This window comes from Zea mays, chromosome 4, assembly GCF_902167145.1.
Source record: "Zea mays cultivar B73 chromosome 4, Zm-B73-REFERENCE-NAM-5.0, whole genome shotgun sequence".
Classification (NCBI taxonomy): domain Eukaryota; kingdom Viridiplantae; phylum Streptophyta; class Magnoliopsida; order Poales; family Poaceae; genus Zea; species Zea mays.
In genome coordinates this window covers 145130989-145202503 of record NC_050099.1, presented here as the reverse complement: position 1 = coordinate 145202503, position 71515 = coordinate 145130989, and the positions used below count along the sequence as shown (strand labels likewise).

Here is a 71515-nt window from a genome sequence, read left to right as displayed (position 1 = left end):
CCAATGGGGGTATTACAATTTCGACACCAGGAGGCAGGGTTGCCACCTACCAAGTCAACAGACATGTGCCCATAAGGTTTGGTAGTCTAATAATTAAAACCACCCTCCTCATTTTGGGTTTGGATAGCGTGGATATCATATTGGGAACTGACTGGTTAACCAGGCATCAAGCAGTTATTGATATTGCAGCTAGGGCCATTGAGGTGCACTCACCGACTTGTGGTGAAACCACACTATATTTGCCCAACCAAGGTTGTACCCGTTCTTGTGCCTTTGTTATGATAGAGTCCCCAGTGGAAAGGATCCCAGTGGTCCATGACTACCCAGATGTTTTTCTGGATGAATTGCCAGGGATGCCACCTGACCGAGACATCGAGTTCGCAATGGAATTGCAACCCGGGACTACTCCTATCTCCAAGAGACCCTATAGGATGCCTCCCGCAGAATTAGCAGAGCTGAAAAAGCAACTGCAGGAGTTGTTGGACAAGGGGTTCATTCGCCCAAGTACTTCACCTTGGGGATGTCCTGCTTTATTTGTGAAGAAAAAGGATGAGAGTTTGAGAATGTGTGTTGATTACCGCCCTCTCAATGCGGTGACTATCAAGAACAAATACCCATTGCCCTGCATTGATGTTTTGTTCGATCAGTTGGTGGGGGCCAAAGTGTTCTCCAAGATAGATCTTCGTTCAGGTTACCATCAGATCAAGATCCGTGCCAGTGATATTCCCAAAACGGCTTTCTCAACCAGATATGGGCTTTATGAGTTTTTGGTGACCAACGCCCCGGCTTATTTTATGTACCTGATGAACTCAGTATTCATGCCAGAGCTGGACAAATTCGTGGTTGTTTTCATTAATGATATTCTGGTCTATTCCAAGAATGAAGCCGAGCACACCAAACATTTGCATAATGTACTTCAGAGACTACGTGACCATCAGTTGTATGCCAAATTGTCTAAATGCGAATTCTGGCTGAAGGAAATTAAATTCTTGGGTCACACAATTTCTCAGGATGGGATATCTGTTGATCCTGAGAAGGTACAAGAGGTGATGGATTGGAAGCCCCCGACTACAGTAAGGCAGATTTGGAGTTTTCTGGGATTGGCAGGGTATTATCGACGATTTATTCCGGATTTCTCCAGAATTGCCAAACCAATGACTGAACTGTTAAAGAAGGGAGTCAAATATAATTGGAGCCAAAAGTGCGAAGATGCCTTTCATACATTAAGGCAGCATTTGACAACAGCCCCAGTGCTGGCTCAACCTGATAACACCAAGCCCTTTGAAGTTTATTGTGATGCTTCTGGTACTGGATTGGGATGTGTCTTAATGCAAGATAACAGAGTAATTGCTTATGCCTCCCGAGCACTCAGACCCCATGAGCAGAACTACCCTACACATGATCTGGAGTTAGCAGCCGTGGTTCATGCTCTCAAGATATGGAGACACTACTTGATGGGGGCTCACTGTAACATTTACACTGATCACAAGAGTCTCAAATACATTTTCGCTCAGGCAGATCTGAACATGAGGCAGAGGAGATGGTTAGAATTAATCAAGGACTATGATTTGGAGGTGCATTACCATCCCGGCAAGGCCAATGTTGTGGCAGATGCCTTGAGCAGAAAGGCCCAATGCAATTGTATGAACATGGATGCAAGAGTTACCACCCTGTGTGATGAGTTGTGCAAGCTAAACATGGAAGTTGTTTCTTCAGGTGCTTTGAACTATATCTCGGTGGAGCCCACATTACAAGAGCAGATAGTCAGGGCACAGATTGAAGACAAGGGTGTTTATGTTATCAAGGAAATGATCGAGCAAAAAGCAGAAAAATACAAATGCTTCCGACAGGACAGCAAAGGAATCCTATGGTTTGGAGATCGATTGGTTGTTCCCAAGGACCCTGAGCTCAGAAAGAAGATACTGGATGAAGCTCACCTTTCAAAATTCTCCATGCACCCGGGCAGCAACAAGATGTATCATGATCTCAGATCCTTATACTGGTGGACCAGAATGAAGAGGGAGATTGCCAAGTACATATCCAAGTGTGACACCTGCCAGAGGATCAAAGCCAGTCATTTGAAGGCAGCAGGCCCTTTGCAACCCCTTCCCATACCATCTTGGAAATGGGAGGACATTTGCATGGACTTTATCGTGGGATTGCCCAATACCTCCAGGCACCATGATTCCATTTGGGTCATTGTGGACAGATTGACCAAGTCACCTCATTTCTTGCCAGTACACACCACCCATAGGACGGAGAAGTATGCAGAAATCTACATTGACCAGATAGTTCGTTTTCATGGGATACCAAGGACTATAGTATCAGACAGAGGAGCACCATTTGTGGCACGATTTTGGGAACAATTGCAGGAATCACTTGGGACCCATGTAATACGAAGCTCAGCGTACCATCCTCAAACAGATGGCCAGACCGAAAGGGTAAATCAGATTTTGGAAGACATGTTGAGGGCATGTGTGCTACACTACGGAAAGGATTGGGGCAAGTGTCTTTCTTTGGTAGAGTTTTCCTATAATAACAGCTACCAGTCCAGTTTAAAAATGGCACCTTTTGAAGCCTTGTATGGGAGAAGGTGTAGGACCCCGTTGAATTGGTCTCAAGCAGGAGAGAGGGAAATATTTGGGCCAGATTTGGTACTTGAAGCAGAGGAAAAGGTCAGAGTCATCAAGAACAACTTAGAAGCTGCTCAGGCCAGGCAAAAGAGCTATCATGATAAGAGGCGGAAGCCTCTACAGTTTGAAGTGGGAGAGCATGTTTATCTTAGGGTGTCACCCACCAAGGGTGTCCAGAGATTTGGGATCAAGGGCAAGTTAGCTCCTCGCTACATTGGACCCTACGAGATCAAGGAGGCTTGTGGACCTGTAGCCTATCAATTGAAGTTGCCACCCAGCATGTCAGCTGTTCATGATGTGTTCCATGTATCTCAGCTGCAGAAATGTGTCCGCCTACCCACTGAAGTGCTACCTGAGCCAGACATTGAGGTAGAACCAGACTTGTCCTATCAAGAGTACCCCGTCAGGGTATTGGATCAGAAAGAGAGGTCAACGCGGGCAAGGTCAATCAGAATGTATAAGGTTCAGTGGAGTCACCATTCAGTAGAAGAAGCTACATGGGAAACTGAGGATTTTCTACGCTCTCGCTTCCCCGACTTTCTACCCAAAGGAGTCAGTACGTAACCCAAAACCCCACCCCCACCTTCCCTTTGAATACAATTATAAGAAAAACTTAGATAACAAGGGTAGTCTAAGCTGTGGTTTTAACTTAAAAAGGACTTCCTTCTGAAGTTGCAAAGAGAATGACATTCGAAGAGCAGTTAACAAGAGAAATTGGGATAAAGGGAAGGGTAACACACCAGCACACCTTCATAGCACTCCCAATAATCTCGGGGCGAGATTCCTTTAAGGGGGGAGGGCTGTAACACGCCAGGTGTTACCAAGGGGCTGGCTTCCTAATGACACATATACCTATTATCACATGTGGGTTAGTTTGAGCAAAGTACATCAAACTTAGAATTCAAGGTCCTAAGCAAGTGCAACCCATCTTGGATATCATACCCTAACTTATCATGCACATCTAAAGGGGAGAATTGCCCAAAACCCTAAAGCAAACCCCTTTGGACAATGGGAACCCTAGATGTAAGTATGACCAGAAGGTCATGAAAACCTTATGATCATGGCTTGGGCCAAATATAAAAGTTGTAGTACACTTAATAACCTACAAATAATAGTAAGAAAGTAACCCCAAAAAGATTTCAGAAAAGCCCCAAAAGGTTCACCAAAGGGTTGAGCACAAAAGAAAAATCATAAATTGACTAAGTCCAAAACTAACCTTTGGCCAAAGATCACACATGTGCACCCTCATTCAAACTTCAAAACACTTCGACCCAATTGACAAAGTGGCGCCAAATTAACCCTAGAATGCCCTGGAAAAGTTGACACCTACCCTAAGACGTTTGACACGACTTGGCACCTTTTTTGTCTTGGTTTGGACATATCTGACATAGCCGACTTCCCACCCCCATATCTCTCTAACCCGACCACATCTACCCTTGGAACTCACATGAACTAGGTAGCTCTAGGTGAAGGGAAGAGATCTCTCGCAGGCTCTAGGGCAAGATTCGTACGTTTTGGCCGCTCAGCAGAGGGAAGAACACGGGCAGAAGCAAAGAGCCACGTGTTCGACGCGCTCTGAACTCGCCAGAGCACGCCCGCGCGTGCCCCCGCGTGCCCCGCGTCGCGCCAAAGCCAAGCCGGCGCCATGGCCCGCGCCCGCGCCTATAAAGCCCCCAGGGACTTCGACCGTACCCCTCCGCACGCGCTCGACCTCACCGGAGCCCAAACCCGCCGGCGTTTGCCCGTGCACGGCGTGTCCGCGGCCGCCCGATCCCCCTGCCACCGTAGGCCGGCCAACAGAACCCTTCCCAACCCCGTCCAGCCCTCGGAGAAGACTGTGCACACCTCGGTGAAGCTCCTCGAGCGAGGAATCGGAGTTTGCTTCACCGGAGAGGCCAGTCCACGGTCGTCGGACTCCACCCGACCGCCGGCGAGCGTAGACCGGGTAATCCTCTGCTCCATTCCTCGATTCCTTGTGCACACAGCCTCTACGTCACCCCGTGAAGCTCACTGTGCCATTGGATTGAACTAGGTCGCTGTGGTTTGGCCGAAACACCCGCCGCCGACGAGAGCACTCGCCTACGCACGTGGACCGGACGATTCCGGCCACCCCCGCCGTCGAGCCGTACACCGCTGTGACCGCCAGGACCTCCCGGAGCCAACCCCGCCCATCGCCGGACCTCTCTCACCGCCGGTAAGCCGCGCCGCCCTTTTCTTTCTCGCGGGTATTGTTTAAACCTAGGGAGGGACCGCGGGGGAGAAGAAGAGAAAGCTAGGGGGTTTTGCGCAATGTCAGTGACTCAAAGAAATAGTAGTGCGGGGGTATAACTGAGAGAGTTAGTTTGGAAATAACCCAAGGACCCCAGTGCAAAGAGGTTTTCCAGGAAACCTTTTATTAAATCTAATTTAAAATTTAAACAGAACTTGAATAATTCATATCTTCTGTTTTATTCATCCAAATTGGGTCAAACCAATTTTGTCAGATCTTAAATAATATAAACTACTTAAGAAAAATATAAAACCCCTATGTGCTACAGAAAACTTTAGGGTTCTGATTTAATTATTGTTTTGGCCAAAAGCTAAATAATAGGAAGAAAAATAGTTGCACTATTTAACTGAGGTTAAGAAAATTTGGAGAAATGCATGACCACCTACTGATCTATTTAAAAATGATAAACCCCTCTGTACACCCCATTAAGGTAGAGTTTGCCATTTATTTCACATTGTGCTTAAAGTTAAAGAAAATAAGAAAGGTGATTTAATTAAGGAACCAAGGGGCACCCCTATTTTTGATAGGGTACTTATTTAGTGTAGTTTACTAGAAAAATTTATTATACCCTGGTTTAGTATAAAATAAATAGGATACCTTTTATTTTAAGAAAACAAGGAAAACTTAGAAAAACCCTACAAAAATAACCCAAAGGTAAAAACACCCCAACCCTTGGGATAGTTAATATTTTGTTATGAAGAACATAGGAAAAATATGAAATCTGCTGTTTGACATTTTTCAAATAACAAGGTAGTGGAAAGTGCCTTTTTGGCATTAAACTTTGGAAAATCACAACTAAATAACCATCCCTTAGCTTTCTGTGATTTTTGGCACAGAAGCTTGTTATTATTATTAGATGCCAACAAAAATAACCCTTAGGACAGAACCCACACCTAGTTAAGAGTTGTAGTGCAAAGTGGCCCATTTACACAACTTTTGTTATTTTGTCTAAAGCATAGCCTTTTTATTTTGAACCTCAAATTCCTAGAACAGGCTACATTGACCAATGGCAAGCCACTGTAATTTTTACAGAATTTTTGGAAAAAGATAATTCACTGTTGTAGTTCAAACCTACACTAGAATTCATAAATAGAAAATAAAGAAAGGGAAAATGAATAATGGAAATTAGTGTCATCCTAAAACCCTTTGTAAATTGTCCACTGAAATATATAAAGGAAATACCACTCCACTATGCTTATCCTTACAAAAACTTAAACCTGGAATGGTAAGCATAAACTACTAAAAGCCACATATAACCAAGAAACCCTAAGTTACCAACTAACTTAGTTTCTCTTCCTTTAGCATAATGTTATTAAATCCTGCATAATCATGACATACATATTCATTGCATTTCGATAGACTGTAACCTCGCTGACGGAGAGTATGTCCTCGTGCCGGAGCAAGGAGCTGCTCAGGAGGTAGCCCTGGATCCAGCACCAGAGGATCTGCCTGCCACTGCTTTGGAAGGCAAGCCCCGGTTTATGCATAACCTGTTATTTATGCTATTTTACTACACTTAATGATTGTAGGATTGATTGTGCACTTAGGTGTAGGAGTTGTTTGAAACCCTAGTTGCATGATCTCAGGAATCCTTTTGAGATGAATACTAGTATGCTAGGTCGAGGTAGCTGCTTTATTAATTAGGATCTCGGTAGAAGTCGAGTGATTTTTCTAGCACTCGCGCGAGGTCAGGAAATTGGTTGTATCCACTTTCTTCTCATAATGATGCTGGTTGTGGACAATAATCCATGGGGATTGGTTATCCACGGGATGAAATTTTGAATAAGGATTAAGGTGTGGTACCGTGAGTCAAGCGTTTGAACGTACTAAACACATACCGAGAAATATGGTAAATCGGTAAGCCTAGTACCTGAGTGAACCTGCCCGCAGACTTTACCCCTCACACGACCTAAGACGTGGTCTCCCATTCCGGTTATGGTGGGTACAAGTGCGGTCACTGCACGACGGCAGTCGGGGTCAGTGAGGCATTGTACGCCAAGGCGGTGAGCCCTGATCTGTTGCCAGGGAATCAATGGGGACGGTTGATGTGTGTGGGGACGGAGTGCCCCTACACATTTTGTGTTTAGGTTTACCTTGCAAGGATAAAAACTCGATTTGAATCGTCTGCTTCTCGCAGCTAATGAGACTGCTTGATCCATGCTGCTACATTGAGTAACAAGTGGAAATATGATGAGTTGGTACAAGATGTTGATTGCTAAAAATGTTTTGCTACTATGTATGAGCAGTTAGTACATATTTAGCCTTAAGAGAGTCAAACTTAAACTTGACAAAGTTAAAACTTGATTTAGAAACTCAGCTAGTGCTTTTGGCAACCAAACCCCACAGCCAAACAGCTGCATGTCTAGAGGTAGAGGAGTAGACTCCTCACACCGGGTAAGTCTAGCTGAGTATTAGTATACTCAGCCTTGCTTGTGGCATAATTTTACAGGTTCTTTGGAGGACATGGTTGCTGGAGTGACTTGGCCGTCCATCTTGCCACCGGGTTGGACTGTCGAGTGGGACCCCGCCTCGGCTGGGGAGGAGCATGAGGAGTGATGGGACAGGCTTCCCCATCCCTCCATTTATCTATCGTTAGTTTTATTCCGCTGCACTTCAAACAATGATGACTACTTTTGCAAAACTCCGATGGTAATGTAATAATTTAATACTCCTTAATGTATGGTTTTATGCTTTATTGTATTTGCTCTGTGACTCACCTTCGAGTGAGATTGTGGTACTTGATCCTGTCAGTGGCCTCGTCAGACTAGATCCGAGGGATTGACGGGTTATTCCCATTTAAGTGTGGTCTAGCCTCTAAGGCGGGACTTAGGCACTTAAGTCGGAATAATTCGGGCAGTTCCGCCACAATGGCGTGACAGAAAAGTTCGGCTATAGAACATTAAACCAGGACATTTGGTACTTCGGAGAGTGGCCAATCCAGATACAGTAGGCAAGTTACAGTTCAAGTGGGAAGGACCTTTTCTGGTAGTATCTTCGTCAAGACCCGGTTCTTACAAATTGAAGGATATGGATGGCAACGACATTCCTAGGTCTTGGAATGTGGATGAGCTTCGGCGATATTATGTCTAGCTTGATGTAATCTTTTTGTTTTTTCTATGGCACCCTTTTCCTTTCCAAAGGGGGAGAAAGGTTTTTAATGGGGCCATAGTATGTAATTTCTCTTTTTCTTATTCAGCTCTACGAGAGCAAAATCCCCCAACTATGTAAATGTAAAAATTGAGCATGCACCATTGAGTGCAGGGAAAAAGGAAAAAACAGGGAGAAGCTTGAAAGTCCTCCCTAAGGGGATGCAGAGCACGACGAAGCTACAAAAAGCCGTTCCTAAGGGAGCGCAGCGTAAGTTTTCTGCTCAAAAGTCGTTCCGAAGGGAATGCAGAGCTTACAGTGAAAAGTCAACGCTGATACCGCCGAAATATAAGACGAAGCGTGAAAAGTCAACGTGATACCGCCGAAATAGAAGGCGAAGAAGTTCAAAAGACGTTCCTAAGGGGATGCAGAACTTACAGCGAAAAGTCAGCACTGATACACCAAAAAATAAGCGGTGAAGCCGAAAAATAAACGGCAAAGAAACTTCGGTCATTCCCAAGGGAATGAAGGCTATGATTGTGGCTTCGTATGCGTGTGTTTGGACATCCATTTGCACGACACATTACATCATACATTTGCATTCATAAACATTCATTTAGACATACATAAGATCATCATCATCATAACATACAGACATAGGTGAATGCTTCGGCTCTAAAGATAAGGCTTTGGAAAAAAGGAAAAGAAGCAGTTTCATGCTTCGTTGTGTACGAAAAGAAGGGAAGGTGTTTTTTCGCCTTCGGCTCAAAAATACTAAGTTTCGTCCACATCAAAGCAGTTCATACACGGACAAAAAGGTAAAAATATATTACAAGGTATGCACAAATTTACATAATTAGTATCTGATTCTTAAATTACAAGTATTTTTACAATGATGGTACAAGATTCTCTCTAGAATTTTTTTCAGCAAGGTCTTCAGCTTTGACATCATTAAGCTTCGGATCATCTGAGCTTCGGATCACCTGTCAACTTTCAGCTCATTTTTCTTCAGCATCATCATCCTGTACATATTAAAAACGGTATGAGAGAAGTGCAGATTTCAAGGAGAAGGTAAAGAAACAGGCATAAATTTTTTACCGGCTTAAGGTGGCTTCGAGCTTCGTCGCCAGCCATTTTTCGCCCGTCTTTTACCCAAATTTGAGTTATTAATCTGTTTCCTATACTCCGAGCTAGGCTAGGGATATCAATTAAATCTGTCGAAGATAAGCTAAAATTTGGTCTGTTGACAATCTTTCCATGTTCATAGCCAGATTTCATGAAGGAAACAGTTGTGCCCCGAGAAGCTAGTAGAGCGCAGAAATCGGTGTGTCCACCTATAACTTCGTCGAGTGCATCAACTTCGCCCTCAATATGTTCGAAGGTTTCTGAGAGGTTCTCAACCGAAGGACTGAATTTTTCAGCGCCGGCTCCAACTGAGTTGAAAACTTAGCCGTTGCAAGCACCGGTTGCTGAAGCCTACACATTTTTCTTGAAGCTCTTTTAGTGATTTCCCCAAATTTGAATTTTTCTCAGCTTCAGCTTCGAGTTTGGCTTCGAAGTTTTTCTTTTCCATGGAGAGTTCACTATTCAATCTAGCAATTTCGGCCTGGGCTTCCGCCAGTGAACCTTCCATGGTTTGAAGTACGAAGTTTTTCTTTTCCAAAGTAGCCTCATGGTCTTTAATCTTCTTCTCCAGGCCCTCAATTATAACTTCGTTCTTTTTGTCCTCGAGGTCTTGTTGCATCCTTAGGACTTTGCTTAGCAGTAAGCTCTAACAACATAAGCTTCATCAGAAAACAATCTTCATATCAAAACAATGAAAAGTTAAGAATTTTACCTTAAAGTTAGCATAAAACAGGCTACCAGCGATATGTTGCCGCCGGTACCTGCTGAGGTCTGCCTCAACCTTTGGGAGGCCAACACTCTTTGATATAGTGCTGATAACCTTCGCCCCAGTGTGGTCCCGAAGGCATCCTAAGCTTTCTTCATTAACTCCCCTGAAGAGTAGTGCACCTGGTCTGTATCCGCAAGATATAGCATATTCTTCCAGTTCTTCTTTTTCAGCCTTCAACAATTCTTGCCCAAGTATATCTTGGAAGTTGAAGTCCTCTTCTTCCGAAATGTCCTCGGCTTTCTCTTTTCCTTTTCCAGCCACTGTGCTCGGAATCTCTTCAGCGGCTGCAGCAGCTTCTTCCGCGGCCACATCTAGAAGCATTGTATCAATTTCAGAGAGCATGGCATCTAGATTCACATCTTCAGCGGTTTCAGCTTCGGCACTTTCGGCTTCGGCGGGTGCAGCTTCGGCAGCAGCAGAGCTCTCAATAGCTAGAGTCTTTGACGCTGATGCTAGCGGCGGCGTCTGCTCAATAACTTCAACTACGCATCGGCGTCTGCTCAATAACTTCAACTACGCGAATAATTCTCCGTTTTTTGGCTCATCTGGCTTCTTCGCTGCCGAAGGCTCCTTCTCCTTCTGAAAAAGCTTCATCAGATGTGACCCTAGTGGACTTAGCTTGATAGACAAAGATTCAGTCATTACCTTTAAAATTTCTTCTACATCGATAGCAGGAGATGTTGAAGGAGCTTCATCCTCAGTTTCAGTTGTTTTTCGTTTCAGAGCCGAAGCTTTCTTTTTCAAAGCAGCTATCTTCGGCTTAGGGCTTAATTTCCTTTTCTTCAAAGTTTCTTCATCCTTTTTTACCAATTTAGCAGCTTCTTTATCCAGGACGCTAGCAACTCTTTTTCTTTTCTATCCTTCGGCACCTCAGTCCAGTCGCTCATAGTCAGAATACTCAAAGTTCAGAGCATCCATCACCCGGTTTAACTTTCGCTTCGGACGAGTGCCGAAGGCTGCAGTCATTAGTTGATCTTCTTTTTTAGAATAATTGCCAAGGATCTCGTTGCACATAACTTCAATCGTGTCTAACCATTCTTGGCAAGGTACTTTGAAGTGTTTCTTGAATTTATAATAATAGGGCAGCCGAACAAGTTCTTTCTTTTTCTTTTCCCCTTTGAGCTTTGGCATGTCCCACTCTTTCAAAGTTGGGAACACTCTAAAAGCCAAGAATTCTTGCACCAGATCCCTAGTACCAATAGAACTCGAAATTCGCCCAGTGCAATTTGGCTTGGACTCTCCGGTTTCATGTTGCACTGGGGCCTAGTTTCTCTGAAGATTAATTCTAGTGGGCTTTGAACCAGCTTCTCCTTTTTCTCATCAACTTTGACATAAAACCATTCAGTCTTCCAGCCAGCTGGCCACTTGGTACGATAGCTGATAACTGGAAAATTTGCATCTTTGCGATAAGCAAAATTGAGCAGCCGAAGTTTTCGTGTAGCCCATCTTCTCTAGCTTTTGTTTGATAATGAAGCTCATGTATTCGGCAGAAGCCTTCGGCAAACAGTTCTACCCCCTGGCTTCGAAGGGCCCATATGTAGACGCTAAGCCTAACGATGGCGTTAGGAGTTAACTGATGAAGATAAATCCCAAACTTCTTCAAAACATCAGCAATCATCTCATTCAGAGGAAATCTTAATCCTGCTTTAAAGAAGCTTTTGAAGACTACCACCTCACCCTTTTCCGGCTTCGGAGTAATTTCTTCTCCGCCAAAGCGAATTAGCTCCTTTTTGGCCTCACTGAAATAGCCTGACTTCACCAACTTAGGCATATCATCTTCGGTAACGGTGGACCTCCCAAACTCCAGGTGGCTGGGTTTAGATGGCACAGCACTATAATCATCTTCAGATTCATCTTCCTCAGCACCAACTTGCTCAGTTTCAGCGGCACCTTCGTCAAAAACATCCTTCGGCACTTTCAGCCCCGACCGTTTCATCACTTCGGAGATCGGAGAGGTTTTTCTTCTCTGTCACGTGTAACCCTAGCAGTGGAACGTACCCTTGCCATTTGGTGAAGAAGTTGTTGACTTTTTTAAAAAAAAAGTTTTTTTCGAAGCTCTTCCTTTTTTGTGACGAAGCAAAACTAACAGCGGTGCTTCGGCTGGGTGCGATGAATAAGCTTCGGCTATGGTCAAATTTTTGGCAGCAAAACAGGGCAATAGCAATGAATGTTGTGGTAACTTCACACCTACCTGTCTGTTTATATAGTGGCGCAGGTGGGCAGGTGAATCGACAAGTCTTCCACACCGGACGAATAGTCGCCCGCACTCACTGAGCGGTGGGCCACAGAACCTAAGAAGGTGAATCGCCAGGACGCGCTTACCTGCTGCATGGTGAGACCATCTCGCGCTCGAAATTTTGTGATCGTTTCTCGGCAATGAGCTCAGGGAAGGTGTTTTTTGGATCTTCGGCTCTCCGAAGCCTAGGAGACTTTTTCATGGATCAAGCTCGTTACGAAAAACGATCTAGCACCGTGAAGGGGCTACTGTTGCGGGTATGCTTCGTCGCTGAAGATCCTGTAAGAAGAAACACCTTTGGCAGATCCTCTCAAAAGCAGTGCCGAAGCTATTACCCATAAAACTTCGGCATAGCGACATGTTTCAAGACAAAGGAGTGAACCGACTTAAAGATGAAATGACCAATCGACCCGTGATAACTTGTATTATGATTGTAAGCATTTGTAAATGGCATGAATGTAATTTCTCACAGGCTGCGTCATGTGCCTAAAAATATATGAACAGTACCCTCGTACTGTTCACACCATCTTGTAATCGCCTGCATGCAACACTTGGATTATTACCTTCTGTCAAGCCGAAGGTATAGATGTAATTAAATACTATGTGTTGATATTTAAGTTTATATGATCAAATATATGGATAAGTTTATGCGTGTGAACATATTAACCTTCATGTTTCATGTCTTTTGTATCTTATCTTTCATTATTTCATAACCTTAGTCATGAAGGTACGCCCTTCATGACCTTCGTTCAAGACCTTCGTCCGAAGATCATAATACCCTTGGGGAGATAATGCATCGATGGACGAAGGGCATTAACATTTAAAATTTTATGTTGCCTTGTTCTCAAGCTGAAGCATTTGAGAACAAGTCCCCAACAAATACCCTCTTATTATAGCCATTACTTGCGTTGTTTTGTGAAAAGCAAACACTCTTTTCGTTAGGCTTTCTTTTAGCTTTACGTATGGTGAATGTTGTTGTTATTGAGTGGTGTTTGTTCTTCTTGTTTGTTTGTGTGATATTCAGTGGTTGATCTAATAGTTAAGAATCAAGATCTATTCCTATCTGTGGAAGAACCTCAAGTTTTCAATAAGCAAGGCAAGTGGACCTCTCCCTCTGCATACTCTGTTTGATCCCAAACAATACATTTAATAAAGTTTATTCTTGGATATATATGCATAATTTGATGGGTTACCTATTTAGATACCCCTAACCTTTCCAACCTGACTCCTTGTTTAACCTAGGATTATGATCTAATCAAGTAGCTACAACTTTAAATTTATGCAGTCACTCCTTTTTATGATATTAATGTTCCAAATGGTAACTTTACTTTATTGTTGTTAACCCGATGGTTAAACAAGATTATTGCATATTAATTGGAACATGGAGTGACAACCCGGGAAAACAGTGCTACCATCAGAACTATCATGGCTCTGGTCTTGGCTAAATAACTATGGAAGTCTTATGTTGGGTGTTGGTCGTGGTCGACCGGAACGAGGGCATCTGGCAAGCGCTTATAGTTCCGGCTCAGGCTAATTGGATACGAGCATAGTTCCCAAAGCTTTACCCTGTAGTCTGGACTATAAGTTGGTTACGGTAGGTGTACCTTATGCAGTTGACCATTTCCAGCATTTGCGTAATGAGGACTCTAGGGAGAAGCCTCGTAGTGAGACCCTGGTCATTCACCTCGGAAGTGAATACGGGTCTAGCTAACCCGGGCAAAAAGGGAATTGCGACTCATGGGTAAAGATGTGCCACCTCTGCAGAGTGTAAAACTGATATATCAGCCGTGCTCACGGTTATGAGCAGCCTGGACTCCTCACATGATAATTGAACTTGAAGATGAAAATAAATCGAGATCTGATGATCTGCCAATAGTTTTCTTAAGTGGTTTCACTTAAATGTTTTTGATATAGTCTTATACCTTTGTTTAATGGGAATACTTGGGATTCACACTTATTAGTAAGACAGATGTTGTTAATAAAATGTTGACCAACTAAAATGCTTACTGCTCAACCTTAGCCTCACCTTGTTAAACTTGCATTAGTTTTTCCCCCACTTGCTGAGCCCCAACCATAAGTGAGCTCACCCTTGCTTAATTTTGATCAGAAGTTTGCAGATGAAGTTATGATGATGAGCTCCATGGATTCTAGTCTAGTGATACCCTCGGTCATCTTCCTGTGGATGGATGTCCATGTTTCGATGTACTTTAATGAATAAAGGTTAAGACATTATGTCTGTTCGAAGTGTAATATATTAATATAATCGTTATTTATGCTTTTATGCATTGTCCTTTTGATATATTACACTTGTGACGTCAACATTTGTGTGGAAATAGATCCTGGCTCACATATGCTATGCGCCCGGCTCTGCCCTTTAGAAACGGGTGTGACAGAAGTGGTATCAAAGCAAGGTGACAGTAGGTCGCTAGATTAGTTAGAAATGGAAAGCACAGTCAGTCGTTCAAAACTTGACTTAATTGTCTCCATAAAAACTTACTTTATATCAAAACTCATCTCTTTTATCTTCAACCCTTCTTGTCTGATTCTTCATCTATTAGAAAGTTCTAATGAGAAGCATTGCAAGATGATCAAGCTAGGATTGCGGAACTTGAAGCGAAGTTGGCCAGAAGAAACCCTTTCGAAGCTATCGACGATGCCCTATTCTCTGTCTTATCCTCACTCCGCAAGAAGTTTTGTTATGGATCCTTTGGATCTATTATTTGACTTCTTGGTTAAGTTGATAGGATTGTTCTTTAGTATTAATATTTTTCGACTAGATTGGTAATGGCGATATTATATCATAGTGGTTTTCTAATCCCTAATATTGCTATATAACCCTTCACTTCTTATACTTTTGTTTTCTTGCCATTATCGCCACCCTTGCGCAATATGTACCTTGATATATTAAATCTTTGCCTCTCTATTTTGTCTCCTTGATAAAGCTTTCTCCCTAACTCACTTCATATCCTTGGTTGTATCATTTATCCTCATGATTAATGGTTCATGATTAGCTTATTTCACTCTTGGTCACCAATAAATATGTCTTGTCTAACTCCTTGATAATTCTTACCCAACTCCTTGATGTATAATATCTTTCTTATTCCAAACCTTGTCTCATCTTTTGTTTTGGTTGAATGAGTAGAATTGGATTGTGTTGTGCTGGTATGCTTGAGTTCATTGTCCTTTGTATTAATATTTGATTTGCTTCTTTGAAATGATTGTTGGTGTATTGTGTGACTTTTGTCCATAATGACATCAGTTAGCTAGGTAAAACCTTAGATATATGGGTTTTCTCTGCTCTCTATAATCTGTCTGTGCTCAACCCTTTCGTCCCTTCCATTCTTCCATACCCATGCAGATGTCAGACCTTGGAATGTCAACTACAAGTGATGTCACTAAGTGCAAAGAATGTGGTGTGTTGGCAAGTCAAAATAACACTATAAATAAAACAGCTGATGAACATTCAAGACACAAAAGGATGCACAACCAAACCAACAAACAAGTGACCTTGGAAAATGTTGTTGTTGTGAGTACTATGGAATTCCTTGTCGCCAAATCAATGTAAATGAAAGTGAAACTGCAAAACAGAAGAACCGGATTTTATTTTCTGGCATAAACAGACAGATGTCTCCCCAAGAACAACTAATAACAGAGTCTCTCATACCTAATTCACTGTCAGTTGATGAATTGCAAAGTATTCCAAAAAGGAAACATCACAAGGATGCCCACCCCAAGAAGAAACACATGAGTGTTACATTGATGGATGGACTATTACTTGCACACAGTTTTAGCCTCGTCGTCGCATCAGGTCCAAGAAACAAAAAGGGAAACATGGAAAAAGTCAAGAAATAACTTTAAGAAAAACTTGCTATCAATGTGGACGTGAAGGTCATTACTTCCGTAACTGTCCTGAGAAGAGTTCACTATAGATCACCTCCGAGATGAAGCTATCTCAGTCTTCAGACATGGAATATGAACAAAAAATGCACAGAAACTTCTACCAACAATGTAAAGACAACTCCACCATGTAACTTATCAAGTCGTGTTTGCTTTGGCTGTGGTGATACCGACCATCTTGTTAATAGTTGTCCTAAGAAGGATGTGGAGATCAATAAGGTCCAAAAGACAAGACAACACCCTCAAACTCATGCATCGACAAAGAATAAACAACGGAAAACGTCCATAGGAAGGATAAGTTATGCAGTGACAGGAATCATTTCGTATAATAATGCAGTAATCTTTGGAACACTAGTCATTCACAAAACTATCGCCACCGTGTTGTAGGATCCTCGTACAACACATTAGTTTATCAGTGCCCAGTTTACAACAAAGTATGGTATCTTTAAGTGCCCCTTGAGATCAAGCATGACGATCAGTGCACCCGAAAGAAAAATGTTAGTAAACTACATATGTCCAAATGTAAGTGTTAAAATCAATGGGATAGATTTTCCAGCTGATCTTATAGTGATAGAATCAATGGTAAATGATGTGATTCTTGGAAAGAATTGGTTACAAAGAACTAAGGCAGTAATCCAACATACTGAGAACCATGTGTTTGGAAACCCCATCTGGAGAAAGAATAGTAGTTGAAGACAATCGACCTCCAGCTCTGATTGGTGCATCTGACAAGGAAGAATAATATATAATTTAGCTAGAAGGAGTATGTCTCACGAAAAAAATGTGTCAAGGTGTTGCCCCTTTAAGGATTTGTAATAGTGCTAAGTATTATATTAATAAATTTGGAGAATCTTTCGCACCTATTGTGTTTTGCCTCTTTTTAAAGAGAATAATGTGTGGTGTCATCTGCTATATGCAAACAATGTGATGCTCTACTCTAGTTGCCCTAAAGTCCCGCTCAAGTCTTTCTCTCAAATTGTGCTCAAAGAAAAATTGTTGGATCAGAAAGATGATTTGGATATCATGCTCTGAAATCTATAAGGTTCAAAAGATCTCTGTTAAGGATTATAACACTTGTACACTCTTGTAGTATGATGAAGCTAGGTGGAATCAAAAATCATCCTTAACTAATTTTATATTGGAAATCAAAAATGTTGTGTTCGCTCTTTATCTTAATGTCATGCAAGCCTCTTATGTAGTCTGTCTCACTAACTCTGTTACCCTCTGACTAGATGATGAACCCTAATGGAAATGAAGTAAATGATGCCAACGACAATATTCCTACCTTAACAACTATGAACGAGAAAAATGAGTCACAGAGATATTCGATGAATGGAATGAAGAACAACAAAAGGAATAGAAAAATGTTTGGATACATGATTAGTCCACCTCAACCACAAGCAAAAGCCATGAAACACCTGGATACCCAAACAGAAGAATCAAGTCAGGCTCAGCTATATGAGATATAGACACCCAATCAACCCTCACCCCCTGTTGGTCAAGCAAAGTTGACTCGCAAAGAACTCAAAGCAAGAGGTGCTTGCTACTACTGCAAAAATGAAGGACATCTTATTCGTGAATGCCCCAAGAAGCGTCTAGACCGACTAGAGAAGAAAGCTGCCAAGCATGACTTAAGCAATAATTCAGAAGACCAACCATTTTATAAGTACGATGATGGTCGCTTGATTAGTATACATTGCGGAGCAAAGAAGTAAGGAAGTTCCTTGAGTTTGGAAGAGTTCAAGGTGAACTAAGAACCTACAAATAACCGTGTATCTCATTTGCTTTCATGCTAGCCTTCCTTAATCTCGAGGACGAGATTCTTTTTAAGAGAGGTAGATTTGTAACACTATAAAAATCATCAAATAAAAATAATGCATTTAGTTATAAATGATATTTATGGTAATTAAATTTTCTTTTAAGTGTTTGTTATTTATTTGCCTTTGGAATGATTTTTGATTTCTCATAATCGATTTTAGATATTGAGTAACACTTTCTCTTAAATGAAAATTCACATAACTAATATAATAACTATTAGTCCAAAAATTTATATTTTATTTATAAATAATTTTGGTTTGATTATTATAAATTTTAGGATTATTTAAATATGTATTTCGAAATTAGAAAAGGTAATAGGAAAAAAGAAAAAAACCTAAACTAAACCCTAAAGCCCATTTGGCCCATGAAGCCGCGCCCCTGCTCCCCCTAACCCTAGCCGGACGCCCCCTGGCTCCTCCCTGCTAGCCGCCGTCGCCCCCTATTTCTCTCCCTCCCTCTTCTCTCTCTTCTCTCTCTCCCTGCTTCCACGCTCCAGCGCCAGGACGCAGCCCAAGCGCACGCAACGCCGACCAGCACCGAAGCCGAGCGCCCCTGCCCCGACCAGGTGACCGCGCCATACGTGCCTAGAGCCGGACCAGAGGCCACCTCGTGACACCGCGCAGTGCCGCGCACAGGAAGCCTGCCCGCGACGCTCCTGCCCCGAGCCCCGGCGCGTGTGCCAGGGAGCATCGCGAAGCACAGGCCGAGCGCCCGCAGAAGCTGCAGTAACACGCCGAAGACCCCGACCGGCCAGACCCGAAACCAAAGTCGCCCCGCACGCGTCCGTTTCATCCCTCGCGTGTAATGGTGCTTCATTGCGTCTGCTTCCCTCCCCCATTACCTCTCCCCATTGATGGACGCCATCAATGGCAGCCTTGAAGCCATGGTCGGGCCGACCTCTCATCTTCTCCCTCTCCTCTATAAAAACCGAGCCTCGGAGCTCCCTTCTCCTCCCCGAGTGTTGGGACTATGCTTCGTCGCCGAAGGTCTTGTAGGAAGAAGCAGTTTTCGGCTGAAGCTGTTCGTATGAGATGACCGAAGGTTCCTCTACATGAAGCTTCGAAATTTACAAACCGACATAAAAGTAGAATGACCTTTTAGTCCATAAATGTTTAAGTCACCGTTGTAATCCCTTATGAGGGACATAATTGTAATTCCTCACAGGCTACGCCCTGTGCCTATAAATAGGTGAACAGTACCTCTGTACTGTTCACGCAATCTTGTAATCACTGGCACATTACGCTGGAATTATTGCTTTCTGCTGAGACGAAGGTATAAATGTACTTAAATATTATGTTTCAATATTGAGGTTCACATAATAAAATATATGTGAATATTATTATTCATTTTCGACATGTCTTTTTATAATGCCTTATATTTCACATTTTACTTCATATTGTTTTTTAAGTCTGATCATGAAGGTATGACCTTCGTGATATTTTGTTTATGACCTTCGTCCGAAGCTCATTAAATCCTTAGGGAGATAATGCTTCCGCGGACGAAGGGCATTAATATTTAATATTTTATGTTGCCTTGTTCTTAAGACGAAGCATTTGAGAACAAGTCCCCAACATTGGCGCCCACCGTGGGGTGAACTCACTTCCACTTTTTTGAGCTGATGGCTTCGTTCAACAATCGAGCTGGAGCTGCTTCGGCTCCGAAGCTGGTGCTCCCGATAACAGGTGGTTCGTGCTCAGAACCAGCCAACAAAAAGCAAAAGAAAGAGGCGCAGAGAAGGGTACAACATGTTGGAGTGCAGGGACCCTTCATCAAGTCAAGGTGGTCCCACATACCAATCACCTTCTCCCAGGAGGACCTTCAGCTCAAGAATTTCCCTCATAATGATGCTATGGTTATTTCTTGCGTTATCAAAGGATTTCTGGTCCACAATGTCTTGGTTGATACAGGCAGTGCAGCTGATATCATATTTGCTAAGGCCTTCAGGCAAATGCAAGAGCCAGAAGATAAGATTCATGATGCTACACACCCTCTCTGTGGCTTCGGCGGAAGACAGATTGTAGCACTGGGCAAGATCACCATGCCAGTGACCTTCGGATTCATCAACAACACCAGAACTGAGCAAGTTGTGTTTGACATTGTTGACATGGAATACCCTTACAATGCAATTATTGGTCGTGGCACCCTCAATGCTTTCGAAGCAATTCTTCATCCTGCTTACCTTTGTATGAAGATACCTTCGGATCAAGGACCTATTGCTATTCATGGGAGTCAGGAAGCTGCCAGAAGGGCTGAGGGAAACTGGACTGACTCAAAAGCAATCCATAACATAGATGGAGCTGAAGCTTGTGAACAGTATAGATTTAGAAGGGAGAAAGCAGCTTCAGCAGATCAGCCGAAGCCCATGCTCTTATGTGAAGACATAGCAGAGCAGAGGGTGCTGTTGGGCTCTCAATTATCCGAAGAACAGGAGAAAACCTTGATAAGGTTTTTGTTCAACAACAAAGATGTTTTTGCATGGTCAGCCAATGATCTTTGTGGAGTTAACAGGGATGTTATTGAACATTCGCTCAATGTTGACCCATCCTTCAGACCCAGAAAGCAAAGGCTTCGGAAAATGTCTGATGACAAGGCCGAAGGTGCTCGTAATGAAGTCAAAAGACTCCTCAGTGCAGGAGTGATCAGAGAAGTAAAGTACCCAGAATGGCTAGCTAACACTGTTATGGTAAAAAAGGCCAATGGCAAATGGCGAATGTGTATCGATTTTACAGATCTCAACAAGGCCTGTCCGAAGGACGAATTCCCATTGCCAAGGATAGACTCCTTAGTTGATGCAGCAGCTTCGTCAGAGCTTATGAGTCTTCTCGATTGCTATTCAGGCTATCATCAAATTTGGATGAAGAAGGAGGATGAGCCAAAGACCAGTTTCATAACCCCTAGTGGAACATATTGTTACCTTCGGATGCCTGAGGGGCTCAAGAACGCTGGAGGAAGTTTCAGCAGAATGACTGCGAAGGTTCTCCAGTCTCAGATAGGCAGAAATGTGCTAACTTATGTTGATGACATCATTGTAAAAAGCACGAAGCAGGAAAATCACATTGCTGATTTGCAGGAGACCTTCGCCAGTTTTAGACAAGCTGGCCTAAAGTTGAATCCAGAAAAATGTGTCTTCAGAGTGAAGAAGGGGAAATTTCTTGGATGCTTGGTTTCAACAAAGGGAATTTAAGCTAATCCAAGTAAAATTGAAGCTATACTTCGAATGGAGCCACCAACTACAAAAAAGGGGGCCCAAAGATTGACAGGGAGGCTGGCATCTCTTAATAGATTTATATCCAGATCAGCAGAAAGAAATTTACCATTCTTCGAAGTGCTGAAATTAGCCGAAGTCTTTCAATGGGGACCAAGCCAACAAAAAGCCTTCGAGGAACTGAAGCAATATTTGATAGATTTAACAACATTAACTCCACCAACGCCAGGGGCTCCTTTGTTATTATATGTGGCAGCTTCGCACTCAGCGGTAAGTGCAGCACTTGTTCAGGAGAAGCTTGATGGCCAAGTCAAGAAGCAGGTCCCAGTGTATTTTGTATCTGAAGTTCTTAGTATATCAAAGAAAAACTATACAGAATTGGAGAAGGTGTTATATGCTGTTTTGATGGCATCCAGGAAGCTTCGGCATTACTTTCAAGCATACAATATTGTTGTTCCTTCTTCGCAGCCGTTGAAGGATATTATGAGAAATAGAGAAGCTACTGGGCGGATTGGAAAATGGGCTGCAGAGCTCAATGAATTTTGCATTGATTATGTGCATAGATCTTCGATCCAGTCTCAAGCGTTGGCAGATTTTATCGCCGATTGGACGCCAGGGGCTCAGGATGAAGAAACAAATAAAGATGCCGAAGTATGGACAGTGTTTTGCGATGGGTCTTGGGGAACCTTCGGAGCAGGAGCAGCCGCTGTGTTGGTCTCACCATCCAAAGTTAAAACTTGTTATGCGGCAAGACTCGATTTTAGTTGTACAAACAATATTACTGAATACGAAGCCCTGCTTTTGGGTCTTCGGAAGTTAAAAGCAATGGGAGTCAGAAGGGCCATTCTTAAAACTGATTCCCAGGTTGTTTCGGGTCATATCGACAAGAGTTGCAAGGCTAAAGATCCGAAACTTGAAAAATATCTAGACATGGTCCGAAGAGTCGAAGCTTCCTTCGAAGGATTTTCTGTCAAAAATATCCCTCGAGGACAAAATGAGCATGCTGATTTGCTAGCTAAGTCAGCAGCACAGGGGTTGCCCTTACCTTCGGATGTGTTCTTCGAAACAATAAAAGCACCTTCAGTGGAACTTCTTGAAAGAGCAGTCCTCAATATATCTCCTGTTTATAGCGAAGATTGGAGAACTGAGATTATCTCTTACCTTCAGGGTAAATTCCTTTCAGATGACAAAACTTATAACAGGAGGATAGAGGCAAGAGCTCGTCCATATGTCATGATAGAAGGGGAGTTGTACAAGCATGGAGTTTGTGCTCCACTACTCAAGTGTTTATCTAGAACCGAAGGTATAGAATTGATGAAAGAAATACATGCAGGCATGTGTGGATCTCACATTGGATCTAGGCCGTTACTTGGAAAAGTTTTCCGTCAAGGGTTTTATTGGCCAAAGGCAGCTTCGGATGCAGCGGAATTAGTTCAAAAGTGCGAAGGTTGTCAGAAATGTGCAAGAGATCAAAAACAACCTTCGTCCTTAACCCAGCTCATACAACCCATCTGGCCATTGCAAAGGTGGGGTCTTGACTTGTTAGGTCCGTTACCACCGGCCCAAGGGAACTTAAGATATGTTGTAGTGGCTGTGGAATATTTTTCTAAATGGATTGAGGCAAAGCCTTTAGCCACAATAACTTCGGCCACCATTCAAAAGTTTTTCTGGCAGAATATTGTTTGTCGTTTCGGGGTACCAAAGGCCATCACTGTAGATAATGGAACACAATTCGACTCCGAAGCTTTCAGAAATTTCTGTGATCAAATTGGTACGAAGATCCATTTTGCATCAGTCAGGCATCCGGAGTCAAACGGACTCGTTGAAAGAGCCAATGGCATTATAATGACAGGAATAATGAAGTTAATCTTCAATCAACCCAGGGGAAAGTGGCCAGATCAATTAATCAAAGTGGTATGGAGCCACAACACAACAATATCAAGGTCAACAGGCTTTACTCCATTCAAACTATTGTTTGGTGACGAAGCAATAACTCCGGAGGAAGCCAGAACTGGATCAATAAGGGTAGTAGCTTCGGCAGAATCAGATTCTGAAGTTGTTTATTCTGTGGAAAAAGATGCTATAGAAGGGATCAGGCTTCAAGCTGTGGAGAACATCAATAAGTATCAAGCCGAAACAATCAAATGGCGTGATAGAAAGGTTCGGCTAAAGAATATTAAGCCAGGACATTTGGTGCTTCGGTGAGTGGCTAACCCAGATACAGTGGGCAAGTTGCAGTTGAAATGGGAGGGACCTTTTTTGGTAGCATCTTCGTCAAGACCCGGTTCATACAGATTGAAGGATATGGACGGCAACGACATTCCTAGATCTTGGAATGCGGATGAGTTTCGGCGATATTATGTGTAACTTGATGTAATTTTTTATATTTTTTCTTTTTTATGGCACCCTTTTCCTTTCTGAAGGGGGAGAAAGGTTTTTAATGGGGCCATCATATGTAATTTCCTTTTTTAGTTCTATAAGAGCAAAATCCCCCAAGGAATGTAAATGTAAAAGTTGAGAACGCACCATCGAGTGCCGAAAAGTAAAAGGTGAAGAAGCTCCAAAGTCGTTCCTAAGGGAATGCAGAGCTTACAGCGAAAAGTCAACGCTGATTCCGCCGAAAGTAAAAGGCGAAGAAGCTCCAAAGTCGTTCCTAAGGGAATGCAGAGCTTACAGCGAAAAGTCAACGCTGATTCCGCCGAAAGTAAAAGGCGAAGAAGCTCCAAAGTCGTTCCTAAGGGAATGCAGAGCTTACAGCGAAAAGTTAGCACTGATATGTGATTGTTTCTAAGGAAATAATGGCTGTGATTATGGCTTCGGATATGTGTTTGGACATTCATTTGCACATCACATTACATCATAGCATTTGCATTCATAAACATTCATCCAGGCATATGTAGGATAACCATCATCATAGCATAAGTGGTTGCTTCGGCAAAAAGAAAAAACTGTCTTTTTTACTTCTTCGTGTACGAAAAGAAGAGCTTCGGAAGAAAGGGAAATGTTGTTTTCTATGCTTCGCTGTGTACAAAAAGAAGGGAAGGTGTTTTTTTCGCTCTCGGCTCAAAAAGATAATTTCGTCCACATCAAAGCACCTCTCATACATTAATGGAAGGATAAGATCATATTACAAGGTATGAACAGAATTCATTAAAGACAAGTTTAGTCACATTTACAAAAAGTTATCTCAAAAGTTTCTTGAGTCTGTCTATAGTCTACTTAATATTCAAGGGACCTCAGCTTCGGCGTCATTCTCTTTAACCATCGGCTTCGGTTTCGTCATCCTACATGAATTAAGTTGTTGTAAGACAAAATCGAGCTTGAAGGAAGAGGTAGGCACAAGGTATGATTTCTTACTGGTTCAAGATGACTCCGAGCTTCGTCTCTAGCCTTTTCTCGCTCGCCTTTTGTCCATATCATCTTTACAAATCTATTAGAAATGCTTCGGGCGAGATCAGGAATGTCATCTAGAATTGATGGTGATAAAGTGAAATTGGGCCTATTGACAATTTTTCCATGATCGCAGCCGGCTTTTAGGAAAGCTGCAGCAGTGCCCCGAGAAGCTACCCAGGCGCAGAAGTCACCGTGCCCGGCTATAACTTCGTCAAGCTCATCAATTTCACCCTCAATATGTTCGAAGGTCTTTGGTAAATCTTCAGCTGACGGGGTGAATTTCTCACTGCTAGCTCCAACTGAGTGGAAAAATTTTCTCAGTCGTTGAATACATTTGTTGCTAAATTCCAAACATTTGTCTTGAAGGCCCGCCAATAGTTTTTTCAAATCTGAATTTTGTTGGACTTCAGCTTCAAGTTTTGCATTAAGTTCTTGCTTTTTTTGTTCAAACTGTTCAGATTGACAGAGAAGCTTCGTGTTCAGTTCTGTTATTTTAGCTTCGGCTTCCGCCAATAAGCCTTCAGTTGCTTGAAGCTCGAAGTTCTTCTTTTCAATAGTAGTTGACTGCTCTTTTATTTTGCCTTCTAAATTTTCAATTATAACCTCGTGTTTCTTGTCTTCCAGATCTTGCTGCATTTTCAAAGCTTTGCTCAACAGCATACTCTGCACGAAAACAACCTTCGTCAGACATGTCTTCATTATTAAAAACAATAAAAGTCAAGGGAAAAGTAGTTCACCTTGAAATTGGGATAAAATAAACTACCAACGATATGTTGTCGTCGGTAGCGGCTAATGTCCGTTTCTAGCTTCGGAAAGCCGATACTCTTTGACAGAGTACCGATAACCTTAGCTCCAGTTTGATCCCGGATACAGTCTAATCTTTCATCATCAATACCTCCGAAGAGGAGTGCTCCTGGTTTATATCCGCAAGATTTGGCATACTCTTTAAGCTCTTCTATTTCGGTTTTAGACAACTTTTCTCCAACTAAATTTTGAAACATGAAGGCCTCATCCTCTGAAGCTTCGTCAGCAATTTCCTTTTCTTTTCCCGACACTGCGGCCACGGCCTCTTCGGCGGCAGTAGTAGCTTCTTCTGTGGCCATGTCTAGCAGCATTTTGTCGATGTGTTCAATTGTGCTTTCCAAGTTCAAATCTTCAATTGAGGTAGCTTCGGCAGCCGCGACCTCCGAAGGTGTGATTTCAATATTTGTCATTCCCTCAGCCGCTGGTATCTTCTGAGCTGAAGCTCTCGGTGGTGTCTTGTCAATGACCTCTGTCACAGCGATGATTCTTTGTCTCTTCGCTTTAGTCGTTTTCTTCGTTTTTTCAGGCTCCTTGACCTTCTGAAAAAAACTTTGTCAGTTGAGGCCCCAATGGACTTAGCTTCGCAGGCACGGATTCAGTCATTACCTTCAAAATTTCTTCCACGTCAGTGGCAGAGTGTGATGCGGGAGTCTCCTCTTCGTCGGATACTTTTTGCTTCGGAGATGTTACTTTTCTCTTCTTCGGAGTTTTCTTTTCTTTTGATGGTTCTTTCTCATCTTCATTTAAAGCTTCGGCTATCCTTTTCCTTTTCCGGCCTCCGACACCTTTATTCAAATTTTCGTAGTCAGGGTATTCAAAACCCAAGGCGTCCAGCACTCGATTCAATCTTCGCTTCGGACGGGTGCCGAAGGCCGCGGTCATCAACTGATCTTCTTTTTTGGAGTAATTGCCGAGTATTTCATTGCACATTACTTCAATTGTATCCAGCCACTCTTGGCAAGGTGTTTTAAAGTATTTCTTAAACTTGAAATAGTAAGGTAACCGCACAAGTTCTCCTTCTTTTTTCTCCCCCTCTAGCTTCGGCATTTCCCATTCTTTTAAACTAGGAAAAACCCTGAAAGCCAAAAACTCCTGAACCAGGTCTCTTGTACTGATATGCTCTGCAATAATTCTGAATTCATCCAACGCTTGTTTGGTTGGGCCTTCTGGCGTCATGTTGCAACGAGGTCGGGTTTCTCCGAAGATTAGTTCAAGCGGACTCTGCACAAGCTTCTCCTTGTCGTCATCAACCTTGACATAAAACCACTCTGACTTCCAGCCTGTTGCCCATTTGCTTCGGTAGCTGATTACAGGAAACTTTGTGGTTTTTCGATAAGCAAAATTATAGCAACCAAAATTGTCATGCAATCCATCTTTTCTAGCCTTCGTCTGATAGTGCAGCTCGTGAACTCGACAAAAGCTGTCCGCAAACGGCTCCACCGCTTGGCTTCGGAGGGCCCAAATATAAACACTAAGCCTAACGATAGCGTTAGGAGTCAACTGATGAAAGTAGATACCAAACCTCTTCAGTACCTCTGCAATAATCCCATGTAGGGGGAATCTTAATCCAGCCTTTAGAAAGCTCTTGAAAATGACTATTTCATCCTTCTCCGGCTTTGGGGTAGTTTCTTCCCCCCCGAAGCGTAGTAGCTTCTTCTGACTTTCACTGAAAAAACCCGACTTTACCATCTTGGAGAGATCAACCTTTGAAACAGTAGATTTTTCGAAGTCCAAGTGGCTGGGTTTACTTGGCATGGCAATACGATAATCATCTTCGGGATCAGTTTCTTCAAGGTTTTCTTCTTCTGCTTCGGCAGTTGTTTGTTCTGCTTGTTCTGCATCAGCACTAGGGATTTTTTCCGAAGTTACCAGCCCGGATCGTTGCATCGCTTCGGAGATGGGAATAGTCTCCAAACCTTCAGCTTCACCTCCCTCACGCTCAACCCTAGCGGTAGAACGCACTCTGGCCATTTAATTCTGAATTTGTGGGAATTAAATACTTTTTCTTCCGAAGTTTTTTCTTCTGACGAAGCAGGCTTCAAGCCGGAGCTTCGTTCGATTCCGAGAGTCAAGCTTCGGCTATGGTTAAAAATTTTGGCAGCAAAACAGTGCAAATAGCAATGAATGCTGTGGTAACTTCACACCTACTCGTCTGTTTATATAGTACTGCAGGTAAGAAGGCGAAACGCCAGGATTTTTACACCAGGCGGACAGCCGCTTGCACTCGCTGCACGGTGGACCGCAGAGACCAAACAGTAACTCTGCAAGGTGGGACCGCTATGCGCTAGGAAACTGAATCGTTTCTCGACAACGAGCTCAGGGAAGGTGTTTTTTGGACCTTCGGCTTCCTGAAGCTTAGGAGACTTTTTTCACGGATCAAGCTCGTTACGAAAAACGATCTAGCACCGCGAAAGGGGCTACTGTTGGGACTATGCTTTGTCGCCGAAGGTCTTGTAGGAAGAAGCAGTTTTCGGCTGAAGCTGTTCGTATGAGATGACCGAAGGTTCCTCTACATGAAGCTTCGAAATTTACAAACCGACATAAAAGTAGAATGACCTTTTAGTCCATAAATGTTTAAGTCACCGTTGTAATCCCTTATGAGGGACATAATTGTAATTCCTCACAGGCTACGCCCTGTGCCTATAAATAGGTGAACAGTACCTCTGTACTGTTCACGCAATCTTGTAATCACTGGCACATTACGCTGGAATTATTGCTTTCTGCTGAGACGAAGGTATAAATGTACTTAAATATTATGTTTCAATATTTAGGTTCACATAATAAAATATATGTGAATATTGTTATTCATTTTCGACATGTCTTTTTATAATGCCTTATATTTCACATTTTACTTCATATTGTTTTTTAAGTCTGATCACGAAGGTATGACCTTCGTGATATTTTGTTTATGACCTTCGTCCGAAGCTCATTAAATCCTTAGGGAGATAATGCTTCCGCGGACGAAGGGCATTAATATTTAATATTTTATGTTGCCTTGTTCTTAAGACGAAGCATTTGAGAACAAGTCCCCAACACCGAGCTCCCTCTCTCTCTCACGTGTCTCTCACTCTCTTGCTCGCCGGAGTTCGTCACCGTCGTCACCGGAGTCCGTGGAGACTCGCCGGAGTTCGTACTCACTGTCTGCGTCCCCCAGTCGGAGTTCCGGCCGCGCAGCACGACGATCACGCTCGTTCCCTTGACCGTCGAACACTCCCCCTCGTCGACGTTCATTCCTGCGCATGAGCATGAACCCAAGGTGGAAGACAACCCCAAATGTTGATTTATTTTCTAAATCATGTTTTGAATTAATTTATGGATCTTGTGAATTATTGTTGTAATATTGATGCGATTTGGCGATTCACGTGTATGATTTTAGATATTCGATATATACGTAACCAAAATCGAACCCCGCGACAACGCTTTAATATGCGTATGATTTTATAATTCTAAAAATGAACACGGTCATTATTCACTAACTCAGTGATTTTCATACTAGAAATGTTTATTTCGTTTTAGTGTGTGTGGAACGATAATCGTTAGCAGTATTTAAGTGTAAACTTATTTGCCTGACGAAATAGAAGAAATACTAAGCCACATATTTCCGGTCAGATGAAAATATATATATTACTATTCATGATAAATTTATTCATAAGTATGGCACTTAATTACTTAGAATTAGTAAGATATTTATTTATGTCATAATAACCATGAATAGGTTATTAAAAGTCCCATTTACTAATTTACAATTAATTCTTAGTATATTAATGTTAGAAGAATTAAATAAACAATTTTTACTTATATGTATAAATTCTATTTAGAAAAGAAAGGAGAAAACCGAAAGGATAGAATTTGATAATAATGTTCAAATAACCTAATTAGACGCTCATACTTTTCTAATAAAGAAATTGATAGTTATGTTGGTAAACATATGTTTCTCACTAAAGAATTAGATAACTTGTTTCTAACTTTAAAATGACCTTTTTAATAGATATCATATTTTTGATTTAATAAGGTTCATTATAGATGTTTAAATATAGCCGTATTAAATAGAAACTTAAAATAATATGTAGACATATGTTTCTTAATAAAAATATAAGATAAATGTATGTCCAATTAATAGATTATTTATATTTTTTTAATTAAAAGATAACAAGGGTCATTGCTTTTATAAACTAAAATGATAGTTTATACACAATTTCCTTTCTAATGAATTAGATCATTTGTTCCTACAATAGAATTAATAGATTAATTATCCTTTATCATAATTTATTAATCAAACCTATAGTCAATTTATTCTTAACTAGATTTATGGCATGATTAATGATTTCATAGAATTTTGTCCACATTATATATGAATCACTTAGCTTTTCCTAAAGGATAAAATAAAGTAATAAGAGTTTAAGTTCTTTTATAACTTAAAATGTTACTTTATATATTGACTTCGAATATAATAATATAGGCTATTTGTCTTCTAATGAAATTAAAAGATAGTTATTTGTTCATTATCTTTTTGCATGAAAATCCACTTAAGGGCCTATAACCTAGCTTTTCATAAAATAGGTATTTAATAATAATGAACTTTTCATATAAAACCTATTTATACTTATATCTTAGTTTATCATAAGTGAAGGTTTAATAATGAATTATAATGCGTTCCATAATGCTTCTAAAATTAATAAGGTATTTCATAACGCATTAACCTTAGATTTATAACTTATATCTTTTCTTAAAAAGTTAAAAAAAGGTTTAATATTGTTATAACGTGTTTTATAAAGTATAGATCACACATTTTTGAAAAGAATACCCTCTTATTATAGCCATTACTTGCGATGTTTTTGAAAAGCGAACGCTCTTTTCGTTAGGCTTTCTTTTAGCTTTACGTATGGTGAATGTTGTATGTTATTACGTGGTGTTTGTTCTTCTTGTTTGTTTGTGTGATATTCAGTGGTTGATCTAATAGTTAAGAATCAAAATCTATTCATATCCGTGGAAGAACCTCAAGTTTTCAATAAGCAAGGCAAGTGGACTTCTCCCTCTGCAAACTCTGTTTGATCCCAAACAATACATTTAATAAAGTTTATTCTTGGATATATATGCATAATTTGATGGGTTACCTATTTAGATACCCCTAACCTTTCCACTTGACTCCTTGTTTAACCTGGGATTATGATCTAATCAAGTAGCTATGTTATTGCTACAACTTTAAATTTATGCAGTCACTCCTTTTTATGATATTAATGTTCCAAATGGTAAGTTTACTTTATTGTTGTTAACCCGATGGTTAAACAAGATTATTGCTTATTAATTGGAACATGGAGTGACCACCCGGGAAAACAGTGCTACCATGAGAACTATCATGGCTCTGGTCTTGGCTAAATAACTAGGGAAGTCTTATGTTGGGTGCTGGTCGTGGTCGACCAGAACGGGGGCATCTGGCAAGCGCTTATAGTTCCGGCTCAGACAGATTGGATACGGGCATAGTTCCCAAAGCTTTACCCTATAGTCTGGACTATAAGTTGGTTACGGTAGGTGTACCTTATGCAGTTGACCATTTCCAGCATTTGCGTAATGAGGACTCTAGGGAGAAGCCTCGTAGTGAGACCCTGGCCATTCACCTTGGAAGTGAATACGGGTCTAGCTAACCCGGGCAAAAAGGGAATCGCGACTTATGGGTAAAGATGTGCCACCTCTGTAGAGTGTAAAACTGATATATCAGCCGTGCTCACGGTTATGAGCAGCCTGGACTCCTCACATGATAATTGAACTTGAAGATGGAAATAAATCGAGATCCGATGATCTGCCAATGGTTTGCTTAAGTGGTTTCACTTAAGTGTTTTTGATATACTATTATACTTTTGTTTAATGGGAATACTTGGGATTCACACTTATTAGTAAGACATGTGTTGTTAATAAAATGTTGACCAACTAAAATGTTTACTGCTCAACCTTTTCCTCACCTTGTTAAACTTGCATTAGTTTTTCCCCCACTTGCTGAGCACCGACCATAAGTGAGCTCACCCTTGCTTAATTTTGATCAGAAGTTTACAGATGAAGTTATGATGCTGAGCTCCATGGATGCTAATATGGTGATACCCCCGGTCATCTTCCTGTGGATGGATGTCCATGTTTCGCTGTACTTTGATGGATAAAGGTTAAGACATTATGTCTGTTCAAAGTGTAATATATTAATATAATCGTTATTTACGCTTTTATGCATTGTCCTTTTGATATATTACACTTGTGACGTCAACATCTGTGTGGAAATAGATCCTGGCACACATATGCTATGCGCCCGGCTCTACCCTTTAGAAACGGGTGTGACGCATGCCGAGTCTAGTAATAAAACATTGATTAGCCTGATAAAAAAAGATATCTGATCATCATAAGCATTGGCATAAGATTTTGTCTGAAGCATTATGGGCTCATAGAATATCTAAACACTGTGCTACTAAAGTATCTCCGTTTGAGCTTGTCTATGGGTAGGAAGCAGTGTTGCCTATAGAGATAAGTTTAAATGCTGACAGGTTCGTCAGACAAATGATCTAACTGTCGGTGATTATTATAATTCAATGATGGACAATACTGATGAAGTGACCAACAAGAGAGTGACAGCTTTAGGAGAAATAGAAAATGACAATATCATGGTTGCCAAAGCTTACAACAAGAAGGTCAAGGCTAAATCGTTCCGGGCAGGGGACCTGGTATGGAAGATCATGTTGCCTCTATGGAGCAAAGACCAGAAGTTTGGGAAGCGGTCGCCAAGCTGGGAAGGCCCTTATAAGGTCAAGTAGGTGATGTCCGGTAATGCATATTTGTTGCAAACATTACAGGGCAAAGACTTGCCCAAGGCGTTAAACGAGCGTTTCCTCAAGAAGTACCATCCTAGTATGTGGCAAGATGCCTAAGAAAACTGATGTGAACATATCGAGTTAGTTGTTTTTGGTTTGCTCAAGCTCCGCCAAAAGGCAGGGGGCATATGTTGGGTGCCAGAAAAGGATGGGCGGATGATCCGGCCCTGGGGCTGGACAGTCCGCGATCCAGACAATCCGCACTGGTGGTGCGAACGGTTCGCGCAGAATCAGTTAGAATTCCGAGTTTCTTGCGGGATTTGTTAGCTAAAACCACGGATTTAGCTCGGGATACGAATTGTAACGGGTCCAAATCTCCCCTCTATATATATGGAGGACTACGACCGATTAATCATTAATAATCGAATCAATAATCAGTTTACATCTCGTTTTTATCTTATGCATTAGGAGTAGTTCTAGTTTAGCCCTAGATTAGTCTTTCTCTACCCCAAATCTTCAGTCCTATTCGGTTCTACGTCGATTAGAGGCGTCTTGAGTGGCCTACAGATCTCAAGACAAAGACTAAGATCTCTTCTCCCCGACAGGGTCCCTCCCGTGAGCGAGATTCAGGTGCTGCCGGCGAACTCCGTCGCCCCTGCGCACGCGCGGACCGTCCGGCACGTCATGCAGGAACCCGAGCCCTGCACCAGGTCGTGGACCATCCGGCCCCTGGCCGTGGACCGTCCACGCCTCCGCAGAGAGCACTGCCGCCGATTATCATCGCAGTGATTGACGTCCGGATCGGCGCCAACAATTAGTGTAAAGAAATACCATGTACAAGGGCTTGGTGGGGCACAATAAAGTGATGTAACACACAAATTGTGGGGCAACTCTTTACACACTTTGACCAAATCACATGCATTTTATGTTCCTACTTTGGGCAGAAGATGGTCAGCAATGACAAGAAAAAGATTATTGCTAGCTGTTATTTGAGTGTCATAATGTACATTGTTCAGGATCATATTTGCTAGCTGTTCAGCAGATCATAGAAAAGAAAAGATACTCTTGTAACCAGCAAAAGGATCGCCTCCTTGACTGTCATTTCTGCTCCTCAATATTTCCTTGCAATATTCCTTAATATCAAAGGGTTGACCTGCAACTCCTACTTGCTTTGTGCATTGAACAGCCTGCTGGAAGGGCGGAAGGGGATTGCTGATGCAGGATTTCCTCTTCTCAGATGGGCTGTCACGTTGAGCTGCAAATTTGAGGGAGTTTTCAACTGGACTACATGTTTTGAAAGGATTTTCACCTGGACTTCCTTTCTTGAAAGGATACTCAACTGGACTATTAATAAGGATTTTGCTTTTCTCCGATGGGCTGTCCTTTTCGCCCAAAAACGCTTGAGAGCTTTCATATGGAGTTGTCAGCATCTTGCTCTTCTCAGATGATCTGACACGCCTAGCTGCAAACTGGAGAGAGTTTTCAGCTGAAGTGCTCGGTACATTGCTCATCTTGCTCTCCTTTCCACCCGCAAACCCAAGAGGGCTTTTATCTAGATTTGTCAGCACCTTGCTCACCTTGCTCTCCTTTCCACGTGCTGCAATTTGGAGAGAGTTTTCAGCTGGAGTTCTGATCAGGGTCTTGTTCTTCTCCAGTGAGCTGTCTTTTCCACCCGCGAACCGAAGAGAACTTTCAGCTGGCGTCGTGCCCAGCATCTCGCTCTTCTCAAACGGGCTATCCATTTTTCCAAACAGCATGCGACTCCTTTCTGAACTTCTACCCAGGATCCCGCGGAACTTCTCAGCAGTATTGGTTGGAGAGACCCTAGGCTCAACAGGATCAAAATCCATTGTGGTGGCCTCACCCGCATGCAGACAACCATGCTTTACTCCAAACTGGTCCCTTGATATCTTCATCTTCTTCAGTATAAGAGGTTCATATGAGCAATCCATGGATTTTGATAGCATCAGAGTGGGGAAGTCTTTGGACTTTTTGCGTATGTGATCAAAAATCGTGCTGTCTGTGGCACCTTTGCATTCTGCCTCTGCTGGTCCAGGAGCTGATGCATCATATGTAAGCAAGATAATGCACATTTCAGCTAGCTAATAATAAATGTCCAGATTCCAATTGAAGGAGAACAAATGAACCATAAAAGTGAATATAACTTGTATACTGTTTGCATCATTGTCTTACCTCCATACTCTTCTTCAGGCAGTAGATCAAAGCTTGGGACCTCCCTATAATCATGAAAATAGCACGTTACAAAAATACTGACCAAGGTTCATAAAACATGCCTTGAGTATGTTTTTTTGGGAACAAAAGCAGCAGGAGCTCTCTGCCATTCAATTAAGTGAGAGAAGAGTGTTCGAAACACATATTACAGGTTGATCCCAAAGAGCAAAGGATCCAGTAACAAATCCCCCAAGAAAACCATCTGGGGACCAAAACCATCCAGTACAAAAGTTGTGCTGTATGCTGATCTGACACATTCTAAAAGGTTGGATAATCCCTAGTCTGATCAGTATTTCGGGTTATACTGGTAGATGACAATAACTTAATATATTGTTGGCGAACAAAAAAAAAGATTAAGCACTCACAGTGAAGCCAAGTTGTTAAATTTTATGGTTCCCACTGCATCATCAGCTTTCTCGAGAGCACTGACAGCACTCACAGCAGCGCCATCATCTTCTATGACATAAACCTCTTTGGAAAGAGGGTTCTGTTCAGTGTGAGATTGAGATCGGCTTGTTCGAGTTGTCCTGGAGCTAACCAAACAAATCTCTGAAGGGATATTGTACGTAGGTTCAAGGTTATCTATCCCATGCTCCTTGGTCACGTACAAACCATCTTCCCTGCTTACTACATGCTTCTTGTGGACATCAAGACCAACTTCAGCATATCATTGAAAACATAAACTATGTAAGCATAAAAATGATATGTGAATAATCTACCGAGACTCAACATTGAAGGAAAGTACTACCGGATGGTGATATTACCATATTCTTCAAATATTAGATCAACCTTCAGAGTCACCCGTGCATTTTGGGGGCATGGCACAAAAACTTTTACAGAATATGGGCTGCATTTTAAAAAAACTGGCCAGTGAGAAATTCTGTAATAACATATGCTGGTAAAGAAGAATGAATTAACATATCCTAGAATAACAAAGGTTGTTACCTGTGGAATTCATGAGTCCTGGAAGAAAGAACCAAAAGAACGACAAACAACCATCCACATTAGCAGAAGAAAAATAGATCGTCAAAGGTATTAGATCAGTTTGATAAGAGAGACACTGACCTTATATTCTCATGAAAGAGGATCACATTGTCTTCCTCTGAGGCCACAACCTAAAAAACAATGTTATAACATTTAGTTAGTTTTAAAAGGACTTAAGAGCATCTCCAAGAGACTCTTTATTTTTGAATTTTTTTTGACTCTTTATTTGTCTCTCCATAAATATTAAACTCTATATATAACATCTCATTACAACAGACTCTTCAACATGCAAGTTAGCTTGGCTAGCGAGAGTTGCTAGCCAAATTTGGCTAGTGAGGGAGTTAATTTAGAGAGCCTGATAGCTTAGTAAGTTAAATAGCTAGTCTGTTGGAAAGCTATTATACTATTAAGTATCTAAAATTTAGCTTAACAAACTATTTAGCTAGTTTCTTGGAGATGCTCTAATGACCTGAAACTAAGTTAAATAAGGTACCATGTCAGCACAGTTGCGTTTACTGGATTTAACTGCCTGTGATAGACGAGTTAGTGTTACAGTAATGGTCGATTTCCCAAGTCTGTTTCCAGTTTCCTCTATGTGTATGTCAATTTTGGGTGGTAATGATGACATTGATTCTTTGATATGATTCCCAAATGGATAATTGCGCCCTGTGGCCAATTCTATCTTTCTTGCATCAGCAGTTGCCAAGGTCTCAAAGCTATAAACTCCAGCAGTCTTCAGAGCCTGAGGTGGCAAGTGATCAACTCAAGAATTAATTATGCTGACTGCAGATACAAAAGTGTTTATATAGCAATCACAAAATTAATAACCTTTGCTGTTACAATTCCAATCCCAGGCAGTTGTTTCAGCAGAAATGGACTGCTCTCCCAAAGCTTTTGATGCAGACTATTTGCAAGGATCATAGAATTAATGGCAGATCTGTAATTCTTTTTGTATATAAAATATTCTCGCATGCATTTGGCAATCCTACATCCATTTGAGCATATTGCATTTGTTTCCTGCATGGGAGTCCACTTAAGTCAACATAGTAGGGGAGAAAATCAAGGGGTGTCTGAACCTAAACAAGCAAACAACCTGGTTGAGGGATAAATCATGGATTAGAGAGTCTCCAGTTAAGCAATCATTTGCTAGCAAGAATATTTTCTCTTCTCTTGTCTGAACACGCTTCTTCCTTTTTCCATTCTTCATGACAATATGAAATAGAAGTCTACCATCTTTGTCAGCGTTTATGTCATTTAGAATCTTCTTATCATTTCGGCGTAGTTGGATCCCTTGATACACCAAAACATAAAAATAAAATAAAATAAAATGCTTGACACTTAATAATCAATTCAAAATCTGGACATGCACCTACAAGTTATCTCTGCAGAGTGACAGATGACATGCAATAAATCTTCCAAACTGCAATAGCCAGAAGCTTTGACTATAAGCTTCATTGTATCAAACTTCAGGTAGAATTTTGCCATCAGCCTCCCAGGTTCTGAGAATGAACAATTAAATCTTAAAGGAGAGTCCTTTTGACAAACAATTGCAAAACAGACACATGAGAATGAAGCGACAGATTGGAGCTTGGTAAGAAAATGGAATATACAAGAGCACATGGATTCAGAATAGTAGAATATAATATTCTCAGTTATCACGTAAGGCTAGGGGCAGAGGTGACAATAAACTCTAAATTTTACACTATAAAATTTAAGGATCGGATTAGAATTGAACCCTATTTGTATTTATTTTTGAACTAAAATTTATTTAGAGCCTTACTATTTTGTGAAGAAGAATTTGTATCACGATCCATTACGACCCTTACGTAAGGCTAGGCTCCAAGTACCATACCTGTATGCCCAACCTCAGAGTTGGGAGGACAGAGAAAAGGTGTATTCATGTCATTACCAAAATGTTCTGAAGGAATCAACACAGTAATATTTCCTCTGATGAGCAAGTGCGGGTGGGTTTGCTCCGCCACATGGGACTGGTGGACGAACAAATCTCAGTTAGGCTGGAGGCGCTAGAAGAATACAGCAAGCTCTTCACCAAGCAGCTGTCTCAAGATCATGTTGCAGCGCTGGCGGCACTGTTCGGGTGAATGGTGCCTGAAGACAATGAAGCTCCAAGCTAATTTGTTGGTCTAAGCCCCTGGCTGTTCTGTTGGTCGTTAGTCGCCTCTTCCCTATCCATGGGCTCCAAGCTATTCTTCAGTCCCATCCCGGAGGATTAGTGCGGGGAGGCCTAAGCCCCTGGCTGTTCTGTTGACTGTTGGCCGTTAGTCGCCTCTTCCCTCCCATCCATGGGAAAAATTTGCTATTTTACCCCTCAAAAATCTTGTTTTAGAATGTCCGTGGGCTTAATCGCAAATCTCGACGTGATACTGTTCGGGTCATGGTGGACTCAGTGAAGCCTGAGCCCGGAAGTGGTCTGGTTACAAGAGACTAAAGAGGCTGACATCCCTAGTCGTATGGTTTTGTAGATGCTCAGTGTGGAGTTTGATGAAACCATATTTCTCCCGGCAGCTGGCACTCAAGGGGGTACTGAGTACAAAAGAATCCGGAAATCTTGGCCCCCATCAAAGGTCCATTCTTAGGATCTGCTACCTTGATCACTACAGGAGAATCTGGGAATCTTGGGCGCCTCAAAGTGCTGTTTTTTCGTTTGGCTGATGGCACACAACAGATGCTGGACTGCTGATCGATTGGCCAAAAGGGGTCTGAATCACCCACACAAGTGTCCTCTTTATGATCAAGAGGCTGAAACCCTGAACCACCTCCTTATTTCTTGCGTTTTCACAAGAATTTTCTGGTATATGCTTTTAAGGAAATTTGGGTTACACGCCCTGGCTCCACAACCTGGCCTCACATCCTTCTTGGAGTGGTGGAAGAGGGCTGCAGAGGCAGTGCAGGGAATGGTCGAGAAAGGGCTGGATTCTCTTATCATTTTGGGAGTCTGGAAGATTTGGAACCTCTGCAATAGATGTGTGTTTGATGGAGAAACCCCTAGCCTTTCTCGAATCCTGAAGCAGACTGACGATGAGAGAAGCCTCTGGGAACTAGCAGGAGCCAAGGGTCTCTCTTATTTGGTTGCTCCCTTGACAGTCGTCTGATGACTCTTCCTCATGAATTTGTTTCTTTATACTTGTTTCTGGCCTCCGTAAGGAGCATATTTGTATTTCGGTCTTCTACATACCTTTTCTCTTCTTAATATAATTTAAGGCGTATTTTCCCTGTGCTTTCGAGAAAAAAATTGTTGGGATTTTAATTTGATTTATCGTGCTGAAGATAAAAGCAACAACAATGTTGATAGAGCAATTGTTGATTTGGGGTGTCTTACTTCTCACCGCACCCCCATACTCACATTATATTTCACCATTATATAAGAAAACCCCTTACACTTGTTCTATTTACACTAATACTCCCCCTCAAAATGGGCTAAATATATTCAACATTCCCATCTTGTTACATGCCAACTCATTATCCTTAGAACCTAGACCTTTTGTGAGACTATCTGCTAACTGATTACGAGACCTGACATACTTCAACTTCAAAGCCCCAACATCAATCTTTTCCTTGATAAAGAACCTATCAATCTCCACATGTTTCATGAGGTCAAACTGGACTAGATTATTTGCTATGTTGATTGTAGCTACATTATCACAATGAAGTAACATGGTCCCGTTCTTCAACACCAGAAGCTCTTTTAGAAGACTTGTCAACCACATCATTTTCACATAAGGCTAGAGCCATTGCTCTTTGTTCTGCCTCTGCAGTAGACCGGGACACCACTGCTTGCTTCTTGCTTCTCCATGAAACTAGATTACCACCAACAAAAACACAATATCCAGATGTGGATCTTCGATCATCCCTACTGCTTGCGTAGTCAGCATCGCAATACCCTTCTAGATTTAGGTGTTGGTTTGCCCTAAACCACAAACCCTTGTCAGGGGTTCCCTTTAGGTATCTCAGGATTTGATAAATTACCCTCATATGCCAAGCTCTAGGATCATGCGTGTACCTACTCACCACACTCACTGCATAAGCAATGTCTGGTCTTGTGTGACAAACATATATACTTCGACCAACTATCCTCTGATATCTTTCCCAATCCACAGGATCACCTAACTCAGCACAAGTTTGGTGATTCTTATCACTGGGTGAGCCACATGGACGACACCCAAGCATTCCTGTTTCTGCCAACAAATCAAGGACGTACTTCCTTTGAGAGAGAATAATTCCCTTAGATGACCTAGCAATCTCAATCCCAAGGAAGTATCGAAGTGGTCCAAGATCCTTTACCTCAAAGGCTCTACCTAGCCTTTCCTTTAGTTTCTTGATCTCCTTCACATCATCTCCAGTGATCACTATATCATCAACATAAACAACCAGAATAGTGATACAAGAACCCTAATGTTTGTAGAAGATCGTGTGATCTCCATTGCATTGATAATAGACCATATCACAAACTGCTCGTCTGAATCTATCAAACCATGCATGTGGTGACTGCTTCAGGCCATAGAGTGACTTCTTAAGTTTGCACACTTTCCCAATTGTCTGTTCATTTGCAAACCCAGGTGGAATTTCCATATAGACCTCGTCACATCCAGCTGATGAAGCGTCCAACCAAAATTGGCCACACACCCATGTCTTGTTCTTTTGAAGGGCAAGCAACTCTTCTTTCATGACATCCTTCCACTTTTGGTCCTGTTTAGCACACTTCCAATCCTTCAGAATAGATATTGTTTGTAGAGATGTAACAAATGTTCTATACGCAGGAGAGACACTAGAGTATGAGACATACTTAACAATATCATGTTCATAACCATAACGAGAAGGGGGTTTTCCAGCATTGACTCTAGGATATCTTCTTTGTGCAAGAGGTAATTCTACATGTTTAGAGGGAGGAGCAACATTACCAACCAGAACTGGAGAGGAGTTTGAAGAGAGGTATGGGACTAGAGCTTCAGCTTGTTCAGATTGTGTCTATTCAGGTAGAGGTTGCTCCCCCTGCTTCTTAGCTCGTCTTCGATCGTACACTATAGGTCGTTGCCCCCCTGCTTCTTATTCACCTCTTCCCCAATAGAACATGGGATTGTCCCAACAATCACAGCTTCATCATCCTGTATCCCCTCCAGACCATTGACAGTTGGATCATCATGATCTCCATAACCACTTCTTTCATCATTACTCACAATCTCTGTGGTTATCACTTCCCTCATTTATGGTGGAACCATACCTCCAACAATCACCCCTCCTGAAGTCTTACTAACTAAATCACTACCTTGGTCACAATCATCCTGGTCACTATCATTCTCCCCCTCTCTACGGTCACTTCCATTGACTGGAGAGAAGTCCTCTAGAAATTTTTCTAGGTCAACCTTTCTTGTGTAGTATGGTTCCTCCTCACGGAATGTCACATCCATATTCACAAAGAGTCTCCTCCCAATATGATCCCAACACTTGTATCCTTTCTGAGTAGAGGCATAACCCACGAAAATGCACTTGATAGCTTGAGGATCCAGCTTGCTCACCATAGGTCGATGATCTTTCACAAAGCAAGCACAACCAAAGACCTTGGGTGGAACTCTAAAGTTATGGTTTCCCAACAGGAGCTCAGCGGGTGATTTCATATAAAGTATCCTTGAGGGCATCCAGTTGATGAGGTATGTGGCTGTCATCACTGCTTCACTCCACAAGTACTTAGGTACATTCATCTAAAACATTAGAGACCTTGCTACCTCCAACAAATAGCGGTTTTTTTGCTCAGCTATACCATTCTGAGGTGGAGTTCCAGGACAAGTTGTTTGATGAATGATTCCTTGATCTGAAATGTATGATCTAAACTCATTATTCACATACTCTGTTCCATTATCTGTCCTAATGATTTGAACCCTTGCATTAAACTGATTTGCAACCAATTTATGAAAGTCTTGAAAGCACTGGAACACCTCATTTTTATGCTTAAGAATATAGATCCACGTCATACGACTGTAACAATCAATAAAGGTGACAAACCACTTAGCACCATTCACAGAAGTAACAGAGCAAGGACCCCAAACATCTGAGTGTATCAGAGTAAATGGTTCATAACTGCGAAGACCAATACTGGGATAGATGGATCTAGTATGCTTGCCAAGCTGACATGCATCACATACAAGCCTACGTTTGTCCACTCCCTTAAACATAGCAGGGTGCAGCCGTCTTAATGTCTCAAAAGATATATGTCCTAACCGACAATGAAGTAGCAAAATTTCCTTCACATCACGTTCAGTAACTGCTCTCAATGCTGATTCTTCTTAACCGATGAACCACAACCCATCACGTCTGACTCCAGTCCCAATCCTTCTCCCAGTCCCCTTCTCTTGAAAGACACAAGTGTTTTCATCAAAAGTTACTATACACTTGAACTGATCAATGATTGAACTTACAAAAATGAGATTGACCGGAAAAGATGGGACATGTAGGACTGAGGATAAACTAAGAGATGGTATACACTCTATAGACCCTACACCATGGATTCATTGGGATGTGCCATCGACAATTTGAACAAACTCAGAATGTGTATACGGGATGTAAGTTTTGAAAGAATTGGATATGCCCATGACATGCTTAGATGCTCCTGAATTTATGACCCACTCTTTGTGATGCCTACATGAGTATGTAAGAGCCTGTTTCTGAGTACCTTCCCCCATGTGGGCATAGTTGGCAAAATAGGCTGGCTTCAGCTTCCCAATATCATCATCCTTCGCACCGCTACATTTCTCTAGCTCCTCAATTGTCAACCTCAATCTCGCTACTTCAGCCTTCTCAGCATCAAGAGCCTTAACAACTGCCTCTTTCTCCTTCACCAAATTAGACTATCTCCTTCTAGGAAACACCCCAGCCTCCAGTTCCCTCGTCATCGTCGTCATCCTCGCCAACACCTCCGGTGTTGCCCCCGCCTTCTTGAACTACAACTCCACCCTTCGCATCAACTCCATCGCCTCCTGCAGCGGTCTCGTCAGCTCCTCATGTTCCCTCCTAAGCTTATCTTCGTCAGCTCCTCTCGCTCCCATCGCCTCCATCCCTCCCATCCCTCCTCGATCGTTGTTGGAAACGGTTCCACTCTGCCGGTCACCTTAGTAGGTTCCTCGGTTCTCCCTGGATCGTTATATATCAACGACGTTCTCGTAGCCCCACATATCACTCATAATCTTCTTTCTGTTCGTCGGTTCACCACCGATAACTCTTGTTCCATTGAGTTTGACCCCTCTAGTTTTTCTGTGAAGGGATATGGCCACCAGGACCCCCCCTCGCCCGTTGTGACAGCTCGGGGCCACTCGACACGCTCTGTCCTTCCACCACCGGCGTGTCTCCGCCTCCCGTCCTGGTCTCCACCACCTCCTCCACCACTTGGCGTCGTCGTCTCGACCATCCAGGACCTGACGTCGTGACCAAGATTACCAGCAGTCAGATCTTTCATGTGGTAGGGAACATTTTGAGGGTCTCTGTCATGCTTGTCAGTTAGACCAACATACTCGTCTCCCATTTACTACTTCTCGGACTGAGCAGGCTTTTGATCTGGTTCATTATGTTCTCTGGACCTCCCCTGTACTCAGTGTATCTGGTTATAAATACTATTTGGTGAGGTCGCTGACATCGCACCAAGGCTGATCTGCACCATATCTAAAAGAATTATCAACAAAAGAACAGTGCAAGAGGCTATGGTCAATAGGAGATGGATTTGTGATATTAGGGGCGCTCTATCAGCAGGGGCCTTGATTGATTTTCTGCACCTCTGCGAAGCTCTATCGGATTCACCGTTGTATCCTGATATTGAAGATAGGCACATTTTCTCCATAGCGCTAGATGGTAATTACTCGGCTAAAACTACTTATGCTGGTCTCTTCCAGGGTTCGTGCTCCTTTCATCATCATAAACGGATCTGGAAATCCTGGATGCCACCCAAGTGCCATTTCTTCCAGTGGCTGGTGGCACACAACAAATGTTGGACTGCTGATAGGCTAGAAAAAAGAGGCATGAACCACCCGGTTAGGTGCCCTCTGTGTGATCAAGAACCTGAAAGCATTGATCATCTGCTGGTCTCCTGTGTGTTCTCAAGAGTGTTCTTGTACAACCTTTTGAGAAAGTTTGGGTTGCACAGCTTATCCCCTCAGCAAGTGGAGACTTCCTTCTTTGGTTGGTGGGAGATCCTCAGCTCAGGTCCTCAGTATGAGAAAGAAAGGACTGGACTCTCTTATTTCCTTAGGGGCCTGGATGATCTGGAATCATAGGAACAAGGTGGTGTTTGATGGAAGGACCCCTTGTATCTCCTTCCTACTTCAGGCTGCTAGTGAGGAAAGGGAGATATGGCAGCTGGCTGGTGCCAAAGGGCTTTCCTTTTTGGCCGGCCAAGCTTCCTAGCTTCTAGGGTTGTAGTTTCTTAGTCATAATTTTTATGGATAGTTTTGTGTATGCCTGCTTCTGGCCTCCATTAGGAGTGCTTTGTACCTGGGTCTTTACGGCCCTTTTCAAGAGAAAAAATTGGTGATTTTAGATGATTTTCCCATTTTCTTTGGACTTTTCCTCTTCGGTTGAAGTCTGACACGTTCACCACCCTCACACACTTCTTCGCCTGGGTATCCACCAAGTTTCGTCACCCGGTCCGTGCCCTGCAGTGTGACAATGGCCACGAGTTCGACAACCACGCCTCCCATTCTTTCTTTCTCACTCATGGCGTCCACTTGCGTCTCTCGTGCCCCTACACCTCTGCCCAAAACGGTCGGGCCGAACACATGATTCACACCACCACCAATGTGATATGCTGCCTTATCTTGCAGGCATCTCTCCCTGCCAGCTACTGGGCAGAGGCCCTGCACGCTGCTACACACCTCCTCAACTGTCTTCCCTCGAAGGCGGTGAGCCACCCTACTCCCCAGTTCGCCCTATACGACACAACCCCCTCCTATGACCACCTTCGCGTGTTCGGCTGTGCCTGCTATCCTAACACTTCTGCCACCGTTCCCCATAAGCTATCTCCTCGCTCCACTCGTTGTCTCTTCCTTGGCTACTCCCATGACTGTTAGACTACCCGTCTAGGGTTAGTGCTATTCCCTGTGTAATGACCGTTATACCCCTGTGTAATGGGCCTTGGCCCAGTTACTCTTCCTATTTAATACCACTCCCAACCCCTGATTAGGGTATGGGTTCCTATTCTAACATGGTATCTTCAGTCTAGGTTAGGTCCTGTTCTCCTCCCAGCCGCCAGGGGGCTTCCACTGCCGCCGCCAGGGGTTTCCCCCTCCCTGCTGCCGCCGCCGGCCAGCCCCCACCCTCCTCCTCCCGCCGCCGGCCCCTCCCCCCATCTCAGCCGCCGGCCCCTCCCCTCCCCTCGCTCTCTCTCCCTGGAACTCGGCCGCCCGACGTCCGTCGCACCCTGCCCAGGAGCCCCGCCAGGACGCCGCTCACCCTCCCCGACCGAGCTTCCGCGCCCCGCCTGCAGCGCCCCGTGCGCCCCTGCTCCGCCGGCCGTTCGGCGCCACCCTCGGCGCTGCTGCTCCCATGGCCGCCGGCCGCCTTCCCTTCACCGACGCCGCCGCGGTCGCTCCCGGCTCGGACCCGACCGCCGCTGCCGCGCCTGGAGCAGGCCTGGACGCAGGAGCCGCGAGCAGGGCCGCCGCCACGCCTGGAGCGGGCCTGGCCGCAGGAACCGCCCGCCTGGGCTTCACCACCGCCCCCTTGAGCGCGGCCTCCACCCTGCACGCCGGCCTCGCCTCTCCCTCGGCCGTCGGACCTCCCCTGCCCAGTCTCACTGCCCCCCGCAGCGAGCACGCTGGTGGCAGTGCCCCGTACATCGACGGCCTCGGGCCCCTCCGTGATGCCACTCCCATGGCCCTGCGCCGTGGCTCTCCGCCGGGGTTTCCCACCATACCGGCACCCGCCGAGCACAACCCCGCACTCGTCGCCGCCCTCGCTACGATCCAGGCCGCTGTGGCTGCCTCGCGGGAGCGTGAGCGCGCCACGTCCCTCGCCCTGGAGCACGAACGTACCCTGGGCGCCGCTCTGACCACCCAGATGGCCACCGCGCAGCGCCTCCTCCTCGGCCGCCCGCCGGTCGCTCGTGAGGACCCCCCGGCGATTCCTGCGGCCATCCCCGCCACTGGCCTCGACGTCGACCACATCGGTGCTCTCCACACTCAAGCCGCCGGACTTCACAACATCCGGGCCCTCGTGTCCGTGGTGTTGGACCCGGCGTCCTCCCACTACCCTCGTTGGCGTGGACAGGTCCTCCTCACTCTGCGGCGGTATGCCCTCGCCGAGCACGTCCTCGACGACCTCGACGCTCCGCCGACTCCCTCCTGGTGCCTCATGGACAGTGTCGTCCTCTCGTGGCTCCACGGCACCATCACCGTTGAGCTACAGGACATCATCCGCGACCAGGCGGACACGGCTCGTCAGGCGTGGCTCGCTCTCGAGGACCAGTTCCTCGGGAATCGGGACGCGCGGGCACTCCACCTCGACGCCCAGTTTCACCTGTTCTCTCAGGGGGACCTCTCCGTGGGAGAGTACTGCCGCCAGATGAAGGGCCTGGCTGACTCTCTCCGCGATCTCGGCGAGCCCGTTGCCGATCGTACCCTGGTGCTGAACCTCCTGCGTGGCCTCAGCCCCCGCTACGGCCACCTGAAGGCTCTCATCAAGAGGAGCGTGCCCTTCCCCACCTTCCACGCCGTGCGTAACGAGCTTCTCCTCGAGGAGCTCACCATGGCGAATGAGGCACCCACTCCTGCCTCGGCCCTCTACAGCGCTCCCACCAGTGGTCAGCCGCCTTCAGGGGGCCAGGCCACCCGTCCTCCGTCGACCGGGGCTCCCACCCGCCCCCCACCTGCCGTCCCGGCGGCCCCTCGTCCGACTTCCACGACCGACGGGGGTCGTCGCTCCCGCAAGGGCGGCCGTGGGAGCGGCGGCTCCTCTCGTGGTGGTCCCTCCGGCCGGGGTGGCGGCCACGCGTGGCCGTCCTTCTACAACCCCTGGACCGGGACCATCGCCATGTGGCCGGGCCCGGCACCGAGTACCCCCCGTCCTCCGGCGCCCGCCCTCCTGACTACACCTCACTACGGCGCACCTCCTTATGGTGTTCCCGTCGTGCCCCAGGCTCCGCCCGCGCTCCTGCCCCCGGGGACCCACACCTCGACGCCTTGGTCCCCGCCGGCTGGTGGTTGGGACAGCACCTCCCTCGCTGCTGCCTTCAGCACCATGGCGATGACCCCACCCCCCTCCGACTGGGTGATCGACTCCGGTGCCTCGTACCACACCACCCCCACGGCAGGCACGCTCTCTCGCTCTCATCCCCCACTCCCCTCTCACCCATCCTCGATCGTCGTTGGAAACGGTTCCACTCTGCCAGTCACCTCAGTAGGTGCCTCGGTTCTCCCTGGGCCGTTTTACCTCAACGATGTTCTCGTAGCTCCCCACATCACCCACAATCTTCTTTCTGTTCGTCGATTCACTACTGACAACTCCTGTTCCATTGAGTTTGACCCCTCTGGTTTTTCTGTGAAGGATCTGGCCACCAGGACCCTTCTCGCCCGCTGTGACAGCTCGGGGCCTCTCTACACGCTCCAGCCCTCCACCGCCGGCGTGTCTCCACCTCCTGCCTTGGTCTCCACCACCTCCTCCACCACATGGCATCGACGTCTCGGCCATCCTGGACCCGACGTCATGACCAAGATTACCAGTAGTCTCGATCTTTCATGTAGTAGGGGACATTTTGAGGGTCTCTGTCATGCTTGTCAGTTAGGCCGACATACTCGTCTCCCATTTACTACTTCTTCTTCTCGGGCTGAGCGGGCTTTTGATCTGGTTCATTGTGACCTTTGGACCTCCCCTGTACTCAGTCTTTCTGGTTATAAATATTATCTGGTGATTTTGGATGATTTTTCCCATTTTCTCTGGACCTTCCCGCTTCGGTTGAAGTCGGACACATTCACCACCCTCACACACTTCTTCACCTGGGTATCCACTCAGTTTCGTCGCCCGGTCCGTGCTCTGCAGTGTGACAATGGCCGCGAGTTCGATAACAACGCCTCTCGCTCCTTCTTCCTCACTCATGGCGTCCAGTTGCGTCTCTCGTGCCCCTACACTTCTGCCCAAAACGGCCGAGCCGAACGCATGATCCGCACCACCACTAATATGCTCCGCTGTCTCCTCTTCCAGGCGTCTCTCCCTGCCAGCTACTGGGCAGAGGCCCTGCATACTGCCACCCACCTCCTCAACCGTCTTCCCTCGAAGGCGGTACGACACCCTACCCCCCACTTCGCCCTTTACGGCACAGCCCCTTCCTATGACCACCTTCGCGTGTTCGGCTGTGCCTGCTACCCTAACACTTCCGCTACCGCTCCACATAAGCTTTCTCCTCGCTCCACCCGCTGTCTATTCCTTGGCTACTCCCCTGACCACAAGGGGTACCGGTGTCTGGACCTCACCTCCCACCGCATCATCATCTCTCGTCATGTTGTCTTTGACGAAGATGTGTTTCCCCTTGCTGGCTCCACCCCACCCACCGATCTTGACTCCCTCCTCGAGTCCGATCCGATTCCTCCCCCACCTTCGGCTCCCCGTCTTGCGCCGTTACCTGCTCCTCGCGCGGCCCCGTCGACCCCGCCTGCGCCACGCGCGGCCCCGTCGACCCCGCCTGCGCCACGCGCGGCCCCGTCGACCCCGCCTGCGCCACGCGCGGCCCCGTCGGTCCTGCCTGCACCACGCACGGCCCCGGCGATCCCGCCGGCGCCACGCGCGGCCCCGTCGACCCCGCCTGCGCCACGCGCGGCCCCGTCGACTCCGGCTCGATTCGCCAACCCCGCCCTCGTCTACCATCGCCGCGGCCACGCCACTACCTCGGCACCCCCCGCCGCGTGCCCATCGACGAGCGCGGCCCGCTTCGCCGACCCCGCCGTCGTCTATCACCGCCGTGAGCCGGCCCCTCCTGCCGCTCCCGACGTTCCGGTGGCTCACTCCGAGTCCTCCGTATACCACCCGGTCGCCATCCATCGCGACCCCGGGCACGTCCACCCGATGGTGACTCGTCGCGCTGCTGGCGTTCTCCGCCCCGTCGACCGGCTCATCCTGGCAGCCGCTACGACCAGCACTCCACCCGACGCTTCCCCGGTACCCTCCTCCGTTCGCACTGCCCTCGCCGACCCACACTGGCGTCGCGCTATGGAGGAGGAGTACGCGGCCCTCTTGGCCAACCACACTTGGGACCTGGTGCCGCGTCCACCAGACACCAACGTGGTAACCGGCAAGTGGCTATTTCGCCACAAGCTAACCTCAGACGGCTACCTCGACCGCTACAAGGCCCGTTGGGTCCTTCGGGGCTTCACCCAACGCCCCGGAGTGGACTACGACGAGACCTTCAGCCCTGTCGTCAAGTTCGCCACTGTTCGCGCCGTCCTCTCCCTCGCCCTCTCCCGCGACTGGGCGATCCATCAGCTCGATGTCAAGAATGCCTTCCTTCATGGCACTCTGACGGAGACTGTCTACTGCAGCCAGCCCACCGGCTTCGTCGACGCTGACCGTCCGGACCTGGTTTGCCGGCTGAACCGATCCCTGTACGGCCTCAAGCAGGCGCCACGGGCTTGGTACAGCCGCTTCGCCTCCTACCTGGCCTCTGTCGGCTTCGTCGAGGCCAAGTCGGACACGTCCCTGTTCATCTACCGGCGCGGCGCCGACACCGTCTACCTCCTGCTCTACGTCGACGACATTGTGCTCACGGCATCCACCGCCGACCTCCTTCAGCGCACGATCGTCGCCCTTCAGCGGGAGTTCGCGATGAAGGACCTGGGGCCCCTCCACCACTTCCTCGGCGTCACCGCCGAACGTCGGCCCCAGGGTCTCTTCCTCCACCAGCGCCAGTACGCCATCGACATCCTGGAGCGGGCTGGCATGTCTGACTGCAAGCCCTGCTCCACGCCTGTCGACACTCAGGCGAAGCTCTCTGAGGACGACGGGCCTCCGGTCGCCGACGCGACGTCCTACCGGAGCCTCACCGGCGCGCTCCAGTACCTCACGTTCTCCAGGCCCGACATCGCTTACGCCGTCCAGCAGGTGTGCCTGCATATGCACACTCCGCGGGAGCCCCATCTCACTGCGCTCAAGCGGATTCTACGCTACCTCCGCGGCTCCCTCAACTACGGTCCCCTACTCCGCCCATCCCCGACGTCGGAGCTCGTGGTCTACACCGACGCTGACTGGGCTGGCTGTCCCGACACGCGCCGGTCCACCTCCGGCTACGCCGTCTTCCTGGGCGCCAACCTCGTCTCTTGGGCCGCCAAGAGGCAGCCCGTCGTCTCTCGCTCCAGCGCTGAGGCCGAGTACCGTGCCGTGGCCAATGGCGTGGCCGAGGCCTCCTGGCTGCGCCAGCTCCTCCACGAGCTCCACAGTCCCCTCCAGCGCGCCACCCTCGTCTACTGCGACAACGTCAGCGCGGTCTACCTCTCCACCAACCCCGTGCAGCATCAGCGCACGAAGCATGTGGAGATCGACCTGCACTTCGTCCGCGAGCGTGTCGCTGCCGGTGACGTCCGCGTTCTCAGCGTCCCCACCACGCTTCAGTTCGCCGACATCTTCACCAAGGGGTTACCGTCGAGTGTCTTTTTAGACTTCCGATCCAGTCTCAACATCTGTACAGGATAGAGTTGTGACTGCGGGGGGGTGTTAGACTACCCGTCTAGGGTTAGTGCTATTCCCTGTGTAATGACCGTTATACCCCTGTGTAATGGGCCTTGGCCCAGTTACTCTTCCTATTTAATACCACTCCCAACCCCTGATTAGGGTATGGGTTCCTATTCTAACAATGACCATAAGGGGTATCATTGTCTTGACCTCGTCTCCCACCGCATCATCATCTCTCATCACGTCGTCTTCGACGAAGATGTGTTTCCCCTTGCTGGCTCCTCCCCACCTACCGATCTCGACTCCCTCCTTGAGTATGATCTGATTCCCCCTCCACCCCAAGCGCTCCGCCTTGCGCCATTGCCTGCACCACGTGCAGCCTCGATGCCTCCGCTCGCTCCTATTCCCGTGCCAAGCACGGCCCCGTCGACCCCGCCTGCGCCACGCGTGGTCCCGACGACCACACCTGCGCCATTCGCGACTTCGTCGACGAGCGTAGGCTGCTTTGCCAACCCTGCCTTCGTCTACCACTAACGCGGGCACGCCACTCCCTCAGCGCCCACTGACCCGGGCCCGTCGACGACCACGGCTTGCTTCGCCGACCCCACCGTCATCTATCACTGCCGCGAGCAGGCCATGCACGCGGCTCTCGACGTCCCGCTCCGAGCCGCCTTTGTAGCACCCGATCGCCATCCACCGTGACCCCGGGCACGTCCACCCGATGGTGACTTGGCGCGTCGACAGCATTCTCCGCCCCGTCGACCGACTGATCCTGGTAGCTGATACGACTACCACTCCTCTAGACGCATCCCCGGTCCCCTCCGTTCGCACCGCCCTCGCCAACCCACATTGGTGTCACGCTATGGAGGAGGAGTACACGGCCCTGCTGGCCAACCACACCTGGGACCTGGTGCCATATTCACCAGGCACCAACGTGGTCACCGACAAGTGGCTCTTTCGCCATAAGCTAACCACGGACGTCTCCCTCGACCGCTACAAGGCCCGTTGGGTCCTTCGTGGCTTCACCCAGCGCTCCGGAGAGGGCTCGTTGGGGACTTGAAGCGAAGATAGAAGAGATGCGTCATCGATCTCTCCATGTTTGACAACCTTCTGGTGGCGATCCACTGTGTATTGTGACAAGAATTTCTCATTCGCTTGACGCATGTAGTCTTCGTAATGTTGTTGCCCCTCGGCTGTTAGACTTTCAACAGCCGACTTTAGGATATTGTCCGGGGAAATATCGGTGTGATCTTTAGAACCGACCATTTGAGGGCCTCATTTTTAGTAGATCTAGACACCTGTTCTCCAGCGGAGTCGCCAAAAAGTGTGTTGGCGCCGATCTGGGAGCCAAACACTGGCAAGGACCGCCTGGCGGTACTCACTGCGGAGGCACGGATGGTCTGCGGCCCTGAGCCGGACGGTCCACGACCTGGCGCAGGAGCGGCTCCTCCTCTGCGTACGTCCGGACGGTTCACGCCTGGGGCTCAGACAGTCCGCGATGGTGCAGAGGGTCTTCTTCGCCGCAGCCTAGATCTCGCCTCCCGAGAGGGACCCGTCAAAGAGGAGAGATCCTAGGGTGTGTCTTGGCGTCGGCACGCCACCCAAGACGGCTCTAGTCGACGTAGAGCCGAAGAAAGGTGAAGATTTGAGGTAGAGGGAGGCTAAACTAGAACTACTCCTAATACATAAGGAAAAAATGATAAGTAGATTTGATTTAATCGATTGTGAGGGGTTCAATCGGCCGTAGCCTTTCATCTATATAAAGGGGGAGGTCTAGACCCGTTATAAGTCGTTTCTCGAGTTAATCCCGCAGATTTAGCTAACAAATCTCGCAAGAAACTGGAATCCTAACTGATTCTGCGCACGCGCGGACCGTCCGCTCCACCATCGTGGACCGTCCGGACTGCGGACCGTCTGGGCTACAGGGCCGGACCGTCCGCTGCCCAAAAGTGGGCTCAACAGTAAGTATGCCAAGGTATTAGGGCCTCAAGAAACATGGCAGTCACTGCAGAAAATATTGCAATACAGATTCACAAATGCAATGCATGATATTTATGTGAAATTGATCCATGCACAGTTTAAAAGGTAGATGATAACACAGTAACACAACACAATTCCTGAAATAGGAGGGCGATATTTCCCGATTGGAGCCATAGGAACTTAGACATACAAATCCAACAACAGCAGCTCAAGGGATACTATTCATTGGTCCACAATCCTAAAATGCTGGATGGGGGTAGGGAGAGCGTATCTAGACCAATATAATGTGAGTTAAGCTTCATGGATCTCAGGATCTGGCTGATTGATATCTATAACATATGATTTTAAGCTACAGTCTACTTTATTTTGCAGTGTGGGCTGGATGCATCCAACCCATAAGTTCTAGTGTTTTATCCCTGCAGATTGAGCGCTAGACCATACAGCATCTTGTGATTGTGATCTCTGCATTTTCATATTGGTAGAAAGAAGAAAACTTTACCTAGCGGTTGTAAAACGAAAGCTCCTTCATCTGTCCAAATCAGTCCATACTCCACCAACTCATGAATCTTATCGACACATATATCTGTATATTTGATTGCTTAAGGTCAAAGCATAAGGCATCCTAACAGAACCATGATGCCAAAATAAGGTACCTTGAATTTGCTTTTCAAGGAGATCTTGAGGAGTCCCCCTCTTAACTCCATAGTTCTCAGGATTCTAGCAATTTATTTCATTATAGTTATGACATGCATTAAATTTAAATGTTAAACGAGAGTATGCATCCACACCTTCCTTATTCTGATGTACAAATACGAGCACTTGATCCACTCAACCGCCAGAATGATGTCAGATACTGTCAACTGAACGATTTCTGCATTTAGATGCTCCACCGCACATGACAGCAACCTGGTGGTAGTTATGTAGTATATATACTTGGTCAGAAGTACAAAATTATATGCAGTTCATATCAGTCTATTTTTAGGTGAAAATCACATGAGACACTAGTTTCTGATTAGAAATCAAGCACTTACTGAGACTCCACCATTTCACATCCATTTAGAAGGTTCTCATATAGATGAACCTAAAAGAAAAATCTAAAACATGTTAGTTCAATAAGCCAGGAAATATATCCTGTCAACTTACAAAGTTAATAAGAGTGGAAACACATGATGATTACCGTTTCTTTTCTTGTCATGATTATAATTGTTCCAGTATCATCGAATGGTGGACGTCCAGCCCTCCCACACATCTGTGGATCACCCGAAATAGAAACTTTCTCAAAAACAAGAGGATAGTCATATAGTATTTTTATATTTTTGAAAATTGAAATTATTAAATGTGTTACGTTAAACTGATAAATTTGGTATACATTTAAACTTCTACATTTTGTGGGGAAATAAGGTAGGAGTGGACCCTACTGTTTTTATATGTGTACTCTATTTTTTTTCTTGAACAACGGAGAGCTGCATGTCATTTTATTAAGAAGAATAAATAGGACACACAGAAGGGATTACTCCCTCCAAACAACAATGCATACACAACGGGAAAAAAATACACACCACACCGACCACAGAAACAGACTCAGCCCATTAACGATCTAGGATGAGCTGCCTAGCAAGGAGCTCATGCATCTTGTGGCCCCTGCCAGGCAACAGAGTACCAAAAAAAACTATAGTACAAGCATAGGCAGAGGGACTAGCGAATTAAACTACCAAGTAAGATGTGAAGCAAGATGTTGGAAGAAGGTAGGCATATTTATACACCAACATTAACCATACAAAATCACAGTAAGATGTGAAGCAAGATGGAGTATCTATTCCTGCATATCAAAGATAATAGATTTATATGACTTTTTTAGGCGAAGAGTTTAATAGGACACATTAGACTCAGTGCACCTGAAGCACCATGGATCTCTCATATTCAACATATAGGCCCTTCTCTTTGTTGCTGCATAATGGAATCTATGTCAAAAACTAGAAGTATAGATATGTCAATTTAATTGATGTCATATCTAAAATTGATTCTCACAAGAACTGTGTTGACTTTATCACAACTGTATGTGCAGGCAAGTTGACGCCATGTGCCAAAGTATTTGTTGTGCATAGAACTTGAAGATCACCCTTGAGGAAAAGCCCCTCAACAAGACCTCGGTCTTTTAAGCAAAGACCACCATTATGAAAACCAACTGAAAATGGAACAGGATTGCATCTGTTAAGCAATCAACTAAAGTTTTATAAGTGTATCAACTAACATGGGCACCTAAAAAGACATTGCTTCCCTTTCAAAAAAAAGAAGACATTACTGAAAAAATGGAGCTTGCAAAGTTAAGGAAGGTATTATGGGTGCCCAGGGAACAAGATTCCAGATAACCTCCATGTATGATGCAAGCTTGCAGTTGCTTGTCACTACAGGTTAGGGAAGCCGCCTTTAGATGTTCATACTGCTGCATTGATTTCATAAATGGATTCGAATAGCCAAGCGATGCTCCAGTTTGTGAAAGGCACTGCGCTGCTTCTTGTGCACCTTTTCTCGTAGAACAGAAAATAAGTGCAGACTTCCCCCTTGAATGTTGCATCAGTATATCTGTAATCCATATTCCATTTATATTTCTGCTATTGAATTTTAAAACTATAATTAACATATGTGCAATGCAGCTACTGAGTGATCGGGAGATGTTACTTACCATAAATAAAACTCTGCAACCTCTACAAGTTGAAACAAACAAAAATAATTAAGCAGTTAGCATTATATAAAATCCAACTATTTGGCACAATATGATACAACTCAGGGAGATGCAGAACCAAATCTGAATTAAAACTTCCCTGCTAACTTTTACTCTAATCGTGACGAAGGAAGATTTTGGATAGTAATGATGCATACCCTCTCAAAAAGAAAGTCATTTTTAGCTGGAGCATAACCTAAATAACAGACAAAGAAAAGGGAAAGAATTAGCAGCACGGAAATGGCTGACGAAGTGGAAGCTGAAAGAACGTTAGGAAGATGCTAGCAATTTGTACCATGTGTATATATGTTCATAAATTTACCTAGTAGCACAAAAAGCACAGGTTTATTCTAATGAAAGAGAACTTGTGATCATTTTGTACAAGAGGTGTTTTACATATGTAAATCAAATGTAACTTCAGTGGCATAGAAAATAGTCAAATCATTATTGGTAAAATCTGAAACACTTTAATGACTTGGTGTCCTTCAAGAAACACGTGACAAAGAGAGCATTTACTGTCAGATTAGCACACAAGTTTACAGCCAGATGAGTACCTACCGCATCTGTTTTTTTAACTTTCTTTGTGTGTGTGTTGTGTGGGGGGGGGGGGGGGGGGCAGGTCCCCACCTGATTGATTTTATTTATTCCGGCAAAACTTTTGGCTCAAGTTCAGAGATTACAAGTTGTTTGAAGGTTTGAATTTACATCGCATCGGTTGTAAAGTATTTGTTACAGACATGAGCCCTTGACATGTGGTGAGTTTGATTCTACTATATATGAAGTCTCAATCATACCAAAGACCTTGGTTGTCAACTTCACTGGCCTCATTTCTTCTCCAAATCTGCAAAAGGAGGATACCATAGATAAGGTAAATTTATTGGGAGTACTCCAGAAAATCTTCAAAATAAAATGTGTTAGTAACCTTTTGATTCCTTCTCGGGGTGCTAAGAGCCACTGTGCTGAAATTTAGTAGGGAAATATCACTTTCTTTATTGGAGTGTGATATGGCAATGCAAATGGTATGCTAAAAATTTACAGCAAAGAGTTACAAACCTATGTCCTCAATATTAGGGATAGTAGCAGAAACAGCGATTAATCGAACATTAGCCAGAGGAAAAGATTTCATGTTATCATGTCGCGATAGCATTTTTATCCTACTGACAACTGCTTCTAACGCAGCTCCACGTGGATCATTTAGAAGGTGAACTTCATCAATAAGGACAAGAGCAATGTCACAGAAGAAACCCAATCTACCACTTTTTATACCATGTCGACTCATAGAATCGAACTTCTGCATGTATTACAATTCCAGTGAGAAAGCAAGAAGTGGGTTAGCAGGCTAATCTTAACTTCTACAGGTCAAAGTAAGTAGTGACATGGACCTCAGGAGTGGTGAGTATTAAATCAGCATCATGGATGGCTTTAGTGTTGCAAAATTCACCGTCACCAGTCATCTCCAAGCAATTGATCCCTAATGGGCCCAGCTTCATGTTCCAGTCCCGCAGCTTTTCCTGTACCAGCGCCTTCGACGGTGCAATGTAGATCTGCCATATAAATCCAGTGAACCACAAGATAAAAATAAAATACACAAATCCTAAACTCGCAATTGCATTATAAGCGCCTTATTATTTTTCAGAAATGGCATTCAGAATCGGTACATACTGTTTTCAGAGTTCCTTTATTTAAATTGAACCTCCAATCTGGTGAAAGGAACCTTGAGAGGAGCCTCAGAATGCAGAGTTCAAATAGTACGGTCTTCCCACTCCCCGTAGGTGCCGAGATAACCATGTTCACATCCGAGAAGAAACATACATGGAAGCACTCACTCTGCAAGGAATTGAAGTATCTGCAGAGAAACCAAAACATTACTTCACTAAATCCCACCTCCACACCAGTCTCTCGATATTACTCCATATCCCCCATAATTCTAAATTTCATTAACCTAACGTTATAATCTCATGCAGTGATGCAATACTCGAGAATATTGGTCAATTCAAACTATACAGATGAGGGTGCTACAATCAGGCAACTGAACAAAGCAAAAACTGCAGAAACAAGGCGCATATACAGCAAAAAAATGAACACAGAGCTTGATAATCAGCGCACGGGTCGCACACCTGAACCTGAACATAGAGCGGAATGGCGGAGGCAGGTCGGAGACGCAGCGTAGCGCGTACGGATCGGCGAGAGAACCCATCCTCGATCGGGCGACCTGACCTCAAGCCGGTGTTACTTGAGATCGATGCAGCACAGAGTTCGCCTGCTGCAGAATCCGAACGATGGCGGTAAGCAATCCGACTGTCCGAGTGACCAGGCTGTGAAAAGCCCGAGCGATCGGGAGTAAAAAAAAAATCCGAGTGATCGGGAGTAAAAAAACATCCGAGCGATCGGTGGCGATGAATCCATCGCGAGGAGTATCATCGAACACCTTGCGCGCGGCGTCGCTTGGAGCCGAGTCGGCGGGGTGATCTCTCTGCTGAACCGAATTGCGGAGCGACGACGTGCGAGTCTAGGAGACGAGTGCGGAAGCGGGAACTTACTCGCTGGTGGAATCGGAGTAACGGAGCGGGGGAGACCGCAGCGAGAGGAGGGAGAGAGGTTGTTGACGACACGGCGGGGAGAAGAGAGAGGATCGGAGGAGCGTCTGCTTGCTTCGAGAGCGGCTTGATCGCAGCAGGAGGAGTAGCTGGCGGATGCTTTGGTGTTGTGAGACGTGAGAGTTGTCGGGTGGTCGGTGGAAGAGAAGAATGAGAGCTGAGCCGTTGTGCGAAGGGATTCAAATTTCGCCGTGGATTTTGCAGGCGGGGCGGGACTCGTTGTTTGGCACGCTTCCCTCCACTCCAGTCCCGTGTCAGGTCAGGTCGTTCGTGCGGCCGTGTCGAGGGAGGCAGCAGGCAGGGTCGCAGCGAGAACAGAGGAGAGCACGCCGACACCGTGAGTCTGTGAGACTGTGACAACTGACAACTGACGCCACGGCTGCAAATGGCCACAACAACACCAACAAACGAATGCTCGCGGAGCACATATAACACGGATCGATTAACCATAGCCAGTCACTAATTCTTTTTAAGGCGTGAGTGACACATTAGTGAAACTTGGATCGAGGCACGAATATTATTGGCAAATTGGGCTGCCATCATCCAACACATGGCTAACGTGCTAGGCACGTGAGACACATCACGCATGTACGTATAATCGTGTCCGGCTGATCAAGCTATAGTCTAGAGGCCCTCCTGGTCCATGGCGAGGATGGTGCTGAGGTTCATGGGGTGCATGTAGTCCGTGTCGCCGTGCATGAACTGGGCGACGATGATGCGGTTTGCCCTCTCCGTGGGGTGGAACGCGTCCCAGAACGCGAACACGTCGCGGTTGTCGCACACGTTCGACGCCGCCGTGCACAGCCCGATCCCGTTGTACGGGCCCTGGCCGCAGCACGCCACCTGCACGTTCGTGAACCCTGCAAAAAGAAACCAACAATCGTGTCACCGATCGCCCCGTTTGGGTTCCCCATGCATGCATGCATGGAAAAGACGATCGCCTTTGGGTTTGGGCTCGGCGCCGCGTCTGCGTCTCTCACCGAAGTCCTGCGGGTTTGCGAGGTAGTCGAAGTTCATGCGGTAGGTGTTGGCGGTGACGAAGACGTCGGCGCCGATGGCGCGGTTGAGGCCGCGCACCATGTCCACCATCTGCGGGTTGAAGAGGTTCACGGCGCGCGTCAGCTCCGCCGCGCACTCGCCGTTCTGGCTGTGCAGCGCCAGCTCGGCCGGGACGCACCCCAGCGGCCCCGTCCCCGTCACGATCACGCGCCGCGCGCCCAGCTCGTACAGCCTCTGCACACCAACGCGTGCAGTACAGCTAGGTCAGTTGCAGCTACACATGTTGCCGCCGTCCCAGGAGCGAACCATACGGCTCCCATGTCCATGTGCTCGTTGTTATTAGACATTCATGCCAAGAGTCGCCGACTGAGTTTGAGTGTGCGGCGGTGCATGCACGGCATGGTCCTGGGTAGCCTGTGGTGGTCGCTCGCTAGAGAGAGGATGGTCGACGGGAACTTAATTTACCGAGAGGATCTTCCTGTACTCGGAGACGATGAAGCGGACGTAGTCCGGGAGTGCGTACTGGCGCGACCGCACGGACATGGGCACCAGGTAGTAGTTGTTCACGAAGTCGTTGCCGCCGAGCGTGATGAGCACGAGGGCCTGGTTCACGAGCTGCGTCGCCTGCGGCTCGCCGACGAGGGCTCGCAGCTTCCGCTGGTACTCCCGGAAGTACTGCAGCTGGTCGCCGATCCTGATGATGTTCACCTGCTCTCCACGCATGGCAGGACGTCAGAGTTTGGAGCTACAGTATACGTGTGTGTGTCTGTGTGTGACAGGGCATGCAGTGAAACGATGAGTAGCTAGCTAGCATCTTCCCGTACAAATTGTATTCCTGTGTCGTTGAGGATCCCGACGCCGGCCGACGCGAAGTTGGCGCCGACGAGCAGCTTCTCCCCTCGGAGCTCGGGGCTCAGGTACGGCAGCGCAGGTTCGGCCCCGAGGTGCTCGCCTGAAGGGAAGGCAAAGCATGGGTCGCCGACTGAGTTTCTCTGAAGGGATGATCAGTGGCGTTATATTAATATTACTGATGATGTCGGGGATGTTGAGCCCGTTGGAGAAGCGGCCCGTGGCTTGGTGCGTGGGGAAGTCGATGCCGTAGGGGGGCGCGTCGGCGCGCGCCGTGGTCAGCAGGTAGTTGTTGTTGCCGTTGTCGACGAGGGAGTCGCCGAAGACGAAGAAGGCCCGCGCCGCGGACGCCGCTGGGGCAGCCGCCAGCAGGCAGAGGACGAGGGAGACGACGAGCAGAGGCATAAGAGCAGCATCCATCGTGCAAGTCCCGTCGTCGGATGCTGAGCTAGGTGGAGAGGATTGCCAAGTACCAGGAGGTGGTGAGCGCGTGCAGTGTGCTTTATAGAGGCCGGCCGGCCGCCCGGCCTTGAGCCCTTGATCGCCATCTTGCACTGCACCAATACAAGCTGACGAAGGCCACTAGGCGTCTAGGCCAGTGGCCACCCCTAGCAAATGCACACATGCGAGGTAGTTGTGTGGCTGCCACTTTTAGTACCCCGGCAGCCTTGGATCATGTGCCCCAACAGCTAGCCCAGCAGGACTGCGTCAGCCGGCGTGGTTGCAGCACAGGTCGCAGAAGCCTTTTGTCCCACAACCAATCAGGATGGGCTGCACGGCCAGAGTGGGCTTCCAAATCTGGATGAGTCTGTTAATTGCCGATCCTAACACTGTACCACCGAAAATCTATTACTCGTCGTTTGCCAAGTCGTTAATGTGTTGTGGGCATCGAAGGGGAGACATTTTTTTCAGTTATTTAAGAAACTAGTTTTAACTATTTCATAATAAAGTATAGTGTCATGTCATCGAAAATCCTATTTGTGGCATATTAATTATGTCAACATAATGCTAAAAACGATCTGGTGCAGCTGAATTTATTCGTTCAGTGACTAAGGCTCCATTTACTTACTCAAATCTACGGCCGGTAGTACCGGGAAAAAACTTCACTAATGAACTGATCGTAAAGGTTCAGCATGAGGCAATGAGTTTTTCCTCTGTAATTTTCTCAACTGTTACCAATTCGTGCGTCCAACAATCCTGTTAGGAAGGTGGAAACGAAATGGGTGATACACAGGCAAAATTTAAAGTCGCGAGAGTGCATCTGTCAGAGACGTTCGTACCATCTCACCGTCTCGCTGAAAATCAATGTACTGCTCATACAAGTATACCGAGTTTGGTCGCCTATCCAAATCTGTTTTTTTTAATAAAAAAACTGGGTACGACTGTCATTTTTGTCAGTTTCTTATGCTAGTTTTTGCTATATTCTATAAAAAATTAAGGTGCTATTGATATCTAACCTTTGTCATCAGTTTATTGTGACCCAATAAACAAATATTAGGGATCCAAACATCCCCATCAGTTTTTTTTCTTCTCAAAATCCAGATTTTAGAAACTTGAGACAAAAGGTGGGTTTTAAAAATCTATGAGGTGTTTGTTGAGATTATAATCTGCTAAGATTATATAATCTAACTTATTTTAAACTTAGTTTCAAATAACTGATTCAAGAAGGGCCTCAATTTAGGAGGCCGTTTGGAAGAGCTTCAGCATATATTCTTCAGAGACAAACACTTCTAACAAACTAAACGCTTAAAACAACAACTGATTTAGGTGTAGATTACAAGAGAATCTCTTCTCAATTTATAATAGGAGCTGAGATTATATTCTTGTGGAGATCAGTAGATAATTAATTCTGATAAACTTTTCATATTGTTGTTCCGTCCTCACAATCCAATAGAATCACTCAATCGAAGAACAAGAATCACTTCATAAAAAAAAAATCAAAGAGTATAAAGAATCAAGAAGCGGAGATCTTTTAAAGAGGACCTCAGCTAGAGAACAAGGACGATTGAGCCGACACCTAACATCAAGAACTTACCCGCTTTTTATTTATTACGCTGCCAGAGCCAGCCATGAGCATAGTAACTACACACTCCATGTGGAATCCATAAATCGGTGGGGGTGGAATGTTAAAGATGAATTACCCACCAGGACACCACGCCACCCCACTCCACCCTCGACGTTTTGAATTGAAAAGGACACTGTGTGGTGCCACGGTTACCTGTACTACTCGATCCACTTCACAATTAACACAGCTGCCAATTCATCCTCTCTATTGAACATTCTCTGAACTGCCTGAGATTGTACATTGTCCCTCCATCCCAAAAATACACCTGTAGATTATACGTAGGTTAAATTATAATTTACTATAAATAATATTAATCTTTGTTAAGTTGCGTGTACCAACCAATTATACACAACCTTAAACTCATAGGAGAATGTGCACTTATATTATATTTCAACACTTCCCTTCACGTCGATCCTCTTTGGATTCTCAGACGTGTAATATAAACGAGCAACAATTATTTAATTTAATTGTGCTAGCTAGTATTTGAACTCGTGACCTCTGTCTCTGTTACCATATTAATTTTTATGTAACAACTAATAAACTCAAAAGCTTAGCTGTTAAAAAAGATGAGTAATTCACTTATAGTGTATTCCAACAACCTTTATGTCTTTAACTAGATGTACTAAAAGATATATTTCACAATCTATTTAATAGTACTTACTTATTTTGTATCATAAATATTATTATATTTATATATACTTTTGATAAAAATTTAAGTTGTTTGATTCTTGAAAAATAATTTTTTTCTTTTCTTTTTTAGACAGGGTGAGTACTGCTCTAGTTCTTGGAGAGTGATTGTCGGCCGGTGAAACTGAGCTGGGAATTGGAGTGAGAGAGTAACGAGTACTCGAGTAGCGAAGGAGGCACGCACGACTGTTGTTCCCACGCAAGAACAACGATTCGCATTCATTGGAATAGTAGTATAGTATACAGTCCTGAGTCACTGATCGTCCTGTAGCAGTGGTGTACCTCGCAATAAAAACTGCCGAGGCTGGGGCGAGCACCGGCGCATGAGGCATGACAGATTGTACCACCACCGCCCTGTGCTCCAATTCTGACCTGGTTGAGGAGGTGCCAGTACCACGACCTCACTCTGTGAGGGTGGGGGATCCAGTTTTTGTTTTTCACCTTCGGCCGGGTGGCTGTGTTGTGACACCGAGGATTGATCTGGTCAGAGTTCAGACCAGACCAGATCTCGCCCGGATCGAGCCTTGTGCTACAGTATTCTCGCAGGCTCTATTGACAGTGCAGGGAACTCCGAATGTACTCTGATGGTTTTTACCTGTGTGGCTGTTCATGCTTCAGATCGCCGGTCGGTCACCGTAGTAGTAAATGACTCTGACTCCTTGTTTGTTCCAGATCTGGTCTCATGTACAGCCGTTCGCTGCCTACAGTGTTGCTGTACGACTCCGCATGCTTTAGTTGATGGTGATGTTATTCTAGCAGACACGAGAAACTACCAGCACTGGGTTTTACCTCCACGGAGTCCCCGGACGACCAGGCCTGAAGTTACTGCCGCGGTGCCGCCGTATCAGCATCTCCGTCCCCAAACGGGCCCTGATCCTGATCCTGCTACTGCTACTGGAGGCCAGAGGACCGAGGAATGACGCATAGAACGCTTCGTAAAGCTTTTCTTTTCTCAATCCAACCCGGCTGTCAGGGTAAGGAGATATTGCGATCTGAATATAACAGATAAATTCGAGGGAATTTCGGAGATATATATGTAGTCATACGCAGATACAAATTCGTGGAATGACAGCATCGCGCGATGTAGCGAGGTCTGCTTGCTTCCCTTGAGGTGAAGTCGGCGTCGGCTTCAGGCTAAGCGACGACTTACCAACTGAACATGTGAATTCTTTGTTCGAACGAACATCTGAATTCTTTGTTCGGCTGAATATCCCGCGCTATTCTGACTGCTACTGCATTCCTGTGTCCTAACGATGGGGAAAGAAGTAGGCTGTAGGATTGCTGGACTGGGCCTTACTAATGTTGGGCCAGGGTATGTGACAGATTAGCCCAATTGTGCAGCATGTCATGATGGTTTGGGTTGAATATATGTCTAAGAAGCAAATATGATCTATGAAAATCTTATATATACTACCTGCATTCTAGAATATTTGTGGCCGATTAGTTTATTTTTAACCTAAAACGCGATAAATAAAAAAGAACGGAGAGAGTATTTAGAATAAAATCCTATTATAATGGAACTAGTTGTAAAAATAGTGATCTTGCGCTTGTTGCATACGTGGACTTGATCTAATAATCGACATTGCTTTTTTTCCCACTCACTAACCCCTTGACTTTATCCGTTTACCCTTTTTAGCAAACAGTAATAACCCATCAATAAAGATCACTGACTCATAAATAACTATGTAATAACAAGGCTATCACTCAGTAATAAAACATGCTTCGGTATTAACATTTATATGGCCCAGTAATAACCCATTAGTCTCAATCACTGACTTAGTAACATTTAGTTACCAAAGCAGTAATAACATTCATATGGCCTGGTAATAACCCAGCAATCCCTCGGTAATAATTCATTATACTTAGTATGAAAATAACCTAGTGGATCCGTATTTCACAGAATTACATAAAAAAAAGAAGTAATAACATCCACCATCGCTCAATATCGGTTTTTATTTACTCAGTAATATTCAATTAAAAAAGCAGTAATACTTAGTTACATGATATGGCCAGCGATAACATTTATATGACCCAGTAATCCCTTAGTAATAACTCACCATCCTAAGTAAAATTACCAACTCTCAGTAATAGTGTTAAATTTACAATCAGAAGTCAGCAATAAACAAAGTATTGGTTTAGTTCGGGTGACATACCACAAAAACGAAATAACGGCACGATCGTAGCATCGAGGAACTTACTTAGAAATGAAGCCGTAGACTCGCGATCAATGTTAATGACCGTCGGTGGGTCCGCTCGATCCGAATCGGAGCCGGCAGCGGTAGCAACCGTTTTTTTGTTTTTAGGGTTACATCGGGATAGGAGCCCGCATCCTTTTAATTGGTCGAGGGGTGGGTGGTTGAGAGGGCGCGCTCGTGCGGTGTTTTGGCACATTTTTCGGGATTCGGGCGTGCCAGGTGGGCCGCCAGCACGTGGCGCTTGCGGTCAGGCTGATCCAAGCGTCGAAATGCAGTGCGGTCTGGGTGAAGCTTCACCCTAGGTGACAAATGGCGTGGGCCTATATATATACTGTATATTACAAGCCTTGGTTTACAATAGTTGGGGGAAGCCTTGGCCCAATGCTGCATCCGGTTTAGTCAGACCAGGTCTCGGGTGTCTATAAAAGGAGCCCCAGGTCGCTAGGGTTCAGTTTTGACGCCTCACCTCGACGCACGAGCGGAGGTAGTTCCTGAGGGGCACGCGGTAGCGGCTGCTCCCCGAGGCGTGCGCGCGGTGGCGGTTCCCGAGTGACGCACACAGAGGCGGATCCCCGAGGGGCGCGCGACGGCAACATTTGCTCCCTAAGGCGCGCGTGGAGGCGGCTCCATGAGGGGCACGCGGCGGCGGTTCCTAAGGAGCGGTGGTGGTGGCCGCTCCCCGAGGCGCGTGTGGCGACGACTCTTCGAGGGGACGCGTGGCAGCAGTTCCCAAGGGGCGCGCGCGGCTGTGGCGCCCTGTAAAGAGGGAGTGACGGTGATGACCCTAGGAGGCGTAAGCATCAGCGGCGGTCAGAGGCGTGCACGGCAGTGGCACCTCCTTGATCTACGTGCGACGGCGACTGAAAGGGAATTAGGCTTACACCTAGTTCCTAAATAATTTTGGTGGTTGAATTGCCCAACACAAATAATTGGACTAACTAGTTATGCTCTAGTGTACAAGTTATACAGGTGCCAAAGGTTCACACTTAGCCAATAAAAAGACCAAGTATTGGGTTCAACAAAAGAGCAAAGGGACAACCGAAGGCACCTCTGGTCTGGCGCATCGGACTGTCCGGTGTGCCACCGGACAGTGTCCGGTGCACCAGAGGACTCCAACTCCAACTCGTCACCTTCGGGAAAATCTCAGAGCCGGCGCGCTATAATTCACCGGACTGTCCGGTGCACACCGGACAGTGTCCGGTGCACACCGGACAGTGTCCGGTGCTCCAATGGAACGCGGCTCTGGAACTCGCCAGCCTCGGGAATTTGCAACGGCTGCTCCACTATAATTCACCGGACATGTCCGGTGTACACCGGACTGTCCGGTGTAACTGCGGGACAACGGCTATTTCGGCGCCAACGGCTACCTGCAGCGCATTTATTGCGCGCCAGCGCGCGCAGAAGTCAGGCACGCCCATACTGGCGCACCAGACACTCTACAGTACATGTCCGGTGCGCCACCGGACATCCAGGCGGGCCCAGCAGTCAGAGCTCCAACGGTCGGAACCTAACGGCTTTGATGACGTGGCTGGCGCACCGGACATGTCCGGTGTGCACCGGACTGTCCGGTGCACCATGCGATAGACAGCCCCACCAAACGACTAGTTTGGTGGTTGGGGCTATAAATACCCCCAACCACCCACCATTCATTGCATCCAAGTTTTCACACTTCCAACTACTTACAAGAGCTAGACATTCAATTCTAGACACACCCAAGTGATCAAATCCTCTCCCAACTCCACAAAAGCATTAGTGACTAGTGAGAGTGATTTGCCGTGTTCTTTTGAGCTCTTGCGCTTGGATCGCTTGCTTTCTTTCTCATTCCTTCTTGCAATCAAACTCACTTGTAATTGATGCAAGAGACACCAATCTTGTGGTGGTCCTTGTGGGAACTTTGTGTTCCAAGTGATTGAGAAGAAAAGCTCACTCGGTCCGAGGGACCGTTTGAGAGAGGGAAGGGTTGAAAGAGACCCGGCCTTTGTGGCCTCCTCAACGGGGAGTAGGTTTGCGAGAACCGAACCTCGGTAAAACAAATCCACGTGTCACACTTCTTATTTGCTTGCGATTTGTTTTGCACCCTCTCTCGCGGACTCGTTTTTTATTTCTAACGCTAACCCGGCTTGTAGTTGTGTTTATATTTATAAATTTCAGTTTCGCCCTATTCACCCCCTCTAGGCGACTATCAATTGGTATCGGAGCCCGGTACTTCATTAGAGCCTAACCGCTCGAAGTGATGTCGGGAGATCACGCCAAGAAGGAGATGGAGACCGGCGAAAAGCCCACTACAAGCCACGGGAAGACTTCATCGGAAGAGTCCCGCAACAAGAGGAAGGAGAAGAAAGACTCCTCCAAAGGGAAGGAGAAGAAATCTTCCTCACACAAAGAGAAGAAGGAGAAATCTTCTTCTCACAAGCCACATCGGAGTGGGGACAAGAAAAAGAGGATGAGGAAAGTGGTCTACTACGAGACCGATTCTTCATCAACATCTACCTCCGGCTCCGACGCGGCATCCGTCACTTCTAAGCGCCAAGAGCGCAAGAAGTATAGTAAGATTCCCCTACGCTACCCTCGCATTTCTAAACACACACCTTTACTTTCCGTCCCATTAGGCAAACCACCAACATTTGATGGTGAAGATTACGCTAGGTGGAGTGATTTAATGCGATTTCATCTAACCTCACTCCACAAAAGTATATGGGATGTCGTTGAGTTTGGTGCACAGGTACCATCCGTAGGGGATGAAGACTATGATGAGGATGAGGTGGCCCAAATCGAGCACTTCAACTCCCAAGCCACAACCATACTCCTTGCCTCTCTAAGTAGAGAGGAATATAACAAGGTGCAAGGGTTGAAGAGTGCGAAGGAGATTTGGGACTTACTCAAGACCGCGCACGAGGGTGATGAACTCACCAAGATCACCAAGCGGGAAACGATCGAGGGGGAGCTCGGTCGCTTCCGTCTTCGCCAAGGGGAGGAGCCACAAGATATGTACAACCGGCTCAAAACCTTGGTGAATCAAGTGCGCAACCTCGGGAGCAAGAAATGGGATGACCACGAGGTGGTTAAGGTTATTCTAAGATCACTTATTTTCCTTAACCCTACTCAAGTTCAATTAATTCGTGGTAATCCAAGATATACACTAATGACTCCCGAGGAAGTAATCGGGAATTTTGTGAGCTTTGAGTATATGATCAAGGGCTCGAAGAAGATCAACGAGCTAGATGATCCCTCCACATCCACGGCGCAACCGGTCGCATTTAAGGCAACGGAGGAGAAGAAGGAAGAGTCTACACCGAGTAGACAACCAATCGACGCCTCAAAGCTCGACAACGAGGAGATGGCGCTTGTCATCAAAAGCTTTCGGCAAATCCTCAAGCAAAGGAGGGGAAAGGATTACAAGCCCCGCTCCAAGAAGGTTTGCTACAAGTGTGGTAAGCCCGGTCACTTTATAGCTAAATGTCCTATTTCTAGTGACAGTGGCAGGGGCGATGACAAGAAGGGGAGAAGAAAGGAGAAGAAGAGGTACTACAAGAAGAAGGGCGGCGATGCCCATGTTTGTCGGGAGTGGGACTCCGACGAAAGCTCTAGCGACTCCTCCTCCGACGAGGACACCACCAACATCGCCGTCACCAAGGGACTTCTCTTCCCCAACGTCGGCCACAAGTGCCTCATGGCAAAGGACGACAAAAAGAAGAAGGTTAAATCTAAATCCTCCACTAGATATGAATCCTATAGTGATGAAAATGTTAGTGATGAGGAAGATAACTTGCGCACTCTTTTTGCCAACCTCAACATGCAACAAAAAGAGAAACCTAATGAATTGATTAGTGCCATTCATGAAAAGGATGATCTCTTGGACACCCAAGAGGACTTCCTTATTAAAGAAAATAAAAAGCATGTTAAGGTTAAAAATGCTTATGCTCTAGAAGTAGAAAAATGTGAAAAATTGTCTAGTGAGCTAAGCACTTGCCATGAGACTATAGACAACCTTAGAAATGAGAATTCTAATTTATTAGCTAAGGTTGATTCTATTGCTTGTAATGTTTCAATTCCCAATCTTAGAAATGATAATGATGATTTGCTTGCTAAGATTGAAGAATTGAACTTATCTCTTGTTAGCCTTAGGGATGAAAATGAAAAATTAATTGCTAAGGCTAAAGATTTTGATGTTTGCAATGCTACTATTTCCGACCTTAGAACTAAGAATGATATATTGCATGCTAAGGTTGTAGAATTAAAATCCTGCAAACCCTCTACATCTACCGTTGAGCACACTTCTATTTGCACTAGATGTAGAGATATTGATATTAGTGCTATTCATGATCACATGTCCTTAATTAAACAACAAAATGATCATATAGCAAAATTAGATGCTAAAATTGCCGAGCATAACTTAGAAAATGAAAAATTTAAATTTGCTAGAAGTATGCTCTATAATGGGAGACGCCCTGGCATTAAGGATGGCATTGGCTTCCAAAGGGGAGACAATGTCAAAATTAGTGCCCCTCCTAAGAAATTGTCAAAATTTGTTAAGGGCAAGGCTCCCATGCCTCAGGATAACGAGGGTTACATTTTATACCCTGCCGGTTATCCCGAGAGCAAAATTAGGAGAATTCATTCTAGGAAGTCTCACTCTGGCCCTAATCATGCATTTATGTATAAGAGTGAGACATCTAGCTCTAGGCAACCAACCCGTGCTAAGTTGCCTAAAAAGAGAACTCCTAATGCATCAAATGATCATGACATTTCATTCAAAACTTTTGATGCATCATATGTTTTGACTAACAAATCCGGCAAGGTCGTTGCCAAGTTTGTTTGGGGCAAGCACAAGGGCTCCAAGACGTGTGTTTGGGTACCCAAAGTTCTTGTTTCTAATGCCAAAGGACCCAAAACCGTTTGGGTACCTAAAGTCAAGAACTAAACTTGTTTTGTAGGTTTATGCATCCGGGGGCTCAAGTTGGATCACCGATAGCGGGTGCACAAACCACATGACAGGGGAGAAGAAGATGTTCTCCTCCTATGAGAAAAATCAAGATCCCCAACGAGCTATCACATTCGGGGATGGAAACCAAGGTTTGGTCAAAGGATAGGGTAAAATTGCTATATCTCCTGACCATTCTATTCCAATGTTTTTCTCGTAGATTCATTAGATTACAATTTGCTTTCTGTATCTCAATTATGCAAAATGGGCTACAACTGTCTTTTCACTGATGTAGGTGTCACTGTCTTTAGAAGAAGTGATGATTCAATAGCATTTAAGGGAGTGTTGGAGGGTCAGCTATACTTAGTAGATTTTGATAGAGCTGAACTCGACACTTGCTTAATTGCTAAGACTAACATGGGTTGGCTCTGGCACCGCCGACTAGGCCATGTTGGGATGAAGAATCTTCACAAGCTTCTAAAGGGAGAACACATTTTAGGGCTAACCAATGTTCATTTTGAGAAAGACAGGGTTTGTAGCGCATGCCAAGCAGGAAAGCAAATTGGTGCCCATCATCCACACAAGAACATCATGACGACCGACAGGCCGCTTGAGCTACTCCACATGGATCTATTCGACCCGATTGCTTACATAAGCATCGACGGGAGTAAGTATTGTCTTGTAATAGTGGATGATTATTCTCGCTTCACTTGGGTATTCTTTTTGCAGGAAAAATCTCAAACCCAAGAGACCTTAAAGGGATTCTTGAGACGGGCTCAAAATGAGTTCGGCTTAAGGATCAAGAAAATAAGAAGCGACAACGGGACGGAGTTCAAGAACTCTCAAATTGAAGGCTTCCTTGAGGAGGAGGGCATCAAGCATGAGTTCTCCTCTCCCTACACGCCACAACAAAATGGTGTAGTGGAAAGGAAGAATAGAACTCTATTGGACATGGCAAGAACCATGCTTGATGAGTACAAGACTTCGGATCGGTTTTAGGCCGAGGCGGTCAACACCGCTTGCTACGCCATCAACCGGTTGTATCTACACCGAATCCTCAAGAAGACATCCTATGAACTCCTAACCGGTAAAAAGCCCAACATTTCATATTTAGAGTCTTTGGTAGCAAATGCTTTATTCTTGTTAAAAGAGGTAGAAAATCCAAGTTTGCTCCTAAGACTGTAGAAGGCTTTTTACTAGGATATGATTCAAACACAAGGGCATATAGAGTCTTTAACAAGTCCTCAGGACTAGTTGAAGTTTCTTGTGACGTTGTGTTTGATGAAACTAACGGCTCTTAAGTAGAGCAAGTTGATCTTGATGAGATAGGTAATGAAGAGGCTCCATGCATCGCGCTAAGGAACATGTCCATTGGGGATGTGTGTCCTAAGGAATCCGAAGAGCCTCCAAATGCACAAGATCAACCATCCTCCTCCACGCAAGCATCTCCACCGACTCAAAATGAGGATGAAGCTCAAGTTGATGAAATAGAAGATCAAGCAAATGAGCCACCTCAAGATGACGGCAATGATCAAGGGGGAGATACAAATGATCAAGACAAGGAGGATGAAGAGCAAAGGCCGCCACACCCAAGAGTCCACCAAGCAATCCAACGAGATCACCCCGTCGACACCATCCTCGGCGACATTCATAAGGGGGTAACTACTAGATCTCGTGTTGCACATTTTTGTGAGCATTACTCTTTTGTTTCCTCTATTGAGCCACACAGGGTAGAGGAAGCACTACAAGATTCGGATTGGGTGGTGGCGATGCAAGAGGAGCTCAACAACTTCACTAGGAATGAGGTATGGCACTTAGTTCCACGTCCAAATCAAAATGTTGTAGGAACCAAATGGGTCTTCCGCAACAAGCAAGATGAGCATGGTGTGGTGACAAGGAACAAAGCTCGACTTGTGGCCAAGGGATACTCCCAAGTCGAAGGTTTGGATTTCGGTGAAACCTATGCACCCGTAGCTAGGCTTGAGTCAATTCACATACTATTAGCCTATGCTACTTACCATGGCTTCAAGCTTTATCAAATGGACGTGAAAAGTGCCTTCCTCAATGGACCAATCAAGGAAGAGGTCTATGTTGAGCAACCTCCCGGCTTTGAAGATAGTGAGTATCCTAACCATGTCTATAGGCTCTCTAAGGCGCTTTATGGGCTCAAGCAAGCCCCAAGAGCATGGTATGAATGCCTAAGAGATTTCCTTATAGCTAATGGCTTCAAAGTCGGCAAGGCCGATCCTACTTTATTCACTAAAACTCTTGACAATGATTTGTTTGTATGCCAAATTTATGTTGATGATATTATATTTGGGTCTACTAACGAGTCTACATGTGAAGAATTTAGTAGGATCATGACACAAAAATTCGAGATGTCTATGATGGGGGAGTTGAAGTATTTTCTAGGATTCCAAGTAAAGCAACTCCAAGAGGGCACCTTCCTTAGCCAAACGAAGTATACTCAAGATATTCTAAGCAAGTTTGGAATGAAGGATGCCAAACCCATCAAGACTCCCATGGGAACAAATGGGCATCTCGACCTCGACACGAGAGGTAAGTCCGTCGATCAAAAGGTATACCGGTCAATGATAGGTTCCTTGCT

The 71515-nt window shown here is 45.4% G+C and overlaps 2 protein-coding genes across 5 annotated transcripts; both read right to left on the bottom strand.

Moving 5' to 3' along the window:
- Positions 1–32887: 32887 nt before the first annotated feature.
- LOC100278596 (ATP-dependent DNA helicase MER3 homolog) lies at positions 32888–57432 on the bottom strand. 3 transcript variants are annotated; one of them, XM_020551462.3, is made up of 27 exons: positions 57135–57432; positions 56712–56857; positions 56257–56440; positions 55977–56138; positions 55648–55885; positions 55517–55553; positions 55389–55435; positions 54753–54790; positions 54556–54577; positions 54243–54455; positions 53901–54057; positions 53768–53819; positions 53050–53121; positions 52904–52953; positions 52661–52778; positions 52526–52589; positions 52372–52455; positions 36614–36739; positions 36334–36530; positions 36069–36257; positions 35734–35982; positions 35322–35371; positions 35202–35219; positions 35021–35103; positions 34622–34913; positions 34218–34261; positions 32888–34083 (listed from the first exon to the last, which is right to left on the bottom strand). In XM_020551462.3, exons 2-27 carry the CDS (start codon positions 56789–56791, stop codon positions 33068–33070), a joined length of 3882 nt encoding a protein of 1293 aa, XP_020407051.1. In that variant the 5' UTR covers positions 56792–56857; positions 57135–57432; the 3' UTR covers positions 32888–33067. The 3 variants fall into 3 exon arrangements, with proteins under 3 accessions (XP_020407051.1, XP_020407052.1, XP_020407053.1); XM_020551463.3 differs by lacking the exon at positions 57135–57432 and adding an exon at positions 57023–57113; XM_020551464.3 differs by lacking the exons at positions 55977–56138; positions 56257–56440; positions 56712–56857; positions 57135–57432 and having other exon boundaries at positions 55517–55548; positions 55648–55714.
- Positions 57433–57618: 186 nt separating this feature from the next.
- On the bottom strand, positions 57619–59559 carry LOC100280267 (uncharacterized). 2 transcript variants are annotated; one of them, XM_008678927.4, is made up of 5 exons: positions 59219–59559; positions 59015–59142; positions 58656–58898; positions 58172–58424; positions 57619–58051 (listed from the first exon to the last, which is right to left on the bottom strand). In XM_008678927.4, the coding sequence occupies exons 1-5, from the start codon at positions 59457–59459 to the stop codon at positions 57816–57818; spliced, it is 1101 nt and encodes a 366-aa protein (XP_008677149.1). In that variant the 5' UTR covers positions 59460–59559; the 3' UTR covers positions 57619–57815. The 2 variants fall into 2 exon arrangements, with proteins under 2 accessions (XP_008677149.1, NP_001146667.1); NM_001153195.1 differs by having other exon boundaries at positions 57632–58051; positions 59015–59494.
- Between the last annotated feature and the right edge of the window lie 11956 nt (positions 59560–71515).

Excerpts from the sequence above, each read along its gene's own strand:
- LOC100280267 (NM_001153195.1), bottom strand. The coding sequence starts at position 59,459 with ATGGATGCTGCTCTTATGCCTCTGCTCGTCGTCTCCCTCGTCCTCTGC. Across the intron at positions 58,899-59,014 it reads ACGACACAGGAATACAATTT|GTGAACATCATCAGGATCGG; the intron begins GTACGGGAAGAT and ends CGTGGAGAGCAG. Across the intron at positions 58,425-58,655 it reads AGTACAGGAAGATCCTCTCG|AGGCTGTACGAGCTGGGCGC; the intron begins GTAAATTAAGTT and ends GTTGGTGTGCAG.
- LOC100278596 (XM_020551462.3), bottom strand. The coding sequence starts at position 56,791 with ATGGGTTCTCTCGCCGATCCGTACGCGCTACGCTGCGTCTCCGACCTG. Across the intron at positions 55,554-55,647 it reads CCCTAATATTGAGGACATAG|CACAGTGGCTCTTAGCACCC; the intron begins GTTTGTAACTCT and ends ACTAAATTTCAG. Across the intron at positions 35,983-36,068 it reads TTGGAATTGTAACAGCAAAG|GCTCTGAAGACTGCTGGAGT; the intron begins GTTATTAATTTT and ends TTGCCACCTCAG.